Source organism: Cryptomeria japonica, chromosome 10 (assembly GCF_030272615.1).
Source record: "Cryptomeria japonica chromosome 10, Sugi_1.0, whole genome shotgun sequence".
In the NCBI taxonomy this organism is placed as follows: Eukaryota; Viridiplantae; Streptophyta; class Pinopsida; order Cupressales; family Cupressaceae; genus Cryptomeria; species Cryptomeria japonica.
Window position 1 is genome coordinate 524,873,598 of NC_081414.1, and position 72,089 is coordinate 524,945,686.

Consider the following 72,089-nt stretch of genomic DNA (forward strand, 5'->3'; position numbering starts at 1 on the left):
AATAAATTTCGATTTTTTACAAAGGCAAAAAATAATTAATAAATACATACCATGCGCTATTTAAATGCTTTTAATTAAATATCGATTTTTTTCTAGCATTTAAATAAATTTAAAAAATGTTTGTTTAGCGCCCAAAAATGAAAAAGTGGGAAGATACGTACCTCATCGCCCTGGTCCCTGACTGAGGGACAGGAGCGATTTTGCTCTTGTGGGCCTCATTTCACTTCATCACCTTCGAAAATTATATTCAACGGATTCGCAATACCTCCTTTCATTCATTCATGCCTTGAGATCGGTTGAAATTTGGCAAGAAAATCATCTACAACAAAAATCGCTCTGGTCCCTTCCTGAGGGACAGGAGCGAACTTAAGCATTTTGGTCCTTTGTTGACGTTTGATAATCTTCAATTTGTCTTCAACGGGTTCGATTGACCTCCTTTCTTGCCTTCGAACATAAAATTTGCTTGATCTTTGCCCAGATCGTACCTTATGAAGAATTTCGCTCTGGTCCTTCAGTGAGGGACAGGAGCGAATTTGACCCTCTAGGCAAAACTTCATCATCTCATTGTTTTTGATCAAGTCTGGATGCTCTATCATGCTCATTTCGTCCTTCACCATGCCTTTGATGTCTCGATTCGTCCAAACAAGGTCAGGAATGGCTCAACTAAGCATTTTCGCTCTGGACCCTTGGTGAGGGACACGAGCGATTTGCCTTGGTCCCTTGGAGAGGGACACGAGCGCATTTCGCTCTGGACCCTTGGAGAAGGACACGAGCGAAATTTGACTTTTCGCACTCTCAATCAGGACAATTTTAATGGAATATAACATTTAAGTATAAGTGACATTTCCTTCTATGTTTCTTCTTTCTTATACTTTAAGTTATATTCCATATATACTTTCAGGATGTTTGAGAGTGGTTTCAGACCTCCAGGAGTTATATTGCAAAATCTAGTTTTTGGAGGTTTTTCAGTTTCCAGACTTAGTCAAATTCAGGATCAGGGCATTCCAGACTTAGCCAAATTTCAGGATCAGGGCCTCACTCAAGCCGGACTTGCTACCCTGTTGATCTCCCCGACAGCACTTCAAGTTATATTCATTTGATAAAATGTACCTCTTTGGACCTTCTCACATCGTCAAGACGTTAAAATCTTGCAAGGACAAAGCAAAATTGGATTTGTAGCTCCGGTCCTTCACTGAGGGACAGGAGCGATTTAGGCAATTAGCACTGTTATGGACGTCCCAAAAATCTTCAATTTATATTCAACGCATTTATCTCATGTTTTTCCTTGTTTTTGAACGTAAACTTGCCTTGACCTTTGTTTGGATTTTGCAAAATGAAGGAAATCGCTCTGGTCCCTAGGAGAGGGACGAGAGCTACAAGGTACCTCGCCCTGGTCCCTTGGAGAGGGACAGGAGCGATATGGTCAATATAGGTCATTCTCCTTCGTTTTTGCATATCAAATTATATTCATTTGGCAAAGTATCTTCCTTCGGACGTCCTCAAATCATTAAATCATCAAAATCTTGCAAGGACAAGGCGAAATTGAATTTGTAGCTCCGGTCCTTCACTGAGTGACAGGAGCGATCTTTCCCCTGGAGGCATTTCTGTGCTCATGAAAATCTTCAATTTATATTCAATGGAAAGATCTCACCTTTCTCCATCACTTCCAATTCGTAATTCATCTTGACCCTGCAGGAATAGTAAAATATTTGAAAACGAGCTCCCGTCCTTCACTGAGGGACAGGAGCGATTTTGCTCCTACAAGCCAAAATATCATGATTTTACACATTTTATCACTTCACAAGGCGAAAACAAATCATTTGAAATGCCTAGGATCAAAATTCAAAAAAGTCAAAATTTGGTCAAAAATATTCAATTGGACAAAAATTCACATTTCATCTTCAACACTTAGACAAATTTAAGCTCTGCATCAACATTCCAATTGAAAATTAGACCATTCTGGCGAATTCATTTCATTCAAAATTTGCATTCTAGAAAAGGAAACTCAAAAGCCCTCAAAAACGACTGGATTTTGGTCCGAAAAGACGGTAATTAGAACCCTAAGGCTTGACCCTAAATCCAGACAACTAACAAACTAACAAAACCCTAGAAAAAGCAAAGCGAAAACGAACAAAACAAGCAAAAAAAACATGGGTCCCCATTTGCAATGGGGCGATGTGTGAAAACGTCACAACACGTCTCAAGGGCTGATTGAGATGGCTAAAGTAACCTCTCCAAGCACCGACCTCTCTCTCAAGCCTCCTATTCTTTTCCATTTCTTCTTTAAGTTTGCCCTTAAGTGCTTCAAATGAATCGGTTGCCTCATCCATTGCCTGTTCAGTAGTGAGTGGACCAAGCTCAGATGTTTCTACATCATACTCTTCTGCAAGAATTTCACCTTCATACTTGTCCACTACTGGTGTAGCTATCTGCAATTTCCTGGATCCTGTCTCATCTCTGATCACCTTGGACATCTTGGTGGCCCTCTTCTTCTCCGTTACTTCTTGAGAATTTCCTATAAGGCTCTCTAAGTCAATTACATCTTCTTCATCTTCAATCACAATCACCCTCGTCAGTCTCTCCTTTAACCAATCCGGAATGGCAGATCTCGTCTCTCTTGTATTTCTTTAGGCAATGGTTCATCTTCTCGGAGAGGAGATGTCACTTCATCATCATTCTTCTCTTCATGTAGCTCATCAACTTGGGGAGATTGACTTGATGAATGTTGAGATGTCTGCCCCTTTTTAGGCTTATCATTCTGTACCATGGACTCCATAGATTCATCAACCTCAAGCACTGTCTTTTCTTGTCCTTCAGCTTGACTTGCCTTCTTTCCATGTCGAGAAGATGTGCCTAATGAGCGATCTCGATTGGCCTCTTGCTTCTTCTTGGAGGGTTCTCTTTTCTCAGGTCTTTCTTTCCTCTTTGCGCCTCTAGGATGAGAATTGTCTTCACTTACGCTCGCTCTCCTTCTTATAGTCTTTCCTCCAAAATAAAAGTCATTGGTATGTTCTGCTCTCTTAGCTTCTGATGTTGTACATCCACCCATCTGCGAGTACATGACAAAACTGGAGCCATCAAAGCTCTCAAGTCCAAAACCTCAGGTTCATTCCAATCTATCTTCACTGCTTTGTCTTCTCTGTCATAAGATGATTGGAGATGTCTACCGCTATCCTGTGCTTGATTAGCTACCCTATAAACTTTGCATTTCCTGATAAGATCTAAGGGTAGCCTGGAATGCATCTTTCTTTTAACCTCTAAATCACTTGAGAGATTCATCCAAAAGTCCTCTACCTGAAATTCGTGTTTGTACCTCTTACCAACTGTCTCCTCCATATAACCATGAGGATCAAAATTCTCCCTCGAGGCAAAGAATGTGAATGAATATAAAGCCAATTCCTTCTCTGCATCCTCCAAGGCTTGAGTATTAGGACATACCTCAACTGAATTCCCCAATATGATGGGCACGGGAACTCCATGTCCATGCTTGTGTCTGGATGCCTTTGCATAAGCTGCCAACTGTCTAGTCACCTCAAGTAGCACTATCCTGTCTGTCGGATACCTCGGCAACATGTAGGGAGGTGAAGGACACCCATGAATTCTAATAAATGTAAACTTTTGAAACTGGATGAACCATGCACCATACTTCTTCACAAGTTCTTGTGCATCCAGAGATAGTCGATTATGAATCCCACCTTGCAATATCCTAGTGATGTTCATCGTGAAGGTGTCATTGACTAACTTGTAGTCACCTCTAGGAGGAGGATGCAAATGAACATAGGAGTCACAAACTCTCACCTCTCCGGGTCCTCTTCCGATCACTCCTCTGTGAGGTAGCCCAGCATATTCGAAACTCTGGATCAGGGCATATATGACATATGAGCTCATGTGGAATGATTTAGTAGGTCTTAGCCTTCTCAACTGCACATCCAGACAATGGCTAATAATTCTAGCCCAATGAATCGTTCCTTTCCCTTGGACAATCACTTGGATGAAGTAGAACATCCACTTTTCGAAGTAGAAGGCTGAGGAGCCCCTATAACTCGATTGAGCAAAGTTATCAAATCTTTGTACTCCTCCTGGAAGTCGATCCTATGTGGTGTGTTGGGAATCTTGCTCAGGCGAGGACGACTTTTGAGCAACCAATTCCTATTGATGAGATTCAGGCAAGTGTCGGGATCATCCTCATACATTGATTTGGCTCCTTCTAAACTTTTGTAAATCATATCTTTATGCTCTGGAAGATGGAGAGCCTCACTTATAGCCTCCTCTGAAAGGTAAGCCAGTGTTTCCTTCTTTGGATACGATCGATCTCGATTGTGAGTCATAATGGCGGGCACACTCGATCATCAGCTCATGACACTAGACTGCTGGAGGGAAACCGGCCGCCTTGATGATGCCACTTTCAATTATCTTCTTTGCGACAGGTGATGGTTTGCCAATGTAGGGGACCTCTCGAAACTTCTTCACACTGAAGTTTCCCAAGTTGGTATCTCCGATATTGCTCCATTTGGACACGATCCTGGTCTCCAATTCTTCGTTCTTCTGATCTTCCTTCATGAGAGCTGGACGACTAGTAGATGCTCCTGGCTTTGGAGTCGCCATCTTGACACCTACACAACTTTTCATAATTAGTAATATATCTTGAAGCATAGAAATATAGGGTAGAAAGGAAGATTTAAGATTTTTAATTAGGAAACCTCATGATAAATCTTGAGTTATCATTTCCTAATTAATTATGCCAAACTTAGAATTTTCAAAACAAAGTTCAAAATTCAAATCTTCAACAATGGTGTCGAGATGATTTCGCCATACCTCCTCTTGAGTACTAATTCTAAGAAATGATACAAAAATAGGTGAATTTCGCTAGGCAAAATGTAGATCAAAGCTCTCCCTTGAATAAAATGCGCCTCCTTTAGCCTTCACAAGAATCAACTCCACCTCCTTCTAGCCTCCAACACTTGAAAGAAAATCGCTCCAAGCAAACCAGATTTCGCACCTTTAATCAGCCTTCCAAATTCGCACTTGAAGCAATGATTGAATGATTTGAATTGTGAACAAACACCTCCAATATATAGAGCGCTCACCCCTTTGCTCCCTCTAGGCCGACTTGGCAAAAAGAGGTTAAAAATAAATAAAATTCCAAAAAGGAGGGGCCGACTTGGCAAAATAAATAAAAATAAGACCTTAAGCGCTCCATATTTAATTTTGATTTAATAAAAATTTAATTTTAAATGCCTCCAAGATAGAAGTTCGATTTTTAAGGCTTAAAATTAATTTATTAAATGCCAAAATGTCTTTTATTAAATGCCAATTTAATTTTAATTTTCTCAAATGCCTCAAAATTAGCAATTTTGGCAATCTAATGCAATTTGGAGGATATTAATTTTTTAAAACAAGGCTTAATGAAATTTCATGATGATTTCGTCCTGGACCCTCTCTGAGGGTCAAGAGCGATTTTGCAATTTTAGCCTTGAAAACTTCGCATCTTGACTCCAAAATCCCCTGGAATGTAAATCGATATCCAATTAAGGTGTTGCACTTCAAATTTTGATATTTTGCATGAGGAAAATAGGTGGAAATGTAGATTTCGCCGTGGACCCTCTCCAAGGGTTAGGAGCGATTTTCCATTTTAGGCTTATAATCCACCTAAATTTGATTGTTGAACCCTCATCGTTATTTCCAAGATCAATTTCCTTGCACAATTGAGTGAATTCATCGAAAATCTTGAAGGGAAAATGTCTTTTGGAGGAATTTCGCCCTGGACCCTCAGCAAGGGCCAAGAGCGATTTTCCCAATTTTGCTCAAAATCCTTCATCTTTTAATTGTCAATTCTCCTTGTGGGGTAAGCGATGATCTCCTTCATCCATTCCATACATGTTTAATTTGTTTTCTAAGGCAAAATAGGTGCTCCAAAGATTTTCGCTCTGGGCCTCCAGTGAGGGTTAGGAGCGACTTTTGCAATTTAGGCTAGGATCATCAAGTTTTGGAGGTAAATCCTTGTTCATCACGTTTTGGAGGACCCTTCCACCTTAGCACAACCTTGCCTTAGCGCAATCTTGAAGGGAAGTTGTAGGTTTTGTAAATTTCACCCTGGGCCTTCAGTGAGGGTCAGGAGCGACTTTGAGTCTTTTTGCACAAATTCTTGATCACTTCAACTTCAAATTACCTTCAAGGCGTAGAATATCACGTTCTCCTCCTGTCCAAGCAAGATTTTGTCTTAATTCCACAAACAAAGGAGAGAATCATGAAAAATCACTCTGGGCCCTCTCTGAGGTTCAGGAGCGATTTTTGTAATTGCCTTCAAAATCCTTACTCTTAACGATCCCTTTTCACTTCAAGGCAAATAAAACATTATTCCAAACTCGTGCCTTGGCTTAGATTTGTCCAAACTTGGAGAGAAAGGCTCAATATTAGATTTTTCACCCTGGGCCCTTACTGAGGGTCAAGAGCGATTTTGCAAATTCAAGCTTATCCATCTTTTGTTAGCCCTCCAAATTATCTTCAACGGGCAAAACACACCCTTCCTCATTCATTTCAATCATAAAATCGCTTTGTCCTTGCAAGAAAATTACACATTTGAAAATTTCGCTCTGGACCCTCTCTGAGGGTCAAGAGCGATTTTTGCTATCTGGACCAAAATACTTCACTTTTCATCTCAAAATTTCTTTGCTAAGGAAGATGTCATCTTGTTTCATGCTGTGAATAAAAATTCATGTCCAAGAAAGGTCGAAAAATGTGCACACAAAGAAAATCGCTTTGGACCCTCTCTGAGGGTTAGGAGCGATTTTACCTTTCCTGGGCAAAACTCCTTCATCTCATCATCTTTAATCGAGTCTGGATACTTTATCACGCTCATTTCATCCTCCATCATGCCTTTGACATCTCAAATCGACCAGATAAGGCCAAGAATGACTCTAATAAGTTTTTTCGCCCTGGGCCCTCAGCAAGGGTCAGGAGCAATTTTGATGATTCCAACAAGATCCTTCATCATCTCAAGTTAAAACTCCTTCAGGCGGGTGGAGAAAGTCATTCATTTTCCATTCATGTCCAACACTTGGTTCCTTTTTCACTACAAGATGAGGGAAATCAAAATTTCGCCCTGGGCCCTCAGCAAGGGTCAGGAGCGATTTTTCCCTTAGCCTTTAAAATTCATCATTTTTCATGCCTTCAAATCTTCAAAAGCATCAAACCACGTCCAATCATCCCTCCTGGAGACCCTGCACAAAACAAATTAGAAAAGTCAATGACAAATATGCCTTAAATAACATTTTCGCCCTGGACCCTCAGCAAGGGTCAAGAGCGATTTTACCCTTCTTGGGCAAAACTATATAAAATTTAAGTCTCCAATCACTTCATAAGGCAGAGTCAGGTCATTTTCGAGGTCAGGAACCAGTTAGCAAGCCCATCAAGAACGAGAAATTGCACTCAGGATAAATTTCGCCCTGGGCCCTCAACAAGGGTCAGGAGCGATTTTGCAAATTCAAGCTTATCCATCTTTCTTCCAAAATTTGATCAAAACTTACCTAGGCAAGAACACACAATTTCACCTTCAAAATGCCAACACTTAGTCAAAATTTGGATTTCACCCTAAAAAACCCTGATTAAACCTAACCTAAGACCTACTCGACTCCCCTGAAAGACTTACCTTACTTCAATCATCTCGATTCTTCAGGAGGACACTTAATAACTTTCAAAATTTGACTAGACTCAGCTCGAATAACACCCAAAAGAAACCCCCTAAGGTTTAGCCCTAGCCCAGACAAACAACTCACTCACTCAAAACCCTAAAAGCAGAGAGAAGAACAAGCAAAACAAAAGCGAAAAAGAGGGGGTCCCCATTCTAATGGGGCGATGTGTGAAATGGTCACAACATCTGGCGACACCACTGAGAATGTTTGCAAACATTTGGGAATCAATCTTTCTTGAAGAAAAACTCAAAAAACCTCCCTCAATAAAACAAGGAGTTAAACAACACTTACAAGAAGAGACCTTCATATTGAGACAAAGTATTAAGTCCACAGTTACCCATGTGTGTGCAAATGAGTTAATTCCCCTCGACAAGACAGTCATGATCTCCAGGTTCCCCTGTGATAAGCTACGTGGTTCATCTGAACTCCAAAAGCATCCTGGATAGAGCCTCGCTACCAGTCAGACGTCCATAGTCCCAACGAGGTTATCGCCGCAAGCTCACGATTCCTTCGTGATTCCTGCGATATAGGACGGATCCTTGAAGCATATAATGTTGACATTTTATCCTTAATGCTCTTTTCTGCGTGGGTGTCATGCGAGCAGGGCACTTGTTGTTGAGCAGGTATGTCACAATTTCTTTGTACCATTCATCAGGGGTGACATCCTCTAATTCATAAACTTGCTGGATTAATCCAGGCCCGTCAATTGCCAGTGTCTGTGCTAGAGCTTGTCCTCGAACAAGTTTCATAGGCTGGATTTCAATATCAAATTCTTGGATAATGGCGACCCACTTGCCTCTTCTCTCTCCTAGTTCATTTTGCATGAGGAGGGTTTTGACTGCTGCATCTGGTACTATTGCATAAATTTTGGCCCTTAAGAGATAATGTCTGAATTTTTTAATGGCTTTGACCAATGCATATGCTTGTTTTTCAATGTTGGGATATCTAAGTTCTGCATCTTTCAACGGGGTACTCATGAATGCAATTGGATTCTCGTCCTTCTCTTCACTCCTCTGGGTGAGAATAGCCGCACAAGTGTATTTAGAAGCGAAGGAATACAGGTAGAAGGGCTTCAAGTAATCAGGACTGATCAGTACTGGCGCTTCTGCGATTGCGGTCTTTATCTCCTCGAATGCCCTCTTGGCCTGTGGCGACCATTCGATCTTTGCGTCCTTCTTCAGCATCTCGTTCAAAGGGCTGACTATCTCAGCAAATCCAGTGATAAATTTTCTGACAAAGTTGATCTTGCCGAAGAAGGATTTGAGTTCTTTCTTACTGGCAGGCAAATTGATAGTTGATATAGCTTTTACTCTTTCAAGATCAATGGAGATTCCGCTTTCTGAAATGACATGTCCTAATAGTTTTCCCTCTGTTACCCCAAATATGCATTTCTTCGGATTGAGAGAAACACCATACCTTTTGCACCTTTGGAAGACTCTTCTTAAGTCATCCACATGATCTTCCCTTTTTCTAGAGAAAACTGTGATATCGTCCATGTATATGATAATGCATTTCCCAATTAGGTCCCTGAAAGCGATATCCATGGCTCTCTGGAATGTGGCCCCAACATTGATAAGTCCAAAAGGCATTCTTTTGTATGCAAATGTTCCCCACTTGGTAGTGAAAGCGGTCTTTAGTCGATCTTCAGGCTCAACCAACACTTGATTATAGCCTGAATATCCATCCAAAAAAGACATCATCTGTGACCCGTTGACAATCTGTAGTACTTCATCCAGGTTCGGCAGTGGATAATTGTCCTTTTCTGAAGCTCGGTTGAGGTTTCTGAAATCGACACATAATCTGATCTCTCCGTTCTTTTTTCTGACAGGAACCAGGTTGGCGACCCACGTCGAATGTCTTACTGGGAAGATGATTTTAGCTGAGAGCAGCTTCTTAACTTCCTGATATATTAGGGGTTCTAGCAAAGGATTAACCGGCCTCTGCCTCTGCCTAAACGGTTTTCTTCCTGGCTTCAAAGGGATTGTGTGAGTGATAATTGCAGTGTCATAAGTCTTGAGATCTTCATAACTCACAGCAATGACATCTGGGAAATCTTTTACATTTTTCAAGATTCCATTTCTTTCTGGTGCGGTGCAAGCCTTTCCAATGAACACATTCTTAACTTGTCTATCATCACCAATGTTGATTGTGTCGCACATGTTTCCTTCCATGCTGTGGCTTTTTATCTCTTTCAATTTGTCGGGATCAAAGATTCTTTCTAACTCCACCATTCCTTTTGGAATAGTGTTTGTCTTCAGATTCAAAACTCCTTCAGCATCCAATTCTGCTCCCTCCACTTCTTCTTCATCAATGATTTGAGCTAAGAAGACATCTGTGCTGGTCAAGAAATCCAGTATATGCTTGTCGTCTTCAAAAACTTGAAAATTGGTGATGTTATCCGGGACTGAAGGTACTGATGTTAATTCTACTGTGAACTTCTTCAATCCTTCCATCGCTAATGGTATTAAAGAGCTGGTGGCTTGTGCAAGGGAATTAGCCACTTGATTCTGATGCCTGTATATAGACTTGATATTGAATGCTTCAAAGCTTTCAATGAGGTCCCAAACTCGATTCCGGTATCTAGTTAGCCTCTTGTCATGGCACACATACTACCTTCTAATTTGTCTTATAGCTATTTTTGAGTCTCCATATACTTGCAGTATTTTAGCTTTCTTTCTGATAGCCAGCAATAACCCATGAATCAAGGATTCATATTCAGCTACATTGTTGGTGCAAGGAAATTGTAACCTATGAGCGGCGAGGTAAGTTTCTCCTGTCGGACTAATTAATTCGAAGCCTGCTCCAGATCCTTGTTTGGATTTAGATCCATCGAACCTTAATGTCCATATTGAATTTCCTGGATTTCCTGCTTCTTGGTCCTCCTGGTTTTCGGTTGATGTGTCGGATAGAGTTTCACCTTCCGAGGAGCTTTCAACCTCTGAGTGCTCCATTTCTTCTACAATCAATGTCTGCGGGACCGTCTTGTATACTTGTTCTAATGCAGTCTGGCACAAAGCACAGGATAGTTCTAAATGGACGGCATTATGTATCCTACACCAATTGGGGAGGAGTAAGTCTCGTACGGACACCATGTTGCCAAGTTGCATACTTTGTCGCACGTTCTTGTGAACAAATTTTCTAAAATTTTCAAACATCCTATCATCTTCTTGGTCTGATCCTTGGTCACTTTCCACGACAATTTCTGTAGATTCCATCACCTCTTGTTGACCATTTTTGTCTTGTAGGTTTTGTATCATCAAGACCTCTTCCACTTTAGGTTTGTATGTCCCTAAATCCGACTCTAAGAACAGAACTTCATTATCTTCCCCATACTCGGTTATCGTAAGTCTCAATCTTGGAGTATTGTCGATTTTGATTTGGTTTGGGACTCCTCTCCAGGGTAGCCACATATGTGCGAAGTCTGTTGACACATACCCATTCAACTTTCGTGACCAATCTCTACTCAGAAGCATCCCATATGAATCAGGGTTATCTACGACTGATATGTCTATGAAATTTTGAACCCTTGGGTCCACAGCCAATTGCATGTGGATATTGTTCAATTCTCCCATGACTGGGACTTCTGTCTTGTCTAGCTGAGTAACCTTTCTTCTGTTGGGAGCAGGAGTTATACCCAGTCTCTGACAGACAGCCAGGGGCATCACATTACTAGAAGCTCCTGAATCATAGAGGCAATTGTGCAGTAATTTCCCAAAAATTCTAACTGACAGCAGGAACGAGGCCGGCTCATCTTTTCCTTGGGAAAGGATCGAGGAATCCCCACTGTGTTCTTGATGTTTTACTTCATTGATCCTCGGATTATTATCCTTCTCTAAGTTCTCTTCTTTTGAGTGGTCCGTCTTGTTTGGAGATTTTCCTTTCTTGACCACATCTTTCTTAACGGTAACTCCCTTCTCTGGAAGAATCTGACTAGTGGTGAGGCTTTCTTTGATGGCGAGTTGAGCTTTCTTAGTCTCGCCTCTTTTGAGTAATACCTTGCCTTCTAACATATCTTCCTTTTTGGCTAGGAAGGCTATGGTCTAGACCATGCATTCGTCTTGTTCAGATTGCTCTTTGTTATCGGCCTCCTCTTGGGTCACATTGATGGTGGCTTGGACATTGTTGACCACCTCTTTGGACTGATTCTAAACATTCGATCTTACTATGTTTGAACCATTCAAACTATCAATCACAGCATCTTTAACCTCTGAAACTTTCAAGAGCTCATAAAGTGGTAGGCTAATCTTAACCTTCTTGAGTTCTTCTAATACCAACATGGCCAGCCTTTTCATTCCATCCCCTGCGGGAGAAGAAACATTCTTTTGCCTGTATTCTCGCGTGTCACGTGGATACTCTGGATTATTACTAGCCTGTGGATCTGGAGGAGTAGAGAAATTGTTTGGAGGGATTGATGTTGTCAGAGGTTCCTGATTTCTCTGATTTCTTTGATAGACTCTCTGATTCACATGTCCTGAGGACTGGTGGAATACCTCTTTTATTCCTTCAACTAGGACACTATTATTCAAAGGCGGGAAATAGTACTCTGAGTCTTCAACAGGTTCATTTGCCGATGCAGGTGGAAATTGGGATCCAGGAGGTACCATTGGTCCATTAGCTGACTCTGGTGGGAATCTCCCATTTTGAGCTCGGTCATTTTCTCCTTCTGATTAATGCTTGTAGCTTTCCACAATCATGGCTTGATCAAATCGTGTAGTTGGGACCATTTCATATCCCGTTGTAGGAGGATTTTCAGGGGGACCGTTGCTGCGCATCTCTTGCTGGAATATGTCGGTTGCAATCTTAAATTCAGGGCATTGCAACTCAGAATGCTGGTTTGTATTGTGGAGTCTACACCAACTGGACAAGGCCGCCTCAGCTAGAAAGACTTTACTGGTAGGATGATTTTCTTGATTCTGAGAATTTGATGGGTTGTCCAGCGGCATCACCACGTTTCCATTATTAGGAGCAGTATTCCATGGTCTCCTTTGAAAGCCTTGGTTGTTATTTCCCTGATAATTGTTCCTGAAACCTTGATTATTATTTCCTTGGAAATTTTGATTGTTTGTATGTTGGCCATGGTTGACCCTTTGCATGCTTTGAAGTTGATTATTCTGATTCCTTAGATGAGTTACTTCGGTTGACAGCTTCTTGACTTGTTCAATCAACTCTTTCATTTCATCCTTTTCTTCCTGTGTTCTTGAGGAGTTTGTTGCATTTTGCAGGTACACAGGTTGTGCTGGTGGGGCTTGTGAAAGTGCAACTCCGGGATGAAGCACCAACTGGTTTGGCGGCTGTACATTAGGATATGTTGCTTGTGGAATAGGATTCATAACTGGTGTCTGGTTGGTCAACGCCATACTAACTGCTTGTATTTGATTTGGTGCTGTAGCAGGTCCTATATGAAGTAGCGGCCCAGTAATATTCTGTCCCATGTGCTTACTGACTTCAATAGCCTTTGCATATGCTATGTTTAGATCATTCGGGATAGGATGTGTCCTCACAAACATGGCAGTAAGATGATCTAGGGCTCCATAATAGATTTCCCTTGGGTCAGCAATGAGGTAGGGATGTCGTAACATTGTGTATGCGCGGTGGAACCTGTTGTTGAAAGAAGTGATTGGCTCATGTTCTCTTCTTCGAACCTCAACAAACTGTCTATACAGCTCAGCTGGTGTGGTTGGTATACCAAACTTTGCAATAAATGCATCCTTCATTGCGTCCCAGGTCCTGATTGACCCTGTAGGTAAGTGAATGAACCAGAAGTACGCTTCTTCTCCCAATGAGTAGGGAAAAAGCCTACATGCTACATCTCCATATTCGACTCGTCTGTTACGAAGAAGGTCTTCGAACATCTTGATATCATCCTCTGCTGTACGATTGAAATCACTGACATTGAATTTGGGACAGAAATTCTTTGGGTTCTTTGGCATGTCGTGATAAATTGCAAATTCCAATGGTGATGGGTTATTGATCATCCAAGTAGCGCCGTTAAGCACATGAGCAGGGGGAGGAGGAGGAGGAGCATTGTGAGCCATCGTGCTTCCCGAAGTTTGAAAGCTTGACAGGAGACTTGATGAGCTGGCCTGGCTTGTTGGTTGAGAAATTGCCTGGATACTTGCTTGAATTGCCGCTTGTACTTGTTCTTGAAGAGATGGAGCTCGTGATGGCTCAGTAGCGTCTTCTAATCTTGGTTCAAATTCCTTTGGAGTATCTTCTCTTTTGACTCGCTTCGACCTTGAAGTGAACTAAAGCTCATTCAGATTTTTGGTACCTGGAGTCAACCTCAATATTCTTTGATGTTTCTCAGGCGAGAAAGAACCAATACGATCCAGCGTGAAGATCTGTCTTGCGGAGATTACTGCAGGTTCCTTTGATTGCGAAGTTCTCTAGCGGCGGCTCTTTGGTGTTCTTCAGCTCTGTCTTCTTCTTGTTCCAAGATGATCCTCACTCTGTTATACTCAACTTCGCTTCTCTTTACGTCCCACGCTAGGTGATTCAATCCGGAAACAATATCTTCTTGAATGATGCCTATCTCCAAATTAGGTTGCACTACCTCATTCAATCCTTCATGTGGCAACACCATCGTGATACATGATCATGCTCGAAATGTATTTTTTTTTGGTAAATTTTCTGGATAATACTGTTCCTTTAATTCCTCGGATTCGTGCCCTCCTTCTAGCGCCAATTCTGTTGACGTGTGTTTTGTACACTATCAAACACAGAATAAAATACCTAAGGGTACCTTATCCACACGTAGAGATCCTACAATGAAGAACCTTGAAGTCACCCTGATTGATCCTTTTCGCGATATCTTCAGCATTCAGAGGCTCTACTCAAGAGAGGATAAGGTACCCTTAGGTATTTTATTCTGTGTTTGATAGTGTACAAAACACACGTCAACACGTAGTCAACTGGAATCATTCAACTTAAGCTTAACTTCAATTATCGCTTCTTCATTGAAATGCATCAACCTAACTGTGTCTATGCTTATAGCGGTGATTTGAACATCATAAAGCTTTCCTTAGAAGATCGCACTAACCTTGTGGAGATGATCCTAGAATGTCAAAGCAAGACTTAGTTAAAGTTTCATCAAAGGTCATCCATTGCTCCTACATTCTTAGTGTTAGAATTAGATCCTTTTCCAACCCTTATCCTTTTCCCTTTTTTAAAAATCAAGGATCAGTAAAGACCCACGTTCTAGTGATATCCAAAGTAAATCAGACGCTCAGGTCATCAAATGTAAGTCCCCTTGTGATTCCAGCAAATCACATCATACCGCAAGAGCTTATCCACAAGTAGAGAACCTACATACAAGAACCTTGGAGTTGCCTCGATTGATCCTTCGGCGAAATCTTCAGCATTCGGGGAAACTTTGTTCAAGAGAGGATAAGATACCTTGGTATTTTATTCTATGTTCGCATGTGCATGAAAAACACATCAACACAACCATATAAGCAATCTTCTCTCAAAAGAAGCGAAGCTAAGAAGCTCAAACCATAGTTGGGGAGGTTGCTTCTGAGATTGAATTGTCAAAGCCTAGTAAGATCTATAATGTGTTTCATGTTTCATGCCTCAGAAGGGCACTTGGACAACATATCACACCTGCAGAGTTACTATTAGTTGATGAGTTGATTTTGGACCCTAAAGCTATCATTGATATGAGAGAGAAAATTTGAAAAATAGAAACATACAAGAGTAATTGATGCATTGGAATCTTTCACTAGACGATGCCACTTGGGAGGGTGCAAAGGTTCTTAATCATCCTAATCTACAATTGCTTGAGAACAAGTGATTTTGGGAAAGGCATATCGTCATGTCCCTTTTTTCAAACTAAAGCCATGGAGAAGACCTTTGCCCTTATAACCATTTCCCATAGGCTAAAGGGCAAAGCAAAGGAAATTATTTGTAATCTTATTTAAAGTTGGGCTGGAAAATTTTATATTTAAGGGGCAACATATTATAATATTATTTTATTTCATTAAAATGTATTTTTGAACACTTAGTTATAAATAATTATTTGTAAATACTTTGGAGGGAAATTACTAATCATAGGCCCGAATTGAAAAGGTTTAAAAGGAGGGCTCGTAGCTTTATTTGATATCTAGCATTCACTTTGGCATTTTACTCACTTTCCGAATTGAGCATTGCATCCATTCTACTCATCCAAGGACAAAACTGTTGGTTGGCCATTATTTTTAAATCTTTGAGGACGAAAACCTTCTTGGATTTCCATTTTTAAAGGTTTAAGCTGTTAGAATAAATATCTACATATATTAATGGTCAATATTGTATTTTAATTAGTTTAGATTCTGTTAGCTTACTTTAGGTATAATGTTTCTATTTTCTGTTTTCTATTGTTCGGTAGTTTCTTTTAGAAACTCTTGCAATGTAATTGCCTTTAAATTGTTTCTCATTTTTCAATAATAGACATGCAATTACCATTGTCTAATTCTGATTTACATGGTATCAGAGCCCAAGTTGCTCATTTGGGTTTGACTCCCTCACGCGGGGCCCCGAATTTTGGGAGGGCACCTTTGAAGTCTATAATTCGTGAGTTTTTTTCACGTGAGATTTCTTCCTAATTTGTGTGTGCTTGTTTAATGAGAGTTTGCATTTTCAAAGGGCGTTTTTTATTGAAATCACGTTTTTAAAAATCCTCTAAAAAATCGAGGGTTTCAGTGTTCGCAACCTACATTTCTGCTCAAATCTCACTGCAAGATCCTTCTGCAGTTTACTTTCTTAATTTTTCTTTTACTATTGAGAAATGAGAAACACTTTAAAGGCAATTACATTGCAAGAGTTTCTAAAAGAAACTACCGAACAACAAAAAACTAAAAATAGAAACATTCTACCTAAACTAAGCTAACAGAATCTAAACTAATTGAAATACAATGTTGACCATTAATCTATGTAGATATTTATTCTAACACCCACCCTTAATGGTCAATCTATCAGCTACACCAAGTTGCCCCCTAAATTTAACAAATTTATCTGAGCTCAAAGACTTGGTGAGAATATCTGCAGCCTGACTCTCTGTCGGAACATACTGCAGCTGAACTGATCCATCTTCTACCAGCTTGCAGATGTAGTGACAATGAAGCTCAACATGCTTGGTACATTCATGGAAGATTATATTTTTGTCTAGTTTAAGCACCCCTTGATTATCAGTGTACAAGGGAGAAGGACCTGCTTGAGTCATTCGCATATTTGAAAGCATCCTTTGTAGCCAACTTGCCTCACACGCTGCCTTAACTATTCCCCGATATTTTGCTTCAGTCGAAAAAAGAGCCACTACCTGTTGCTTCTTGCTGGTCCATGTTACAGGACCTGTACCCAAACTGAATACATACCCAGAAGTGGATTTTTGTCATCCACTGAACCTGCCCAATCTGAGTCAGTATAACCAATCAGCTTTGAATCCTTGCACCTGCTATACAAAATGCCAAAATCTGAAATGCCCTTCACATTTCGCAGCACATGCTTCATTGCAACCCAATGATCAACTTTTGGGGTTGTCATGAAGCGAGAAATGTAGCTCACGGCAAAACTGAGATCGGATCTAGTGGTCGTGAGGTAGATGAGGCTGCCCACTAGTTGCCTAAATGTTGTTTCATCCACCATCGGTGAATCAGACTTGGCTGACAACTTCAGCCCTTTCTCCATAGGTGTGGACACAGGTTTATAATCCTACATCCAAAATTTGTCAAGCAGACTTCTAGCACATTTAGACTATGAGATAAAAATACTGTCACTAGTTTGCCAAATCTCAAAACCTAAGTAGTAATGGAGAAACCCCAAATCTGTCATGTCAAAAGCCTAGCACAAATCCTATTTGATTGCTGCAATCAAATGTGCTAAACTGTCAGTAATAATTAAGTCATCAACATAGACAACAAGAAAAAGAATATCATCACCAGAGTGTTTGACATACAAATTACTATTAGAGGGACTGTGCTGAAAGCCATGATCAACCAAATACTGATCAATCTTGATGTACCAAGCATGTTGAGCTTCATTGTCACTACATCCGCAAGCTGGTAGAAGATGGATCAGTTTAGCTGCAGTATGTTCCGACAGAGGGTCAGACTGCAGATATTCTCACCAAGTCTCTGAGCCCGGATAAATTTGTTAAATTTAGGGGGCAACTTGGTGTAGTTGACAGATTGACCATTAAGGGTGGGTGTTAGAATAAATATCTACATAGATTAATGGTCAATATTGTATTTTAATTAGTTTAGATTCTGTTAGCTTAGTTTAGGTAGAATGTTTCTATTTTTGTTTTCTGTTGTGTTGACATGTCTAAAGTCGCATTGCTACGACTCTATCCAGTCAACGAAGAATAGAATGATCTCGCCGAGTATCATATCCTCTCTTGAAATAAGGAAGCCCTAATGCTATTTTTAATTGATCAATGGGGATGACCTCAAGGTTTAAACTGTCAGGTCATGACTACGAGATAACTCAACGGTCGATGTGTTTTGTTGGGAGCACAAGGGGCCTTACGTTTTGCAACAAGCTGGTTTGTATCTGATTCTCGAACTGGGAAATAAAAGCAAAAGAGAAGGGTTTAGAGAGCCTAAAATTAATAAGACTGGTATGCGGGTAGACAGATTCAACATAACCAGTCCCTGCTTGGTCAGAGTGGCTCACAACCTTGCAAGAACGGTGCAATCTTCAAGGGGACTTGGAAGATTTTCAGACTACAAATGCATGGCTAAGCACCCAATTCTGGCGTAGCTCAAACAGACACTTGCAAATGAACTAAACACGATTTAAAGGCTCGGGCTAACCATACACAAGGATACACAATCAGCATATCCTCAATGGTATGAGCCTGAATCCATCAGATACCTGCATACCAAGAAAATCTATCTAAACTGCTGAAGAAAACCATGCAAATAGAAGAAAACCAAGATAACAAACACCATTCTTCAATGTTTATATATTGGTTTTGACTGCCCTTACAACAATTTTTTGCAGCATTTCTATGCTACTCCTAAAATCTAACCTTCTAACAATAATCTAACCCTTTACAAAAGAAAGGCCTCTGCCTTTTACAGATTTTGCAATTTTGAATTAATGGCCAGGATCGACTGCATCCAAGGGCCCTGGTCTGCCTTCTAGAAGTTGGCAGCTTTAACCAATGCCCACTCAATTCTCAGTTATCCCTTCAACCACATTTCCAACTACCTACAACTGTATGGCTTCAATTTAGTCAATTTGGCAGTTAGAGATAACTGAATTGTGTCCCCTCACTTTAAATTCATTAGACGGGGCCCACAGGCAATTCTTTACAATAAGCAATTTCAGTTTTCAAAACTGAATTTCTGGAATTAAATCCAACTGTGTATTTTTTTGAGAATGCACATTTAGTAGCATTCTGTGTTCTTGGTCTTCAGTCTCGTTTTCCAGTAGTCTGGTGATGGTGCGCTTCCCAATGCTTCATCGTTGATCCTGCGCTCTGCATCCTCACTTCTCGGCTTCGCTCGCGATTAGGTCTTCACCTTGTGTCGTTTATCTGAGAATAATCAATTTCGACTTGGATTAATCACTTTGAAAAAAATTAATTTAACAAAAATTAAATTTCTTTTAAATGTCCCTTGATAGTGAATGTAACTCGTGATTTTGGCTCTTTATGACATTTGGCGATTTTCTCTTTAAAACGCCTGACTTTGCTCTTGATTTAAAAAGTTTGACCTTTTGCTCAAAAAGGTGTGATCTTGTCCTTAGACGCCCTTCACTTGGGTCAACTTCGCAATTTGGCCCGAAAAGGGTGAAATTTGTATTTTTTTATGCCTTAATCATCGATCTTTTGAAACGCACTTTCATTTTAACATGAAACTTCGGCTATTTTGATCGAAGAGTGCGAATTTCATTTTGAAAAGTTTGAACGCCTAACTTAAAAAGTTTGGCCAATGTAACCGAAACGTGCGATTTGATTCCACGTGGTTCTCCGTTGGTAAGACTCGGCACTTAGAAGAAAAGTGAAGGCTTCGAACTTAGTATTTTACTTGCCCAAGATGTGTGACTTATGCATTTGCTTTGACATGGTTAGCAAATATAAATATTTTCGTACCTTTGCATTTTGGTCCCTTGAGCCAAATTTGGGGAGATTTATCGGCATTATCAGAGGGTCTGAGAGGCGCGACTTGAAGGTTTTCGGCCATATTGGAAGTTTCCCCGCGATTTTTGGTTTTAACTTTAGATGCCCTCCTGGCTTATGTGAAACTTCGATCACTGTGGTCAACATGTGCGATTTTTGGCAACTTTATTTTAAAACGTCTTCCTTTTGTTTTTGAATTTCGGCTAATTTGGAAGATTTACGCGATTCTTACTTCCCTAAGTTTTCGGCCTTTGAAGTTTTAATGTGCGATTTGGAACTCACTGAAGCTTTTCGGCTTAGAGGTCGAAATGTGCGACTTGGAGCCCTTGGAAGTTTTTCGGCCTAAAAGGCTCTTTTGTGCGAATTTTAGAACTTCCTCCCCTTTTCGGTCTAAACACCAATTTTGCGCGATTATGACACTTCATATCTAGCAAACGTGAGAAAAGGGCCGAGTTCAGATCACGCCCTTCTTGACTTAGGTGAAACTCAGGCTCTTAAGCCAAAATGCACGACCTTTCCTCCTCCAATCTGGTGATTTTTCAGACTCATTGGGGTATTTGGCACAATTTTGATTTCTCACGATTTTCGACCTGAGAAGGGTATTTCGAGCTTTGCTTGACTCTTGCAAATTCAGGTTTTCAACTTGGGATGAGCGATTTGGTCTTTTATTATAATCCTCCTCAAAAGGCCGACCTTCTCTCTATTCCATCTCGCATTATAATCACTACACAGGAATTTTCGGGTATTCTGCAAGTATTGAGATTTTAGGTTTTGACTCGGGCTTCTTGTTGAAAACACGTGACTCCCTGGCTCTCCTTTCCTTGCAAAATGGGCACACATGTCGAGTTCTTACCTCTTTCTCCCCTTCCTCCCATCGGGGAGACTAGATCAAAAACAATGGGGTCCCCTGATAGACAGGGCGTGTGTAAGCACAACGTGTTGTTCGGTAGTTTCTTTTAGAAACTCTTGCAATGTAATTGCCTTTAAATTGTTTCTCGTTTCTCAATAATAAATATGCAATTACCATTGTCTAATTCTGATTTACATAAGCAAAAGAATATTTGCAAGCAAATCACAGATCATTGTTGTTAAGGCTGATTTTGTTCATTCACTTTGGGTACCATGCATGAAGAGGTCATTACAATTGTTTATTTGCTGATTTACAAGGTTTAATACTATTGAGGGGTATTTTTTGCATGATTGGAGCCTATTGCTTCATTCTTGGAGGGGCAAATCAAATTTGGACAAGGGCAACCAGCATTTGGTGTCATTTTTTGGCAAATTTGGAAGAACAAATCACTTGAGAGGAGGAGCAATTGGCTGATGGACTCTCCTTTTGACAGCCTAGCGCAGAAATCAATCTTTTTACATCACTTCCAGCATCATACTAAGGCGGATCTGCATCAGAAAATCTATAAACAGCTGGAACAACACTTTAGACACTCATTTCGAGCTGCCAACATCATTTCTCAGCCTTGCCACAGTCATTTCCAGCCTCATAGTAAGTTATACAGAAACCGCACAAGTTATATTGGCTGCAATCATAGATGGACTACTCACCAAAAACTCGGCAAGTTTTCAAAAACTCGCAAGTTTTTTTGCTTGGCAAGTATGTATGACTTTGACTCGCGGAAGAAACTCACCGAGTTTTTGGTGAGTTTTTCACAAAAACTAAGCGAGTTTCCAGGAAAAACTCGGCTGCATTAAAAAAAAAGGCCCAAACATGTCAAAAATTATCTAATTTTTTTTTTTAAGTCAGTCTCATTCTCTTCATTAGAAAATATACATGAAATATAACATTTAAGTATAAATATGTCTTTTTCCTTTCTTATATTTTATGTATATATTGACATGATGTTTGAGAGTGGTTTCAGATCTCTAGGAGTTATAATGCAAATTCTAGGTTTTAGAAGATCTTTTAAATTTTCAGACTTACTCAAATTTCAGTAATCAGTAGGCTCCTATTAGCATTCTCTCGCTCTCTCTATCTCACTCACTTTATCTGTCCCTAATTTTAGACCTATCTATCTCCCTATCACTCTTCCTCTATCCCCCTCTCTACCACTCTCCATCTCACTCTCTCCTCTCTCCCCCAAGATCTAGACCTATCTCTCTACCCCTCTCTTTTGCACCCTCTAACACCCGCAAGGGGTGCTACCCTCAACCTAATTTTATTTTGCAGATGCTTGGTGGCAAAGTTGGGGTGGAAATACCCCAAATCTCAAAAAATTTGTTCTCAAAATCTTATGTCCGCCTTGTAGTTCATCCAGTTGTGAGCGCAATTGGAGCTTGTTTAAGGCCATCCACACGAAGAAGAGGAGCAAGTTAGCCCAAAAATGCCTCAATGACCTTGTCTTTGTGCAATATAATCTTCGGTTGCGCATAAGGAAGGTAGAGAAAGCACCAACTGGTCCAATTGATTTGGATGATATAGATCCTTACAGTGATTGGACAGCGTAGGAGCAGCCTCATTGTTTACAAAGGATGACATCAATGATTTGGAGAGGCAAGCTACGGAGGAGGAAGGGGGTGGATTTGGTTTCACACTAGATGACATTGAGGAGGATGAGGAGGATGAGTCATTGCCAATGCCAGGTGCAGCTAGAGGCAGAGCTACATCTAGGATGGAGGACGAGCCACAGCCTGAGCCATTCATACCGAGCGAGGAGGCACAACCATGCGGCATGCCCACAACAGATTTCTAGGACTAGACCCTCTAGTTCTACCTCTCCCCTACTAGAGCTGGGAAGAGGAAGATGTAATTGTATTGATGTATTTACTTTTAGTTCTACAAAAACTATTTACTATTTTGCTTCTAGCCATCAGCATTCTTCATTAGGATGCGATTTTGTACCCACTTTGCATTTAAATATATCTAGACTCAGCTTGTTTCTTTTGTGTTCTCATTTATTGACTCATTGGATGCAACTTCTCATTGAATTTTGCAAAAAAATGCATTTCTAATTAAATTTAAGCAATTTTTTAAGTTCCTGGGTTTTTTGCCGAGTTTTTGCCAGGTTTTTTTTTTGGGCCTTGGCGAGTTTTTGGTTTTGGCGAGTAGTTCAACTATGGCTGCAATAATTCGGATCTAATCATTATTTGTTCAATTTTGCATGTTGTATAAAAATTTGACAGTTTGGTAAACTCAGAACTATTGTTTCAACATTATTTTATCGGCATTGTACTTGTGTCATTGATTAACTATCAGATCTAGGGTTTTAGAGATGATATGCATAGCTGTAATGCATTTTCCAACCCTTATTTATTAGGTACAATATTCAAATTTGACTACATTCCAGTTACAAGGGTTACATAATTTTTTAGTTTTTTGCAAGTGAGGGTTTAAAATAAGTAATTTTAGTTATTAGCATTATTACCAGCACTATATTTCTTTTCCAGTTACTGTTTTTAGTTGTCCATTTGCTCAGAAAATACAAAAAAAAACAGAAAAACATAATTTTGGGACATTATTCCAACTTGAAGTTTTATTTTGGTTTTCTCACTATTTTTTGCAAAAAAATCTTGTAAGTAAAAAATACGAGCACTATATTTCTTTTCCAATTGCTGTTTTTAGTTGTCCATTTGCTCAGAAAATACAAAAAAAACAGAAAAACAAAAAAAACATAATTTTGGGACATTATTTAATGCTAAGTTTGCATATAAAGCCTATTAGTAAGGCCACTTTAGAAAATAGTTACAAAGTTGATTCCTTAAAGGATCATTTCCCTTGTAGAATTATCTCAAGATTCTCAGACCTTGTAGGCATTTCCTTGATTTTCTAAAGCTATCCTCTCTTTTTTTTACTTACGAGAGTTTTTTGCAAAAAATAGTGACAAAACCGAAATAAAACTTTAAGTTGGAAAAATAACAATGAATGAACATGAAAATTTTGCATGGATTTTAGTAAAAAAAGAGTGCCAATTCATCTTTAGGATTCACAAGTCCAACAATTCATTTTGTGCTTCTTCTCTTGAACATTGCAGCTTTTGGAAATGTGCAGTTTTGAATTGTTTGACAGGCAATTTGCACCTCAAGGTGAATTACTGTGTATGTGACACTTAGTGAGCATGTTGGATTATCTGTTAGGAGTATTTTCTCTTTAGAACTTGCACCTTTTGTAGAGACCTATAAGAATATTTTCTCTTCAGGCTTCACACTTCCTATAAGTGGACTTCACAGTCTTTTGCAGCTCAAATTTGGAATTGTTAATGCTATTTTGAACTTTGCATTTGTATTCTTAGATTTTATATTCGTCATTATTTTAGATATATTTCAGTAAATATAAGAATTAGTCCCACTCTGTGCCTCCTAGAATTAATCTTATACCTCTCAGAGCTACTGTTTGAGAGAATTTCTAGAGATCTAATCTGGGAAGTTCTTAGCCATTTCCAGGGTTTTCAGTATATAACCTAGGCTTCCCAGGATTTCTGCACCCAATATATCACTTGGCTAGGTGAATAATTGATCTGTAGGTTTATTAGATCTTCACGATTGAAAGCTAAGGTTTCTAGAAGCTCTAGGCAAGTAGAAATAGATTTTTAACGTTTGGACAATGTTTGTGATTACTAATCCACAATTACAAATAGTAATTATATGTGTATTAGCATAGAAGTCTTATATCTAAGTGACAATGCTATATATGTATGATCAATACTAAAAAAAAATTAAATTAGTTTTATTAAACCTTGTTTATATATATTTATCATTAGTGACAATGTTTGTGATTAGTAATCTACAATTATAATAGTAATTATATATGTGTATTAGCATATAAGTCTTATATCTAAGTGGCAATGCTATATATGTATGATAAATGCTAAAAGAATTTTAAATTGGTTTTATTAAACCTTATTTATATATATTTATTAGATCTTCAAGATTGAGAGCTAAGGTTTCTAGAAGCTCTAGCATTTTAACGTTTGGCCAATGTTTGTGATTAGCAATCCACAATTATTAATAGTAATTATATGTGTATTACCATCTAAGTCTTATATCAGAGTGACAATGCTATATATGCATGATAAATACTAAAAGAATTTTAAATTGGTTTTATTAAACCTTGTTTATATCTATTTATCATTAGTGATGCCAAGACAGTGAAGTAGCTTTTCATATATATATATATAAAGCATGGTACACATATGTATGTTGAATAGAGTGCTCTACACATGGTTGTTACTGAACAATATAGTATACATACATGTAGAGTGGTGTTCTACACTTTCATATCAGATCATAGCATGTATAGATGGAGCACTAGATTGGACCTAAAGCAAGTAGGGCATTGGATTTTGTCAAATCAGTGTATGTCCTTTTGTGCTTGTTAGGTGGCATTCAGGTAGCAGTCTATGCTGTAGGTGCCCAATACAACCCTCAACTCAGTAATCAGCTGCTGCACTTCCTATTGTCAAGATATTTTCTGCATTTTTGGCTAAACGTGCAGACTGTTCAAAAGCATTACACTTAAAAAATGAAGTATTTACTTTGGTCATGTGGGAAGAAACCAATTATTTATAGAAACTAGCAGTGCTCTGATTGTTTTCAGTTATCTTTCCTTCCCAATTTTGATGTATAATTCAACAAAAATCATGTGAAATTCAACTTATTCAGTCTTGTTGAGAAGAAACCAATTATTTATAGAAACTAGCAGTGCTCTGATTGTTTTCAGTTATCTTTCCTTCCCAATTTTGATGTATAATTCAACAAAAATCATGTGAAATTCAACTTACTCAGTCTTGTTGAAATTAGCATAACACAAAATATTTGGAAGGATCTGTATTAATTCTACTCAAAAACAACTTTTATTTCTCTCAAATATTGTCATCCAATTGTTAATTCCTTTACACTTTAAACTCTCTTTACTAATCGTCACTCTCAATGGCATGCTCAAACAGAATAGCCTGAATAAGGTCAAGCAACTGAAGCTGCTGGAGGGAGAAAATCCATTGTATTTAGCTCTACTTGATTAAAAGCTTGACTCTGATTCATTTAATCTTCAAGAAAACGTGAGGCAATCCTTTCGTTGTACATTTATTACCATTTTACTCCAGTATCTTGCGTTCTAGGACAAAATATAACTGAATAACCTGTAAGCCTTGTGCTAGCCCTTTTGAATACAAAATTGCAGTTCATATCTTGTAAACCCTATGGTGACCCTTTTAAATGTAAAATTGGGCTTAAAAGATTCCAAGTTGACATGATCAATTGCCAACCATGAACGCTGGTATATATTTTCAACTGGAAACAGCAATCCTCACATTTGAAATTTGTATGAATATATAAGCTGATTGTAATTTATCTAGAAAATTTCAATATTGTTTATTATTCGATTGTCACTTCTCTTTTAGAGGATAACTTTCCGTGATTAGTGAGCAGTCATTGGTAGTGTACACCACTTTCGATTTTTCAACTCTTCTCCATGTGAAAGAAACAAGATGCCCAAAGAATAATGACCTGTTTTTATATTCACTTAATCTTAGAATTCATGTACTTGGCTACTTTTGTAAAGGTTTACATGAAAAACTCTAGCACAGCGCATCACTATGCCCTCAATGGCAAATAAATCTGAAAGAATAACACCTGATAATAAAGTAATCTTGCAGAACTATTGCAGTAAAGAAAGAGTAAAACCTTTATTACAGAATGTATTAGCTCAAGATTGTAAAGGGGTAATGCAGTTTTGTAAAAGCAGTGCTCAACATATTAAAATATATTATAACAAAGATCACTGGAGAGACATGCAAGGATTCAAGAAAATCATTCCTGACATGGCTAAGATATAGAGAGATAAAAAAAAAGTAGTAAAAATACAAATATTTTTAAAAAATGACATATTGAATGCACATGATAGATCTTCAGGGGATGGTAGTGTTACTTTATAGTCATATGATTCAATCACTATGGAACAAGGTTGTATCTGCTACTTTCTATCTGAAGGAAAGAAAAGAGAGGCACAAAATCCTTTGCATACCTGTTACCCACATCCTCATTCTTAAATGTTAGGAAAGCTAAACCTTTGCAAATGGGTTCTCTTGTCTTCTTGTTTCCAAACTCAACAGGGTTTATATGCAGAAGGCCTGGGTACCCTTTGAAAGATGCTTGTAGATCCCTAGCAATATTCTTCTTCCTAGGCAGATTCCCAATTCGCACATTCACTCCAGCTGGTATTGACTCCAACGCTATATGATTTCAAATCAAACAGACTAGCTAGTTTAGAATGACTCGGCAACATAATGAAAAGGGTAAAACACAATAGGACACTAAAAGTCATCACTAGTATATGCACCCTGGTGGTGGAAGAACTTGACACATGCAATTAAGACTTAAAATAAAGGAGAAAAATAAATACGCTACTAGATGATGAAAAAGATAAAAATGGAGCCACCAAGAAATCTTACATGATATCTCACTGAACAACCTGATGTCTCTCCAAGCTAAGTACAGAAATATAACAATATAATGCCTAAAAAATAGATTGGTAATTTATGCAATTAGCCAAAAAAACATCAGCATGCCGGATAGAATTCCTGATCACCAGATATTTCGATAGAACATGTTTGAGGATGTTATCTTATAAGCTCCACTATTGGAGTGGTGAATGAAAATACATAGAATCTTCCCATCAATCATCATATAATTCCTTGAAGCAATACAGCAATCAGGAGATGATGTAAGCTACAAATGTTCTTTAAGTGTGTTGTTCAATAACGTTATCAAGTACTTCAATACACATTCCACAGAGAGTAGGAAATACAGTTACTCCTGTTTCACTCCAATAGTCATTCTGACACAGTTGAAGGGTTTGTATGCAGTCTGAAATTGTCAAACAACTATCTCATAAAGACTCGTAGTAGCATTAATGAAAAGCTCTATGCTTCCAATATCAAGTAGCTCAAGGAGTAAAATCTGATTAATAGTCTCAAACAAACATGTAGAAGCTTTTAACTTTGCAAGATGTGGTATTCTTGCTCAAGAGGGTGATCACAAGCTAGATTACCTAATATATTTTGTGAATGTTTATCGAAGGCAGATATCAATTCTATAATGATGGAGTGAGGCCTTTGGGACGGTCTATGCAAGCCCTTATCCTATTTAATTAATCCCTATAGGCTACCGGAGTTGTTATTAAAGGGATATTTAATTAATTGTATCTAAGTTGTCTTAAATTCTTGTTTTATGAGCAACTTTGGTTTAATTAATTATTTATATTAAAAGTGACCATTTAAATATAAAGTGACTTTTCCAAGGCCCAAAAGTGAACTAAAAATAAAAAGGGGTCACTTTATGCAAAATGAAGTAAGAAGTTTTTCAAAAGTTCGGAAGGGATATAAAAATGAATTGCAAAGGGAAATTAAACATCTTTTGGTCGTTTCATTTCTCATTCTGAAAATTGGACTTTTTGAAAAACCCTTCGGAGAGGAGATTCTTCCTTGTCAATTTAGTGGTGGATTCAGACAAGATTCACAATTGTATCGAATGTTGTAAGAGATTTCTTTGAAGTGATATATCTTCTTAGGTTCAGAAATTACAAATTTATTTAAAGTTTACAGGTTAAAAAAAAATAATGAAGTGAGTTGTTTAAGCTATTTTAGGGAGCTAGGTGTCCCATTTTCTGATTATTGCGAAGTTGTACCCATTCTGTGATAGCAAGTTTGATAAGGGGTTGTAATCATGCTTGTAGAGGATTGGTGTGAAGTTACAACAGGTTACTGATGTTTTGGTATAGCCATCCTAAATGAAGGAGTTACTAGTCGAAGTCTTTGGGAGTTTTTACACATGTCGACCCAGTCATGCAGCCTTGGTAATGAAGGATATCCAAACATAGGTGTTAGAAATTGATGCTATAGCAAGATTTGTTGCCAAATGACCCTTAGACAAGGGAGCTTCAAGCAAAGACAAGGGCATGTGTAACAGTTTCAAACAGCACTATTTGCATGATGAATGCACGCTAGCTAAGTTACCAGTTCAGGTATGGGTACAGTATCAGGTAAAAATTCGTGGGTATGGCAAAAAAATTTCCCTTGGGTATGGGTATGGGTACATCCATGTGTGTGTGTGTGTGTGTTCAAACATCAAAATTATAAAATATAAACTATATCAGTGTATAAATATAAGAAGAGTGATACTCATGAATCCATAATTGCCAATAAATATCAAAAAATAGAATATTTTGATACCTAATTCATAATTTGCAAAAATGAAAATACTCAAGTCTCAAGATGTCATTACACAATGAAAATTCAAATTATAATCGATTTTAATATTCATGTTTTTCTTCATCAGAAGCATCAAGGTCAATATCAAAATTTGGTTCAATTTCATTTGAACCACAATCAATTGGATTGCCACTACCACTAGCTGTGTTAAGAGCGGAAGCTGATTCAATTTCATTTTTCAAACATTTGACAAAATGCCAAACCATTAACAACACAAGAAAAGTGATTCCACAAAACATAAGCAAACAGCTGCTACATATGCATAATGTAAATCAACTGAAATCAATCTCAGTAATGTTGACATAAAGTGTACTAACCCCGTGTTCTTAGGAATAGAACACAAATGCAACTGAAATGATATTTAATTGCTTGCTTATTGGCATATTCTGATTAAAAATGCTGTCAAAAAGTTATGAGAATGAAACTGAGGTTTTAATTTATGTAACCATGCTTGGGTACGGCCCTTGGTACTTCCTGGATGCCTAGGTTCTGGACCCACAGAGAACCCAGGCACCCAAGAAGAACCCAAACCGTACCCAAGGCCGTACCTGTACCAAGACCCAGGCTAAAACAGAAGAACCCGGTAACATATTGTCTCTATGACGCTAATGTATTATTGGACTTGGGCCCACTATTTTTAGACCAGTTAATGTAATTCAGAGGAAATGAAATTTATATATACTGCAATTCTTGTCAGCTGGAAACTTATGAATAGAAAAAATATATGAAATTTTAAAAATTGGCCATTTCGTCAATCATTCGTTAAAATTACAAGAAACAGAAAAGTCGGATCATTACAATGGTATCAGGGTTTGAACTTTGAATGGCTTTATGCAATCAGAAATTTCATATGCAACCAAGTGAAGGAGTGTGCAAGCATTATTTGAGAAGAAGACCACCGAATCCTCCAGGGAATACAAAAGCAGTTGATTGATTTTCTAGTTGAGAGACAGGTTGAAGAAGTCAGGCTGAGAGCAAGTATACTCATAAATGCACAGATTTTGAATGATTTGGCTAGAGGGCAGCAGTAGATGACTCAATTGTTAATACAAATGATGCCAACGTAAACACAAACAGAACTGAGCAAAACAATAATTGTAAGCACGAAGAAGACAGTGAAACTGAAAATAATTGAAACAACCCAGCACCAAAGCAGCTAGAGGTGCATCTTCAAGACCTTTAATGTCCAAATTCTTGAATGAACAACAGGCTGATAATGAGGGACAACCTAATGAAAACGAAGGATTTGTGGATTATTTGCATGAATACCAGTGTTTGGAAGATGACTTTCAAGCTGCCATGTCATTAGTTGAACTTTGCTAAGTCAAAATAAGAAATAGACCTAGAAGAGAAAGGAGACAAAACCAGAAGTTACAATGTAAAGTGAGAAAATCTTCCATCCCCTCTTTTAATGGTTCAAGTAAATGTACTACTTGAGTATGGGTGCAAAAATTAGATACATACTTTCAACTCAATCCTATGACCAAAATGAAGCAATTAAGTATGCTACTCTTCATTTGGACAGTGAAGTTCATGAGTGGTGATATCCATGCACCCCATGGGTTCACATGGATCAAATGCATGCAACCCACGTGAACTAAAATTGAATTGATTGTGCATCTAGCAAGTAGGCAGCTCATATTCAATTATATGTTTGGTAGTACATTTCTTGAAAAAATAAAGAGTGATGTTATTATAATGGGAAGTAGAAAGCTTCTATAGTGGATTTGATTTTCCTTAGTTTAGATTTAGTACTTCCACTATAAGAAACTGCTATTAGGTTGAACCCGTTAACGGTTGAAGATCTAAAGTGGAGAGGTAATTCATCCCCCTAATGGCCCTGTCTTACATGTGTTTTCTCCACACTTACAGGATCGAGGAACATAAAACACACTTGGAAGCTTGATTTATGCAAATGGTGCATACAAGCCCTCACATCACTCATGTCATTAGAGTAATGAGTGAACAATCTAAAGTTTGAAATACTGGTTATGCAAATTTTTAGATATTGAAGAGAATTTATAAATATCCAAGAGCTTGTAGGATGCACTAAGACTTGGTGGTTATAGATATTCAAATATGACAAGTGATGTTGATATAAAATTAAATTTAAAATCACAATTGCTTCAATGCTTTTGGTGATTTCATCTAATGGGAAAAATGGTGTTTTTAAAAGGTGACCCTTTGTATGAGATCACTTTTTCAAACAAGAATAAGGAAGCATGGTGCAGATATAACATTTTAAAAGGTGTGTAATTCGGCCCAAGTGAAGCATTTCTTCTCCATAAAGCATCATAATTGCATAAAAGATGTGAAAATTATTGTGGAAGAATTTCATGGCATGAAATGGCATTTGCACAAAGCAAAAATCCGGATGGGGTTGAAGGCTTGGGACTTAACTACTCTTGGACTCCCATTATCCAATCTCTTAGGGAATAGCATCACTAACGTGTTAAGCATTTAATAATGTTTTGGGTCACTTCTCATTTAAAGTTCCATGGATTTTGTAGCTATTATTTTGGGGACCTGACCTCTTAAGTATCTGTTATTAAAAGTAAATTTGTATTAGGAACTCCATGTTAAGCAATACATCAAAAAAATTTGACCTGACAAAGGACCATATAGTGTGGACCAAAATGTCCATTTCAAAAAATGATTTATAACCAGAAAAATCTTCTCTAAAAATTATGGACAGTGAGGACTTGCAATTGACAACGACCTTGTATATATTTAATTCTAAATTCAACTACCAATGAATCATTGTAGTTGTAACATTTTGAGAAATTAACTCAATTGAATTGTTATGTGTTGTACACATGCTAGTTATCTGTCATAGGAGTTTGAGTATGAGCCAAATAAGAGCTATAGACCTGTTCCAGTTTGTTGTCTACAGTCCAATCTGTTGTCAAGAGTCTTGTTGTGATGTGTCTTGTTGTGACCTTTTCACACATCGTCCCATTGCTAATGGGGACCCCCTCTTTTCCTGCTTTTTGCGTTGTTAAATTAGGGTTCTGGCTGCTTAGTGGGCAATTTTGCATTTCCCGTGCCTGAGTCTCGGAATTTTGATCATGCCTAGTGCCATCTAGGGTTTTTGAAGTTATAGGATCAAGTTGCAAATGTTGATATTTTAATGATCCTAAGTTTTGTCTAAGTGTTGACCTTTTTGAGCGTTAACATGTTTTTAAACACACGCATCAGTGATTTTAAAGTGCCAAGGTATTCCAAGACCTTTTGGAGTTGTTTTCTCGCTCCTAAGGTATTATTTAGCTTGATTTCGCGCTTTATTCCAATATTTTCCTAGCGTTTTGCTCATTTTTTTGGAAAATTTACCTAAGTCCAGTCTAAATTTAAAGTTTCTAAGTGATTTTGAGTGGTTTAAATGATAAAATCCTAAGGGAAATCCTTATTCCAAGGGTCAGAGGGTCAAATTTCATGCTAGAGGTTCTTTTCCCCTCACATTCCAGACTACCCAACCCATTCCCCCACTCAAAATCCATACTACACATGGGTTTCCCCTGAAATCCATACTGGCTATTATTTTCCACCACTGTTTATTCATACCTGAATCGATTTTCCCCTGGGAGTGCTAAAATTTGGCTAAGTGTCAAGATTTTTCCAAACTACCATCGATTTTCCACCAGGAGTGTGGACTGGAGTGCGGACTATAGTGCGGACAAAGTTAAGGATGTTTTGTGACAAGTGACTACGGATTTTTGTCCGGATTTTCATCCAGACAGAAGTCGATTTTCAACTAAGAGCATTTTAATGAGTTTTGAGTCCAGATTTTCATCTAGACAAAGGTCGATTTTCCACCAGGGAGTGATTTTTGCAGTGAAGTGAGCTTGTAGTGTGGATTTTGTGTCCAAACTACCATCGATTTTCCCCTGGGGAGTTTTGTATGCATTTTTAATGAAGTTATGCATGGATTTTTATCCAAGCTAAGGTCGATTTTCCCTTGTGGGGAAATTTTTGACACTTAAATGATTTTTAAAGGAATTTTTCAATCCCAACCCACGTCGATTTTCCCCTGGAGGCTTAATTTGGACTTAAATTGCAATATTTTAATAAATAAGCCCCATTTTAAATTGCTTTTAAATAATGATTAATGATTATTTAAAATTTTAAAAGCAAAATTAAATAACTTGCAATAATCATTTAATATTTTGAACCTTCTAGAAGCAAGTTAGTTTTTACCAAGCAAGTATATATACAAGTGTTTTATCCCACATTGCTTGTGTGGTGGAAGTAAGAGGTAAAAGCAAGTATAAGAGAGGAGCCTTAGCATTATTTTATTATTAAATCTACCAGGTGTCTCCATGAAAGGCGATTTTTCTTCAAGTTGGGCGAATTTTAGCAAGGCATTGAAGTGAAGTGTTGAATTGAGGATTCTTTCCTCTTCTATTTTTTCCAGCTTGCTGATCTATTCCCCTTTCTGCCATTAAAGACCATTTCCAGATTTTGGATTTTCCAAGTTTGGCGATTTTTTGCAAATTTGGTGATTTTTGGTGAAAAGTGGCGATTTTGTGTTTGGAGACTTGGGCGATATTTTCCTCCATTTTTTGCTTGCTATTCCAGACCTCCATTATTGCAGATCCAGGCTGCCATTGATGACATTTTCAGAAATTTAGTATGGCGCCATAGTTGGGAAAATTTCAATTTTGTTTGGAGAAATGGTTCGATGCCACATTTTGATAAATTTCGTGCATGCTTGGTGGCTGCCATCATTTCCAGCTCGCTGATTCGCTTCAGATCTGAGGTTTGCTTCAGATTTGACCTCCATTAATGACTGCCCATTAATCTTCAGACTTAAGTTTTTTGTTGCCTAACCAATTCCAACTTAGGCAATTTGCATTTGGAGGTGTTTTGTGGAGTTTTCTGTGCATTTTCAGAACCATCTTATCGCTGTTGCAGGTCTGAAAACTCCATTGTTAGGCGGTTGTCCTCAGAAATTTTCATTTCCAGCCACCTAACCACTTTGGCGATTTTGCTTCGAGCTGATTCCTTAGCCATTTTTCATCATTTTCAGGGATTTTTAACTACTTTGCAAGGTGCTGGTAAGTCTGAAGTAATCAATTTTCAGACTTGTCCTCAGAAATTATTTTTTTACCAGCCACACTTACATTCCTGAATATGATTGTTTTCATCATTAAAACTGATTTTTATCGAGTTTATGCACATTTTTTAAGATTGCAACATATTTTAAAAGTCTGATTTTCAGGTTGTCTTCAGAATTGTTGACCTCCATTGTTGACTGCGGAAGGTGTATTCAGACATACCTTTGTGTGAAAACACAACCTTTCACACCTTTCCTTAGTCATCGTTGATCCAGTATACTCCTTTGCATTTTAGCTTGCATATTTTCTAAGCATAAGGAGGTATTAATGAATTTTATAGAGGGTTTCCATGCCTTAGTGTTGTCACACTTTGAACTTAATTGTTAAAATTTACCAAGTGTATGGATTATTTTCCTAACTCCATGCTCTAATTAGCTAAAATCTTTAGAAAGTCAAGAATTTTACTAAGAGCACTATTTATTTTCCTAAGTCTAACTTCGAGCTTCGTACAGGTGCAATGTCGAAGTCTGGATATAAGGAAAGGAAAGAACTATTGAAGATGTTGTAGACTGGATTCTATCTAGAGCTCAAGATTTCATCGAGATGGAAGGAGATCACAGATACAAACATGCATTTCCTGGACTTCGACCAGATGCAGTGTCGGATGTTTGGAGTCAGAGATCAAGTTCCTTCCCCAGCATATGCGAACATTATGAAAAGTGGTATTTTCCATGCCGCTAGATTTCCACAGTCCATACAGTGCAATGAGCTTATCCTGGAATGTGCACGATGTTACGATCCGGTCACGAGAATGATCAAGACTCCTAAGGGCGTTATCATCGCCTACCTTGCTAAGGATGCTATTGCAGAGGTGTTCGAAATTCCACGAGGAACAGACATGAAGAATATGACCAAGGATGAATATACAGAAAGATACACGAAGAAGATGGGTGTATGCAAGAATTTGATTAATAAAGAGTGGATGATTAAGCCTAGGTCTCATCATTCCAAGGCTTCCAGGACACTCATGTGCATAGATTTCAAGGAGGAGTATAGTGATTTGATATTCCTACTCAACAAAGTGATGGGGATGCTGCAAGGAGCAATATTCGATGGATGGATGTTCTACTTCATCCAGGATTGTCTTAGAGGAACACTAGTAAATTGGTCCAAGATTATAAGTGACAATCAAGATTTTCAGCTGAGGAATGCAGAGCGGTCCAAGTCATTCGCCATGATTTCTTACCTGGTATACCTGCTTGCACGGTTTGTTTCATACAGAGGATTAATATGCAAAGGTGAAATTGGGAATGGGCAAGGACAATTCCAGAGTCATGAGTGCTACCCCTAGCTGAGCATGTATAGAATTGAAGACTATAAGAGAGTGAATGATGCATTCACTATGTACATCACACAGATGCTGCAAGGCGGAATCCACAGAAGATTGTCCAAGGAGGCAACAGAGTTAATAGAGAAATATGGATCATGGTATATTCAGTTTCCCACTTTCACATACCTTAGGATTCATAGGTTTCAATCTAAACCCTACAGACTTCCTAGGTATCCGACTGACAGAATGATCTTGTTGGAAGTGGTGAGACAGCTTCTAGAGTTCGATGTTATTCAGAGAGAAGCACAAGACAGGCATGACATTCCCTATTTCAATTGGGAAGACATCAGAGGTTTGTCAGTCCGCCATAGGCACCAGCACTGCGAGTGAAGAGCTTGCATTCTATCGATTTGCTACATACAAGAAAAGAATAAGATTTGATCCAAACAAGGAGGTCGGAAGGATCAGGGGAGAGAAGTTCATCCACAAAGTTGATGTAGAAGATTATTGGGCCAACCTGATGGACGAGCAAGCAGTGAAGAGAAGAATGTGGTACAGAATGTCAATGGATTTTATGAGGAAGTGTGGACTTTTCCTCATTCCTGATCAAGCGTTAGATAACAAAGATCATACACATCCACAGTATGAGAGTGAAATGAAGAAAGCAATCCTATTGCCAAATTGGTCAGAGTCAGAAGAGATTGACCTGAATATATTGATGAGAGAGGTCTTGAATTTCTTCCGTGCATGGGTGGGTATACAGATGAACAAGTTAGTTGATATGGGTGTTCCCTTCACTTATGAAAGGATGAAGCCGGAAGAGTCTCAGAGGACTATCAGTGATGTCAGGATTCATGCAGACGAAGAGAGTCAAGCTCCCAAGAGAAGGAAGAACACGCCAGGAGAAGTCAAGGCCAGAGGGAAGAAGATTGAGGAGGTGAAGAAGAAACAAAAGACTATCACTCCGCCTATCATTCCTTCACCCCCTCCCAGTGTCTCATCAATCAAAGTGATTGAAGTAACAGAACAGAACAAGGAGACTCAGCAGTGTTCCAAAACAGTGATACTACCAGAGAATATTCAGGAGTACCATACCACAGCAACATCTGCACCTCCTAATGAGAATGATGATCAGTCGGGATCCCCTACTGTCCTTTTGGAAGTTAGTTTGGGAAATGAAATATATGATTTAACCAGAAATAATCTTGATGATAATGATGATGTTATCTCGGCGTTGAGAGGACTTGATCGAGAAATGTGTCTCGATGATGGTATGGAGATGGCCGCTATTCATGAATGGCTGATGAGAAGTATGGAGAAAAGTAAACAAATGATAGAGGTACAGCCTATTGATGATATTGATGACTACCTAGCTAGGAGTGCTAAAGAGAAGTAGCCCATTAGAGCGGAGATTTTGTCGCATATAGCTAGAGATGAGACAGGAATGCGGATTGCGCAGATTGTTGTTCCTATTGTAGGCGTGACAGCGGACATTGCTACTCCTATGGATTTCCAGATCACTTCAGTTGCCCTTGGTCGTACATCCAGAAAGCAAGAATTTCAGGAGGTTGGTGAAAACCTCAAGGCAATCGATGCAAGGTTAGACAAAGAGATTACGGAGAAAGAAAGGTACAGAGAAGAGAATATCAAACTTAGAGAGTATATTGCAGGGATAAGGGGTGAAGATCCCACCCTTATTTCCCCTATTGCAGTTGACCATGGAATGCATTCACACTGTGAGGCAGAGAGAGGTACACTCTCAGAGGTAGAAAAGTGGATTGAGAATACAAGAAAGTAGGCAGATGATTTCCTTACTCAGTTTGTCCATGCATATGATAGGACAACAGGGCTCGCATTCAGAATCCAGTATTTGGAGGGAGTTTGGAAAGAATTCCGGCCTATTCAAGAGAAGACTATTCCACGCCTCCAGGCTTTGAAGAAGGTTCCTAATTCCACCTTGGTCAGTGAGAACATTGTGCACAGTGGAGACAGATATGATTTCCATGGCTGGTATTGTTCATTAGCCGTGAAGAAATCAACTTATGAGAACGCCCAGTCGAATTGTATGGAGATGGAAGGATTAATTCAGGACATTCAGATGAAGATCCTTGCCTCAATTGAGGAATTATTGGGTGTTGATGTTAGTGATGCTAGTGGTTCACACTTAGCCGAATTAAGAGACGAGATGAAGTTTATGTATTTTTGCCAGTTGGACTCTTTGAAGAAGAGTCAGATAGACGACTTGGTCTCTTTGTTGATTCATGTTCATAGTTCGCAGAAGCTCATGCCAGATTGGCAAAACACTTTGGATGCTTGCTTGGATTCACTGGACATGATTGATTTACAACAGGATACCTTGCCTAGCATTTCCATGGAGGAGTTAGATTCAGTATTGGCTAGATTCTTGGAGTATGTGAGGAGAGAGAGAGATGCAGGGAGGAATCTTCTAGAAGATTCCCTATTTGATGACTAGGTATCTTTTCATTGGGCCATATGTTGGTGGCACCATTTTTTATGTAAACCCTAATTAGGGCAATTCTAGGGTTTTGTTGGCATGATCTCGGCCGTTGATCTTAGATCGATCTTGGCCATCCATTTTGTAAGAGACTCTATATATGCCTCCTTGTCTCTCATTTGTAAGAGAGAGTTTTTGTAGAATTGTTGGTATATGCTGCAGCTATTTGAATCATAATCATTGTTCAATTGTTGGTAATTTTGCTCTTCAAATGTTGTCTTTGAATTCATGGTTCTTAATTCCTCCAAGTTAGATTAGAATTTATTTTCATGTATGTTATTGAGTGGAAGATTTGTTGAATTTATTTGTGTGGAATCCTTAATCCATACCACTAGCCTCTTACCGCTTGTAAGTGTGCCTTGTGTGGTCAACTGGAATTTAAGTAAGCTTAACTTCAACTATTACGCGTCCCTGGACAAGCATCAACTTGGATGGTGTCAACGTTTGATGGTGATAGCCTGAAAATCTTTAAGTATACCTTAGACGATTGCACTAAGCTTGTGTCAATACCTGATTGTGAGACCTTGCCTGGTTTGATTCCACTAAATCCATTCATCATTTCCTACATTCGTAGGCTTAGAATAGATTTCCTGAACCCTATTCCTTTTGCCCTTTTTTAGTAAGAAGTAAATCTAGAGTCATATTGATAAATCTTAAGTTGTCAGCATACCTATTCGGCATCATTCATGATAATCCAAACATTTGCGTAAGTCCCCAAGTGAAACACAGCAATTCACATCGACCATTGAGTTACCCACTCGTCAAGACCTGACATGTAGAAACCTTGGAATCATTTTAGTTGATCTCATTCTTAGCATCTGAGGTGATTTTGTTCAAGAGAGAGTAAATTATCTTGGTAATTTATTCTGTAATGTTATGTGCCTAAAACACACATCAACAAGTCTCCAGTTAACTGTCAAAGTGTTCAGCAAAATTATAGGAAGTTGTTGAGTTATATTGCAACTATAAATATGCATTTTTTTTCTTTATGAATAAGATCAACAAATTCTTCTACAGTTCCATTTTCTGTGGTTTATATTTCTAATTTGGTATCAGAGATGTCATTCAAATCCTGCCATTTTGTATTAGTCTTTGCTTCAACCTATTGTTGATGCAACTTTATGCTATTTGTCAAATGTAGAAACATCCAATAGGAATGCTAAGAGCATTGTTTTAATGCTGTGATAGTTTCCCAATGTTTGTCATCTGCATAAAAATTGTTGAATGTTCACATCCATCCAAAAGCCATCAAGAGGAGCTGTAATTGGTGAAGACACAAACTACACTCAATGTGGCATAGTAGAAGAGTGGAAGTGATAATTTCCCATCGTTTATCATCTGCATAAAAATTGTTGAATGTTCACATCCATCCAAAAGCCATCAAGAGGAGCTGTAATTGGTTAAGAGACAAACTACACTCAATGTGGCATAGTAGAAGAGTGGAAGTGATAATTTCCCAATGTTTGTCATCTGCATAAAAATTGTTGAATGTTCACATCCATCCAAAAGCCATCAAGAGGAGCTGTAATTGGTTAAGAGACAAACTACACTCAATGTGGCATGGTAGAAGAGTGGAAGGAACCTAACCAGCCATAAAGGAGGCAATACCAAATGCAAAATTTGTATTTGCCACAGTATCCTAAGGTGAAAAAGGAGCTGCCAAAGATTATTGTGAAGAAGCCTGTTGCTTCGTAGCCTACCACAAAGAAGAGCTGATCAGCTTTTGTTGAAGAACAACAGATATTAATGGTGATGATGAAATCATTAAAGATGAAGAACTTGCCCTATTTTTAAAAGGCAACCACTTTGAAGATGGAATGGGATGCAATAGAGGATGAATAGATATTCAATAGTCTGAAGTGCTTTTGGATCGAAGAAACTATACCTCATTGGGGGTTATGAGACATAAATGTGAGGATTGGCATCCAATCGTTCAGGGGAGATCCAAAATCTGGAAGTTCAGCATTATACCTTTACAAGGGTGATGAGACACTTCATGTGCAAATGGTGTCCAATGATAATGGGAACTTGGGTGATAGCTAGGTGACTATACTTGCAGCTGGGGAGCAACTTGATTCTTACTGGTTTGAGAATTGTTTTCAAAGGATAGCTTCTACATAATGCCTTGTCTTGTTTTATGTTGTTAAACAGTTTGTACCATGTAGAGACATGTTAAGAGTCCATCAAAATTCAGGTATTTGTAAGGTGGGGTAAGAAATTTACTCATAACTGTTATGTGTTGTATATGTGCTACTTATCTGTCATGGGAGTTTGAGTATGAGCCAAATAAGAACAATAGACCTGTATCAGCTTGTTGTCAAGAGTTTCCAGTTAGCTGTCAAAGTGTTTAACAAAATTATAGGAAGTTGTTGAGATATATTGCAACTATAAGTATGTATTGTTTTTGATTGAATAAAATCAACGAGTTCTTCTACAATTTCATTTTCTGTGATAATGTTGCTGCCATATTTGTAATTAACATGGCGTCCAATAACACAAGGAAAGTAAACTGGTAGAACGAAACCCCATATAACAACTCTCCTGGAAAGCCAAAACTGAAAACAAACTACCAGAAGAGAGACAATAAATGAAAGCACTGATAAGTAGAAATGCAAATAAAGGTTGCATACCTTTGTGTCTTATGGGTTCCTTGGGCTGTTTTTCGTCATTTACTTTTCTAGCATGTTTGTCTGATTTGCTATTCGCCTTGCGACTCTGTTCAACTTCTGTAAGTAGTTTATCCTCAAGTGAAGTATCATATGTTTTTCCATGGCCAAAGCCAGTAGGCTGATTAGCCTTCCATTGCCCTGTTTCTCTATCATCCTCATATTCGTCCTCATACTCATATTCATCCTCATCTTCATACTCATACTCATCCGCATCCTCATCTTCATCATCGTCCTCCGCAGGAGCAAGTGCTTCTTTGTTTTGCGCTCTACTCAAAGTGAAGGTGCTTTTACCAAGCACACGCCTGCTCCTAGTGCCTGCTGCTGCTTTCTGTAAACAAACATACGCCACATTCAATACTCTTTTCTTTCCAACATAATACATATGAAATTTGTTATGGACAGTCCAAATTTAAGAAAAAAAGTTGCGTTCCTAGAAACTAAAATTCCGGCCGAGGAGTAAGAAGTTACAAGTGAAAGGTGTCCATTTTTGGTGGAGACAAGATAAGAGGAAGGGAAAACGGAAGGGCAAGTAGGGAGGCACAAAACTCTTCTCCCTCCAACCCCGGCACTTGAAACTCTCATTGCCAGTGTCAAATGCATCCTCCCAATGCACAAATAATGAAAATCACCTCAACTAGCACACACAATGCATACAATTCTACCGGAACGTAAGTATGATTACAACTGAGAGGACAATCTAATGACTCAAATAAAATAAATTGGTATCTTGTCTAGAATGCCGCCTTAATTACTCCCCAGAGGCATTCTCAGCCGGGAATTGTCGTTGGATAAAATATTTATCCCAAGAGCCTGTCAAAAGAAATTTTCGTTTTATGGATTCTACCTACAGTAGTAGATGGGATGAAGTTTATAAGGGTATCACTTCGAGAAATAGATAAACAACTAATGTATATGAAAGAGCCAATTGAAAAAATTGTTTATAACATGTAGTAAGTGATGAATTGCAAATGTTTTAGTTGGGTCAGATATCTAATCTATTAGTTAGTTTAAAGTAATGTTGTTAGAATAATTATTATTAATATAATTAAATTTTATAAAATTATTTGATAAAATATAAATAAAATTGTGGGATTGTTTTCAAGTCTTGGTTCTAAATGATGTTTAAAAGTTAAAATCAAATAACCGAATTTAACATAAGTTAAAAATATGTTGCACGTGTTAATTAATGTTTTCAATATAATATAATTGAATCATTACATTTGAAAATGAATATATTTAATTATATATTAAAGTTTTAAATATAATATAATTTAATCTTTGCATTTGAGCATAAATGTCTTTAACTTTAAATTGATGAAATATGTTGAAATTTTCAAAAATATAGCCTTTTTTGAGTGGTATATGAAGCAAATAGATATAAAATATAATTATTCATTGTCACCTATTTGGACTCATCTGGATTCTTGCAAGGTGACAAAGGTGGAGTGGTCCAAACCGAAGGCAGGGTGGTATAAAATTAATTTTGATGGAGCCTCTAAGAACAACCCTGGATGTTCTGGTGTTGGGTATGTGGTGCAAGATTGGGAGGGCAATATTTTGGTGATTGGTGCTTCTAAAATCTCGGAAGGGACAAATAATGAAGGGCACGGGCACCTATTCAAGCATTAAAAATGGCAAAAAACATGGGCTTGTCGAAAATCCAACTCAAAGGGGACTCTCTAATAATCATTAATGCAATTAAAAGAGAGGAGATCCATGCATGGAAGTTGAGTAAGTTTATATTCATTGCCAAACTGCTTTTAGAAACTTTCGATGAATTTGAAGTGAGTCATTATTTGTGATCAAGCAATGAGTTAGCAAACAGGTTGTCAAATTGGGCACTATCCCTAAATGATGAGGTAAGAAGTACGGTGGAGGATTTTTAAAATCTCAAACTCAATGAATGAGCTAGTTGTTGGGTATATGAAGCCCAACGATCACATGACTGTTTGCCTTCCCTAGACTCTTTGTTTAATATCTGATTTAATGTATAAATAGATGGGTATAGTCATGTATTGTGTATTGGATATCGGTTAATGTGATAGATCCCTGCTTTGAGAGTGGACGTAGGCAATTTGTCGAACCACTATAAATTCGTCTCGCGTTCTTGTTGTCTGATTTTCTTTTCTGCTATTTTGTGTTTATCTTATGTTCTTCTCTGCTCATTTTAATCTAACAATTGGTATCAGAGCTTAGGTGAAGTGATCGAGAAGAGATGGAAAGATAGATAGATAAAGGATTGAAAATTCTCAAGAAGATACAGAAGTTCAAAGTTAGAGAAATTAGTTGTTGGTATTGTGGCAAGTGAGGCCACGTAAAAAGAAATTGTTGGTTTCTAGAGAAAGCTAAAAGGTAGCCAAAAGATGAAGACACTGATTCTGTCATCGGAGATTTTCTTGCAAATTTAGACTCAGTGGAGAGCAAAATTCTACAAGCAAAAGTTAAAATAAAACATCATGTTCATTGGTGGGTGTTGACGTGTATTTTGTACACAGCCTAACACAGAATAAAATACCTAAGGGTATCTTATCCTCTCTTGAGAAAATAGTCTCTAACTGCTGAAGATTCGCGTAAAGGATCAGTTAGGTAGACTCCAAGGTTCTTTGATGTAGGGTCTCTACGTGTGGACAAGCTCGCCGTGGTATGATGTGATTTGCTGGAATCACAAGGGGACTTACATTGAACGTTTGATCTGCTTTGATTATTGCTGGAACACGGATTCTTACTAACTTAGATTAAAAAATGGAAAAAGGATGGGGGTGAAGAGAGGATCTAATCTTAATACTAAGAATGTAGGAGCAATGATTGATTTTGATGAAACTCTAACTAGGTCTTGTTTTGACATCAATGGAACATCTACACAAGGCTAGTGCGATCTTCTATGGGAAGCTTTATGATGTTCAAATCATCACCGCAGCCATAGATACCATCCAAGTTGATGCATATCAATGGAGAGGCGACAAATTGAAATTGAGCTTGAGCTGAACGATTCCAATTGACTACACAAGGCAAGTCTGCAATCAACAAACTGCTAGTAGTATGGGTATACGAATTTCACCATTAATCAAGCACATTTCCTCCAGTCGTCTAATTATCTACCATCTAAGATTGAAGACTTCAACAAGAAACCATGCAAATTGCAAGAAAACGACATATTTCACCATTACTTCAATGAAAATGGAGTTTGTTTACAATCAATGGCAACAATTTCTTGCCTTGTCCTCCTATTCTACTATCTATCTACTAACTACTTTCAACTATTTCTATCCTATCTCTCTCAATATCCTCTTTTACAAATGAAATGTCTGGGCTTATATAGTGCCCACAATACAATTTGATGGCTTAGATCAATTCAAGATCAATGGCCAAGATTCAACAATGAAAACCCTAATTAGGGTTTGTTACAACCATTACATAACATTTAATGCTTGACCAATGATAAAATTGTATTGCTTGGACACATGTCCCTTCTAGAAAAATCGACCAATGGATAGCCGGGGTAGGTACATCGGAGTTTGTGCCACCTTCCATGAGTTAAGTACATTGAATCTGGACATGCTGAGGTGGACCTCATTGATTGGAGAAATGATGACTAGGATGCCACCTCATCTGACACTTGTAACTTGGTAGATATTCAACTTGATGTTGTTGAGAAGCTTGCCTTAATTAATTCATCTGGAACTATTTACTTCTTCAACGAGCCCTCGTTCTAACTCCTTACGTCCTTGATGTGCAGGATGATGATGTACCTCGCCTTGGAACGCTAGACTGAAAGAGGTCGCCCATGTCCTAGCTTGATCGTCCTGGCGAAGACCGTCCTTGATCCGGCTTGATTTTCCTTGATGAGATCTCCATTTGATGCCTACACAACATTTCAAAATTAGTACCATGATTTTGCAATACATAACATAAATTAGAGAGCAATTTTTTAGGAAACTTAATGATAAGTCCTTTATTAATCAATTTCCTAAAAAAGAATTGAGCTATCAAAATTCAAAATTTAAGCTATGATGATCAATGAATAAAGCAATAAAAATAAATCGCCATACCTCAATAGAGAGCTAACTCTAGAATGCAAAAAGGAAAAGATCGCCTAGGCAAAATTGGAGGTATAAATGATCTTCAATGTTATCTCCTCAAAAGATCGACTTCGCCACCTTTGGATTGAACGTGATCTTCAATTGCACCTTTGACGTGGTCTTAAAAGGATCTTCAAATTCGCCCTTGACAAATCGCTCAAATGGATCTTCAAGTTCGCACCACTCTAGATGATATTAGCGCCACTTTTGGAGGATATTCGCACTTCTTCGAATACACTTCGCACCACCTTTATTAATAAACTCCAAATCGCACTTCCCCTTGTCTTCCTTAATTCGCATGTAGAAAAATGATGATGTGAAAATGATAATTTCACTCCCCTTATATAGCGCTCACATCTCCATTCACCCCCCTTGGCCGACTTGGTAAAATATAACAATTTCAAACGATTTTTAAATGATTTTTTAATTAAAATAACAAGGCCGACTTGGATTTATAGCGCTTGCAATCGATTTTTATATTAATTAATTAATTAATTATTAATGCCTTACGTTTTTAATTTGCAAATTTCGATTTTTATAAAGGCAAAAATAATTAATAAAAGATCAACGCCACATTAAATGCCAAATTAAATAGGATTTTCAATTTTTTATTGAACTTAGCATTTAAGGAAATTTGAATTTGTTTATTTGGCACCAAAATTGTGAAAACAAAGGGACGTACCTCATCGCTCTGGTCCCTTGGAGAGGGACAGGAGCGAACTAGGATTTTGTCTTGATTTTTGCATTTTTCACGTTCAACTCCTTCATCTCCACGTTCAACATTGATCATTATGATGAATCCTTCGAACTTGATCGTCTTACATGCGTTCATAAGTGCCCTTGGGTGTCCATCGCCCTGGTCCTTGTCCCAAGGACAGGAGCGATGTGAGTTTTTAGCATGACTAGCAACGTTTGGACGTTCAAAACTCCTGCAAGTTATCTTCAAATGATGCTTTGAACCTTGTTTATCCTTATGAAGTCTTGTCTTAGCACGAACTTGGGGCAAAATTTGAGAATCCAAAGCAAATCGCCCTGGTCCCTTGGAGAGGGACAGGAGCGATATGGTCTCCATGTTCAAAACGATGAACATATTACGTTCAAAATCTCTGTGTATCATCTTCAAAAGGTACCGTGGACCCTCTAAGACGTTGCGAAACTTTAACCTTACGTAGAACTTGCAAGAAATGACCAATATATTCAACATCGCTCTGGTCCCTTCCTGAGGGACAGGAGCGATCTAGGTCTTAGTGTGTAAATCTCTTCATTATAACGACCTTTGAGTGTTTGTGCATGATGAAGACGCCTTGAAATGTCCTTTGCCACCTTGTCCTGACTTGGATCGGTCTTGAACTTAGGGAGGAACGACCTTGCACCCGCATGAGAAGCAACATCACCACTGTATCGCCCTGGTCCCTTGGAGAGGGACAGGAGCGATCTTCCTTTTGTGGCCTTCATTTCACTTTGCCAGGTTCCAAGTTTATATTCAACGGACTCGTCACGCTCTACTCTATTCGTCCATGCCTTGACATCGTCTGTAACTTGGCCAGAAAAGCAATTATAACAAAAATCGCTCTGGTCCCTTCCTGAGGGACAGGAGCGAACTAGGCCATCTGGAACCTTGTGGACGTCTAAAAAATCTTCAATTTGTATTCAATGCGTCCATCTCATGTTTTTCCTTGTCTTTGTACGTAAACTTGCCTTGATTTTTGCCTGGATCTTGACTAATGAAGGAAATCGCTCTGGTCCCTGGGAGAGGGACGAGAGCTACAAGGTACCTCGCCCTGGTCCCTTGGAGAGGGACAGGAGCGATTTGGTCATTCTAGGTCATTCTCCTTCATTTTTGCATCTCAAATTATATTCATTTGGTAAAGCATCTTCCTTTGGACCCTTTCAAATTATCAAGTCATCGAAATCTCGCAAGGACAAGGCAAAATTGAATTTGTAGCTCCGGTCCTTCACTGAGGGACATGAGCGATTTTCCTCCTGGAGGCGTTTCTGTGCTCATGAAAATCTTCAATTTATATTCAATGGAAAGATCTCGCCATTCTCCATCACTTCCAACTTGAAATTCGTCTTGACTCTGCAGGGATAATGAGATATTTGAAAACAAGCTCCCGTCCTTCACTGAGGGACAGGAGCGATTTTGCTCCTACAGGCCAAAATAACATGATTTTTCACATTTTAACACTTCACGAGGCGAAAACAAATCAATTCCAATGCCCAGGATCAAAATCAAAAAAGGTCAAAATTTGGTCAAAAGATTCAATCGGACAAAAATTCACATTTCACTTTCAACACTTAGACAAATTTAAGCTCTGCATCAACATTCCAATTGAAAATTAGACCATTTTGGCGAATTCATTGCATTCAAAATTTGCATTCTAGAAAAGGAAATTCAAAAAAGCTCCCAAAACCGACCGGATTCAAACCAAAACCCTAAAAAGCAAAGCGAAAACGAGCAAAAAACATGGGTCCCCATTTGCAATGGGGCGATGTGTGAAAACGTCACAACAGTGGGATGGCTGTAAAAAGGAGGAGACTTTGACTGAAGAAGAAGAAGAGGGTTTGAAGTATTCGTTGTTTGAATATTTTCTTGATTCAATTGAAGAAGAGGATGTTGAAGAGAGTGAGGATGAAGTTGAGGAAATTGAGACCAAGACTCAAGAGGATTATGAAAAAGAAAAATTTATGAGGTTGAAGGAAGAGAATCTCCTACACACCAACAAACTGATTTGTATGGACCAGAAGTTGATGGTTTTGTGTCGCATCATGAATATTGAAAAAGATAACCTTGAAAAAGAATGGAATTTTTCTGAAGAGACTGTATTTCAGCAAGAGGAAAGTGATGGGAATCTCTTGATAGAGGACTCTTTCCTCACAAAAATGCATGCCTTGTTGATAGGAAAGTCTTTCTTTGGTGGAAAGAATCCACAAGAGGATTCGGGGTACCTGGAGATTGAATATCCCAGAAGTGCAGGGATTATAGAGCTCATGGAGACGGGAGAGAGCCTCTGGCTCAAGGCTGCGCAAGATCCAAAAGACTTCGAAAACGCTGAGGATAAGGTCTTTAAGGAAAATTAATTTCAAAAAGAACAAAAGAGTGATGATTTATTGCTCCAGATTGTAAAAGTGGAGACATAATGGAATGCATTGATTGCACGCTTCTCTTCCAGATCTACGAACCTTGTAATTGAAGTTTCAAAAGGTGCTAAGGATAGTGTGGAGTTGACAAAGGCAGATGGAATTCCAAACAATGATGTTGTAGAGGTTGCTTACAGCATGGGCACTGTGTTGGGCCATGTGAAGCATCTCCAGATTATTGACGGAGATGAACTCTCTGGTCGGGAGTTGAACCAGACATGTAGTGTTGTGGCCAAAGATAATGTCAGGGCTCATGCCAAGTTTGCAGAAGATATGGCAGCTAAGAAGGATGCCAATGGTGTTGTCATTACGCGGATGATTGTCCCCAATAACCAGGAGGAGCAGTCCATGCTAGCGGTAGAATCGCAGCATACAGAGAATGTCTTGCCTGAATGCCCCAAGATTATGAGATGGACGGCAAGCAGACGGCCATTCCCTCATACCCGAGCCGAGGAGCAAGGCAACTTCATGTTCGACCAGGGTTCGTGTGCAGCTATGCAGGCTAGTATTGATAAACCGACTGATGCTGTTGATATTTTGGAAGGAAAGCAATACCGATTTCCATTTCCTTGGGTTGGTGTGGTGAATCGCTCTCAAGCTAATAGTAATAAAAGCATTGAAATGGTTTCTGCACGGAGAAGAGAATGGGAGTATTTTGCAAAAAATCCAGAGTACAAGCATTTATCACATAGAATGGGATCTAAACATCTTGGAAAAGTGCATTCAAAGCATCTTGAAACTGTAATAAAATCACGCATCCCGAGTCTCCAGTCACTAATCAACAAAACTATCGTGGAAATTGAATCAGAGTTAACTTGCCTTGGGAAGCCGATTGTTGCAGATGATGGAGGGAAATTATATGCGATTATGGAGATTTTATCGAGCCACAGTAGAGCACTCGGTTGAGATAATTAACTCTCAGGAAGATGTCTTACAACGCCTCATTAGGCATTGTGCATACCTCACATATGTCGAAGCCAGGCTTGGTGACCGTGTTTTGTATGCCAATGAGATACTGAAGGATGGATTAAGGGTGATGGAGACTGTAGAATCAAGAGTCGCGGTTCAGGTGGATAAGCATTTTAACCACTCGGTTAAGGTGGATAAGTTGGTGTTCGAGGCAGAGGAATTTGTGATCCAGGTGGCAGACATTCTGCCTCTGATCGCTTGCAGGAGAATGTGTAACGGTGAAATTTTGGCCATTTTCAATAATCATTATGCCAACTTCGAAGGATTCTGTGGTTTTGTAGTGCACATAGGAGGAAACATATGTTATAATCTTCATCATCAGTTTTTGGCTAGGGAAGCCAGTTTGGACCAAAGTAGATTTTTACAGGAAAGGTGGGCGAAACTGATGATGATTATGTCGTCATTACATTCATATTATAGAATGGTAGCAGATGATGATGATTTCCTAAATGTAACCGATTTGCATGTAATACATTTAGGCTGTTTTCTTTCCCCCACCGTTTCAGAGGATTTTGATAGGAAAAACGCTGATAGCAGCAGGCCTGGTGCGCTTAGGACGAATGATTTGTTGCAAGCATTACTTACTGGTGTTCACAATAATTTCCTGAGGTGGAAGAAAGATTCTGAGTTTCCACATAAGGGGTTATTTGTTATAATTATGGAAGAAGAGGAAATGTTTGAGTTTTGGGACAAGCAGTTTTATGGTGGTCCTTTAGATGCTCTGTTCAAGGTTGCAGAGAAGACTATCAGTGCAAGTGACCGTGCTGAAGTGTATACTGAACCTGTTGAACGTGGTGTTTCTGTTTTTGGCATAATGGGTGAGTGTGCCTGATAGAGTTTTTAACTCTGCTTTGATTTGGAAAAGGCTGATTCGACGTGTATGTGAACAAGAGTTCGCGAAGTTACAATCTTGCATATTGAATGAAATGTGAGAATGGAAGTGGAAGCAGGGATGTCGTTGTGTATGGCTATACCGGTTGGTCTTCATGGGGGAGATTGTTGGGTATATGAAACCCAACGGTCACATGATTGTTTGTCTTCCCTAGACTCTTCGTTTAATATTTGATTTAATGTATAAATAGATGGGTAGAGCCATGTACTATGTATTGGATAGGGGTTAATGTGATAGATCCCTACTTTGAGAGTGGACATAGACAGTTTGTTGAACCACTATAAATTTGTCTCGCGTTCTTGTTGTCTGATTTTCTTTTCTGCTATTTTGTGTTTATCTTATGTTCTTCTCTGCTCATTTTAAATTAACACTAGTGAAGTACGTCTCCATTTTTTAGGAACTATTAATGATTTGGTGTGGCGGCAGATGGATGTGATGGGAGTTGTCAAGGGGACTAATAAATCTTGCGAAGATAGCAAGTGGAGACCACAAATTACAATGGGTGGCAAGCATATCAAACACATGGAGGCCACATTCTCTCTTAATACTTCGAAGTAGCAGTTGACATTTTTGGGATGAATTTCAAAGAAGAGATTGAAAGGGCTTTTCAAATTTGATGAGGAGATTTTCATCCAAATAATGGAAGTTCTTCTTAGTAAATATTTTTTAGCGATTGAACATAGATATCTAACAAACATTGATAGAGTATCAATGGTGGCAAAGTGGGGGTTAGAGGTTGGCAAGAAGGAAGAAGTGGAGTGGGTGTTGAAGGGATGTGTGGATGGTGACTATCTTTTGGGTTTGTAGTCGGTGTTGGGTCATGCAGTCTTGGGAGTAGGGTTTCTTCGTGTGGAGGCAATGAAAGGTTCAGAGGAAGAGGTGCCACAACAATTGATGTTATTTTTACATTGGCCAAAGGGGATGAACAAGGATGAGCGTAGGCCTAAGACGTATATCAAATGGGGCTCTTTGAATCTCTTTCTACATGATAAGGAACGTGAATAGTCAAAGGGAAAGAAGAAGGCAATGATAATGGAGGACCCAAAGATAGGGTTTGAGCTCAAAGACCAATGAGTGAACAAACCACTCAAAGTCATGAGGAAGAAATAGATGTGTTTTTTCTTATAATTAAGTGAACAAGCCACTCAAAGTCATGAGGAAGAAATATATTTGTTTCTCTTATAATTGATGTCAATATTTCTATAGTTTTGTATAGTATGGTATATTTTTTTAATGGTATAGACTGTCAGGGTTGAATCAAGTGGTTTTTTAGGTAGATGGTGGAAGGTTTTAGTGGTCTGCCTTGATGGCTTTAGACTGTTAATGTGTTTCATTTATGACATTTTGATGGCAAATCGGTGAAGATATGAATTATGCAATACTTTGATATATTGAGAACTTAATACTACAATGATTGCAATTATTCCTAAAAAAGAGGATACTAAGACTTTTGCTGACTTCCGCCCCATTGCTTTATGTAACACTTTGTACAAGATATTTACGAAGGCAATTTCCCTTAGGTTGGCAAAAATTCTATCTAGGATCATTTCATTGGAGCAAGGTGGTTTTGTTCCTGGAAAGGAGACAACAAAGGGTGCAATTGTAGCACATGAGATGCTTCATTCTATTTCCACCCAAAAAACATTGGCCATGATACTTAAACTAGACATGATGAAGGCTTATGATAGAGTAGAGTGGGGGGCTTTATGTGTTGTTCTTGAGAAGTCAGGTTTTTCCAAAGCCTGGGTCAAATGGATTCATGCATGTATTTCTTTTGCAAGATTCACAGTTTTAATTAATGGTTCTCCTTGTGGTTTTTTCTCTTCCACCAGGGGTTTGAGATAGGGAGATCCCCTTTCTCCCTTTTTGTTTATTCTCCTAGCTAAAACCTTTAGTTGGGCTATTAGGGCTGCTAAAGTGGGGGGCTTTGGAAAGATATAAGGATTCATAATATTCCCCAAAGTATTTCTCATTGTCTCTTTGCAGATGATACTCTGTTATTTGGACATGCTTCGTTAGTTGAGGCAAAAGTGATTAAAGGAATAATACAAAATTATGCATCGTTTTCTGGTCAGAAAGTGAATGGTGATAAATCAAATATTTTCTTCCTTAATACATCACAACCGGTTTAGCATAGGTTGCAATCCTTTTGGGGATTTGAGACTGGAAATCTTCCATGTACTTACCTTGGGATTCCTTTCTTTGTTAAACATGATAAGATTGGTTTTTGGGATAAGATTATTTCGGTCATTTCTAAAAGAATTCTCTTATGGAACCATAGATGGTTAACTTTGGCGGGTAAAATTGTTCTCATCAAGTTTGTTTTGAATGTTGTTCCCATATATCTCATGTCTATTTTGAAGTCTCCAAAAGCAGTTATTGTTAGTTTACAGGATACCCTTAGAGATTTTCTTTGGAACAATAATAAAGATGGCAAGAAAAAATTCCCTTTAGTTGCGTGGGATAAGGTATGTTCACCTAAGGAACTTGGGGGAACAGGAATTCGGAGTCTAGAGAATCAGAATTTAGCCTTAGGTGCTAAGTTGGTTTGGAATTTATATGACAAGCCTAGCTCCTTATGGGCGCAGATTATGTTTGCCAAATATTTAAATAATGGACCGAGAGAGTACATTTTTAAAGTCTCAAATTTGCCTTCAAGTTCTGCCATTTGGAATTTTCTTTGTAAATGTAGATCAGTTATTTTGCCTCATCTCTCATGGATTGTTCACAATGGTAGAAAGGTCAGATTTTGGGATGAAGTATGGAATGGATACACACCTTTGGTGAATATTAGGGATTGGTCTCCTCTGATCACTATTCTTTCCTCCCTTTGGGGTATTTTTGTAGCAGATTATTTTGAAATTGTGACTAGTGGACCCCTTAAGCTAGCTAGATGGAAGTCGATTGATTTCTTAGATGTTGATCAAAGTATGAAATTAGATTTTGAGAAGATTTTGGGGGATAGAATTGTATTTCTTTCTGATTTTGAGGATGAACTTATTTGGACAATGAATATTTCTGGTAAGTACACTGTTAAAGATGGTTACAACTCTCTTATGGTTGCTAAAGATTTGTCATCTTGGCCTTATAAGTTGTTTTGGCATTCGGCTTGTCTTCCTAAAGCTGGAGCCTTTTCTTAGTTGGCAGTTTAGGATAGAGTCCTTACAGGTATGCGACTTGATAGGCTTGGTATTACTGTTGTTTTCCCTTGTGTCCTTTGTAACAAAAATTTGGAATCTTCTTCACACTTGTTCCTACATTGTGATTATGTTTATGAATGTTGGCAGTGGTTGTTTGAGAAGTTAAATATATCCTTTGTTATTGGTAAGGATCTCATTTCCCATTTTAGATCTTGGCCCTTTATGTTTGCCTCATCTTTTTATGCATGCCTTTGGATCATATCTCTATCTATTGTGATTTGGAATATTTGGCTAGAGCGAAACAATAGGATATTTAAAAAAACAAGTTCTCCCGTGTCTGAGGTTCTATTAAAAATTGAGTCTTCAATCTCTAAGGTTGCTTTGTCATTTATTTATAAGAATTTGGACAATCTTACTTCTTTTTCGCACTGGGATAGTAGAGTTACTAGAACTTGGAAGATGTTGTCAGTTTTACCCTCTCATGGTTCAATTTTGAAAAAGAATGATGCAATAGGTAAGAGATGCTCTGCTAGATGGAAACCTCCTCTGAAGGGGCACTTTAAACTGAATTTTGATGGGGCCTCTCATGGTAACCCTAGGCCAGTTGGGGTAGGCATGGTAATTTATGATCACAATGCAAATTTTATTCGAGCTAAGTGTCATGCTATTGGTTTTAAAACTAACAATTATGCGGAATTTCATGCTTTGTCTTTTGGATTGGATATGACAATCTCTTTGGGAATTAAGAACTTAATAATTGAAGGTGATTCTATGGTGATTATTCAATGTGTTATGAAAAAGAAATCAAATTGTTGGAATTTGCGGTATATACATGATCTAATTTTACAAAAATTAGAATTGTTTGAATCTTTTTTGTTATCCCATTGTTACAGAGAAGTTAATAAGATTGCAGATTATTTGGAAAATTTAGCCATTGATAGCAATGCTAATCAGCGAGAGGTGGGTTTTGAGGAAATTCCTTCTAGGGTATGGGAGGGTTTGCAGTAATAGTTATGTGATTTTCTTTAGTAATGTTGATGTAAAATTTTATGATGATAATTATTCCCGCTTTCCCCTTTCATTTCAAGTATTCATGTTCGTTGTCTGGAGGAGTGTTCGAGCTCATGGTATTTGATACAATAGTGTTTTTCCAAAGGTTTTTTGATACTTTCTTTTTTGGCGGGAAGGTTTTTGGCTCATGGGATTTGGCATAGGGCTTTGGAAAATTCTGTCTTCTTCCATTGAAAGAAACTGTGGAGTCTACATTTGAAAATTATATGGGCTCTATGTAAAACTGATATTATATGTGTTGTGACTGCATTTTGTATGTGGTTTTGCACGAGGTGTATAAACTGATCTGCTAGATACTATAGGTTTATTTTATGAGCTGTGACCAGAGGTTTTCTTCCCAGGGTTCTTTCCTCTAGTATGCTCTTTGAATCCTGTGTAAAAAATAAAATAAAAAAATATTAATAAAAAAGTTTAGTGGAATAATCCACTTTTATTGAAAAAAAAAAGTCTCAATATTATTAACCAAAAAAAAAAGTTATTCATTGTCCTTTATTACATTTTTTTTTTTGTTTTTTTATAATATTTCATAATTTTTCATGATTCCTCTGATTCCTCGTTCTTATGTTTTTAAAACTAATAGTTGTAAGTTTTATTTATTGTATTATTAGATATTTTAGTCATAATCTAAAATGTTTTCTCTATTTGGTCTTTTCAATAAGCATGAATACTCGTACAAATTATGATTGGCTCCAATATCATTAAAAAAATTGCATTTCATAATGTTGTCTCACAACCTTCTAAATACAAAATAATTTCATTCTAAAATGGGACAATGAATAGAGTCAAAATGATACAAAAATAATTGGCTGTACTATTAAGTGTTTTATAGTTAAAATGAATAGAGTTCAAAAATATTCCATCAATAGTACAATTAATTATGAGCACAATAGTTTACATTATGCTAATAAGATTTTTCATAACTATTATCCAATAGGATGATAAATAAAGTGTATTAGTGTAAAAATTAGGGTTTCACAAATTATACTTTGTAAACTAGAAAATGACCTAACTTTCACATGCAAAACATTAAAAAGAGAATAAATGCAATAGATCCAACCTCAATTCTATTAGGAAAAGGGTTGAATTCTAATCAAAGCCTTATTCCCCTTTTGTTTGAGTTGAAAATGTAATTGAAATTGTAAAGTTGAATTTAGGGCAAGTATTTGAGAATTTGAAGTAAATTGACGAAAGCAAAATTTTGCAAATATCCAATAGAGCCACAAATAGGGATATTAGCAGAAGAAAATATTTAGAATCTGTACCTGAAAGTTCTTCTTGGTTTTTCAAGACCAAATAGTAGAGATTCACCCTAGTCCTCTGAATTTCGCTATGTCGAACGTTGAATTTGTTCATCATCATCAACTCTATTAGAATCTGAGTACATCTCTTGAGTCAATTCCCTACACACAGAAAGAGAGAAATTTTTTTTGTGGATAGGGGTTTGCCTTTGGTCAAACCTCGATTTAGGAATTAACCTTGAAATTGAAAAAATAATTGTAATGGAAAATTGTAGTAAGATATTTTCCTTTTGAGGGAAAGGTTGGATCTTAAATGAAATGCTTGTAATTGAAATACATACCTTGATGAAGCTTGTTTGGATCTTAATGCAAGGTTTTTAGGATGTCTTGTAGAATGTCTTCATAGAAAGTTGATCATGGATGTCATCTTGAATACTTGAACTTGACTTCACTTCTTCTCCAATGCTTGATTGCTTGCTCACTTTTTCTAGAGTGTAATTAGGCTCTTGATTTTACTTAGGATATTGCTTAGATTTCAAATGAGAGGGGTAGACCTCCTTTTATACTTAACTGCCCAAAAATTAGTTGAATTTTTGGAGTAGGTTGACACAAGATCAAATTTCTTGCTCACTTGATGTGACCGTTATGAGGACCAAATTTGGCTCCTGATTGAGAGGATTGGGTGTCTTGATAATGAGAACCAAGACTCATATTTGGGGAGAAGGCAAGGAAGATGGTGAAATTACAAGTTTGTTTGTGATGTGAGCAGAATCATTTAGGCATTGAGTATCGAAAGATGAACCACCAAGGTGAGGTCTAGGTGAGGACAAAATTATATGCGGATACAATTTACGACACTGCATTTAGCCCCCACTTTAATGGAAGTATGAAACTAAACATACTCATAATAAAGTACAAACTCGCATTAAAAAACTTTCACCACGATATCAAAGAGACAAGACACACCAAGAGCCCCCAGGGATTTTAGGATCTTACTACTCTAATATCAAGATAAAAGGGACACCACATGAAAGGGAAAGAAAGAGCATGATTGCACTGGCCTAGTAAGATTTTCTTACTATGATTCGTGAAAAAGAAACATACCAAATTACAAAGCAACAGGATCAATTTACAAAATAACTTGAAAACACATCATGGTGTGTTCACAAAGTGTAACATTGAGTAGAGCATATGCCCCCATGTTAAAGTGATTGTATAAACCTTATCGAGAGCAATTGCTTTAAGGTAGAATGGATCCAAAAGACAAGAACATTACCATAATGATATGCCCCCAAGAAATGACTAATAAAAGGATAATGGTCACAAAACATATAGGAAAAAGTGCATAAGGGATCCACTAACTCTAGGGTCAATATGCTTGTCTAATAAATAATGTATATCAAAAATATTTGTATTGAATTGACATCATCCCCCAAAGGTAGTTAAACTACGAATGCAATGGAAGAAAAGAACAAGAGATAACAAGAAGTATCTGTAGACGTATAAAAATGACCATATTCCTAAATGAATATTTTATGTTCATTTCTCTATTTGATTAAATCCAATTTAATTAAATTATCCACATTCCTCAATTTAAATTAAGTAAATTACTCAATTTATTTAAATTAAATTCACTATACCCATTTAATGAATAAATCATTTTATTCAATTAAACCCCCCCTATCCACTTTTAATTAAATTCAAATTTAATTAAATATTTATCCTAAATTGAATAAATCTAATTTATTTAATTTCCCCAAATTGCAACCAAATTGAATTAAATTATTTCAATTAAATCCTATTATCCCTCCATCCACTTGCAAAATCCCAAACCCTTTCTAATCCCTTCTAGAATCTTCTAATCACTTCTAATTAACCTAACCCCTCCTCTAAATTTTGTCACATCCCTAAGCAAAGGGAAGTCACTTCTCAAAACCCTCAAAGTCTTTGATAACCATTAAAGGCTTTCAACCTTCAACCACTAAATGGCTCAAAGTCTTTGATAACCATTGAAGGCTTCCAACCTTCAACCACTTAATCCCCAAAGTCTCCAATAACCATTAATGGTTAACTCAAACCCTCCTACATGGTTAAAACATTTGTTTTGACTCAACCTTCATCCAACCCAAGGGTCTCATCAAGCCATTAATGCTTTGACCATGATTATCTCTTAATCATTTGCACAAAGAGTTATCCTTGGATTAACTCTTAATCGAGTGGGTAATCCTAACTTAGACTTGACCCTTAGCCTCTAGATAACCATGAGGTCTTCTCAGGCATTCAATGTCTCCAACCCCTTCTCTCAACCCAACCCTATGTTGACACTTGTCACCATTTCATTGGTGCCAATTACAAACATGGATCCCCAACTTTCAAACTCAACCCTTGATTAAACCATTCAATCCTGACCATCCATTGCCCTATTCTTGTTATAAATAGACCTCTCATTCCTCCATAACAATCATCCTTCAAATTTGTAGCATCACACTTATGCTCAAATACATTCAAGCTTTTTCATTTCATATATGCTCATCATTTAGCCTCTTTTAGATCAGGAATTAGACTAAATATGCATGTTTAGAATAATTTCTTTATCATTTTAGCTCAATCATAGACTAAATATAGTATGCTAGGATAGTATTCATACTAATCTTGTCATCTTATCATTTAGTTTATTGCATTTCTAGCATTTCTAAGATCATACATAGCTTAACATACCTTTTACACTAAAAACTGTCAGTGCATCCCTCGTTCTTGCATTTGCCATCCCTAAACCATTTTGCTCAGTGATCTGAGAGCAAAAATGTTGGTTTGAGGGACATTGTGAGATAGAGAACCATGGGACCCACCTTGGGAAGCTGAGTAATACGTTGTTACTCCATAGCTTGCACCAAGAAGTCCTGTGTGTGTGTGTGGACTAGTTATTTTACCATATTTTCACATATTAAGTTTTATTAGCCCACTTTTCCCGCATACATTTCTGGCGCCCACCGTGGGACTCGACCCCAAATAACAAATCGGTTTTTCAAACTAATCATTTTTGCAGGTCCGCGAGAAACAGGAATCAGCGCGTGGGAAACGTTCCCTAGCGCATCTGATTAACAGTCTAGCGCATCCCGCTCACTGTTTAGCGCGTGGGGTCTATAATCTGGCGCTTAGAGTCCTTTCTTTAGCGCGTGACTCCCCCTAATATTTTCCTGTAGGTCTCGACGCGGGCGAAACACAGAGTAGTGCATGCAGTTAACAGAATAGCGCATCCATCCCACAGTTCAGTGCTTGTAGGTCATCATCCAGCGCGTGCGATTCAAATGTTAGTGCATCAAATTTTCAATTTTCCTACAGGTCCCAGCGAGAGAGAAAAAAAAAAAAAGACAGAACAACGCTTCCAACATACAGAGTCGCGCATTCAGACAACAGAGTAGCGCGTTAGTACTTAGTTTTAGCGCATCAAGGGTATCTCGTAGCGCATGCAGTCTGTTATGTAGCGTGTAGAAACAACAATTGTAACCGAAAAGTAAAATCTTAGACTTGTTGAAGTCCACAAAATTCTTTGTTTTTCTAACTATTGTGGTGGTATTTTGCAGGATTTCTGACATTTTATTGCAGGGGGTGGAGCTTAGTGATTTTTTTTAGAATTATAAATTGTTTAAATTTTACTAGCTTGTTCAAGTTAGTTAAAATTTAAAGTCCTTTTAATTCTAGTTAAAGAAAATTGAACTCACCTTACTTTGGGCTGTAAAACGAGCCACAACAAAACAATTTTCATTTTTGCAACAAAGGGATTTAAAACGAACTTCACCATCCTTTGGTGCATAAAAGGATTCACTTCAAATTTCTGTCAAGAAAAAGAATCACACAAGTCCAGAGTCAGTTACAACTAAAGAGGGAAGATCTTCCCCTTGTAGCGATTTCTTTTACTGACCAAAACATCGAATTTGCTTTGTTGACCATTTCTTTTTCATAGCTCAGACAATCATTGCTTTGAAAGGATAAAATGAACACCATGTTTTTGTGGAGAACATCTCCGCATAGATTTTTAGCAAATCACTGATTTGAAAGGATAAAATAAACCAACTTGATTGCTTTGTCTCGAAAGTGGAAGGAATATGCTCTCCCCTTAACTGGGTGATCAAAAATCTAGACCACTCTTACAGCTTTCATTATTTCAAGCATTTACATCCTTTAGCAGGCCTGCCTTCCCGAGGAGTTGGAATCAACTCTTAAAGCAATTTATGGCCGGTGTGAAGGGAACGACCTAAGCGGGGAATGACTTTGACATCAAGAATTCCAACCCACTATAATCAAATGTGGAAAGTGACGAAAGTCCTTTTCAACGGTTGCGCGCAGTGATTAGCCTTCCCCCAGTATCCTCGAGATACGTAAAGCCTTTGTTCTAAAGGTTGGGAAGCCTCCTGAGGGAGTTTATCACTGACGGTCGAACGGGAAGCCTGATTACGAACCATAGAAATAGAAACTTTGAGCTGAGTCAGTAACCAGACATTTATAACATCATAGTGCAAGGGTGGGGAAGAATCCGCCCCCAAGATTACTCACCATATATCTCCCAAGATAACTACTCAACTGTGAAGCAATTCACTTTGAGTTAATTTCTGGTAGAAGGCAAAAAAACGGGCGCCCTCTAGGGGGTGACATGGCTGTTTGAGCTGATGGAGTATCGAGACTAGTGGGCTATGATGTTATTTATGACCCTTGACTAAAGAGTCTTTCTGAAGTGTATTACTTGTATCCAAACCTGTTAAAACATTGGGGATTTGAACACATTCTCGCAAGAACATATACTTTTTGTTAGATTAGGCAAAATGGTTGTACTTTTTGTGTCGTGCTTGCATTTATTACTTCAGAAAATCATCCATCACATTTGAAAATTTCACCACAAAATTCAAAATCCACAAGAAATCAACCAAAAGGAAAAATCAGCGTAGTTTAGCACATCAGAGCAATCTTTTAGCGCGTGGAATACTTCTGTTAGCGTTTTCATCCAAAGGCAAAACAGTGTCAAATCCTTTAGCGCATCCGAAAAACAGACTAGCGCGTGGAAACAATAGCTTAGCGCGTGGAAATCAAACCTTAGCGCATAAGGCCAAACAGTTAGCGCGTCACAGGTCCAGGGTAGCGTGTAGATTTTTCAACAGTTAGACAACAATTTTTAACCATTCCGAACTTTAGCGCGTGGAAGCAACAACTTAGCGCGTAGAAACCAAAAATTAGCGCATAAAGTCAAACAGTTAGCGCGTCGTAGGCCCAGTATAGCGCCCAGCTTTTCCAACAGTTAAACAACAAATTTCAAAAATCCAAACTTTAGCGCGTGTCTGGGGCAGCCTAGCGCGTGTGGTTAGTCTTTTAGCGCATCGAGTTATTTCAGTAGCGCATATAGACTCTATTCTAGCGCGTGATCCAAGGCCGAAAAATAGAGAGCAAAACCAAGAAAAATTTTGAAATTTCAAAAACATTTTTAGAAGACTTTTTCATCAAGAACCATTTTTCATCAAACCAGAGTGACAAAAACAAACCACTAAAACTATTTCTTAAGCAAAATTTGTGTCAAAACAAAAGTTGTCAGAATCCTAAACGAATCGCGTAATAGAGGATGTCTCTCCTATCATAATCCAGAAATCTCATCATCAGTATCAATAGAATCCTTTACCATCCTACGGATTTTATCTCTAAACACTTGTTTAAAACTTTCAAATTGTCAAATCAAGTTTCCAGATCGGGAAGCTTTTATCCATATCATTTGACACACTTTGTCGTGAAGGGACATCTAAACCTTCACTCTGATAAAGTAAGATTTGAAAATTTTCAAACAAGAATCAACTAAATCCAAACCAATCAAAGGAAACCATTGATCACTCATGCATGACTAATCCCCTTATTCTGAGAAGAAAGAACCTCTATCGTAACATCAAGGTGAAGAAACAACAACCTAGTTTTTCCAAATTCATCAAGAGAAATAAGTTTTTATACATCAATCATCAACTCTTCAAATCTCATCGGGTATTCCTTCATCACGTCAAACAGTATATCCAAAACAAATCTAGCGAATTTGACAAAGAACCTTTGAAAACAAGAGCATACTGTCAAAAGTCCGCTTTTAATCAAACCATCAACCGCGGCGGAAGGATCAATCCAGCATTCTTGCTCGACGAGTGCATCACATATAACACATCTCGACCAGAACCACCAACCCCCGAGCAACACATCAACGAGGCTTTTGTCCCTTTCATCATTGAAAGTTTCTACTAAAATGCTTGTTACTCGCTCTCAACGAGACAAACAAAGTGAGACACACGCAGAATCAAGTATGAATCGCAGATTATCAAATCCTTTTGAAATTCCACCCATAGAAGAACCTGAAATTACTGAAGCACTTCTTTGGGAATGTCAAGAAAACCCTTCCTTCCAAAAGCTTGTAGAAAAGCTTATGGAAAATGACAAAGAAAAGTATCTGCTCATGCTCACAAGTAAAGGCGTTAAACTTCCTGAAGATTTTGATGCAAACATTTTTCAAACTGGATCTCGACAATATGCATATCAAGAACAACAACGAGAAGAAGAAACTCACATACCTGAGCAACATATTCCAGAACAACACATTCCAAAACAACACATACCAGAAATGCGTATACCTGAGCTCGAAACTCCAGAACAAAACATACCGTTTACCACACCTTTTCAGTTAAGAAAAGATAATGCACCTTTGGTTGCTCTTACTCAACAAATGCAAATGTTGCAAAGGCAAATACAAGATATGCAACAAGGGACAACAGTACGATACTCTTTAAATGAAATCTATCCTTATCCATTCGACAGAAGGTTGAACATGGTGCCTTTTCCTCCAAACTCAGACGTTCCCAAATTTGATAAATATGATGGAAAAAGTGATCCCTGAGATCATGTTCGAGAATTTTGCACACTGAGCCTTGAATTTGCTCATAATGACACCTATTTGATGAGGTTATTCCCCAGAAGCTTGGGAGGGCAAACCATGGAATGGTTATCCAAAATTTTGCCACCTGTCAGATCATTTGATGAATTGGTTAACAAATTCATAACCCACTATTCCTACAACATCCAACATGCCATAACCATGCTAGATGTTTGCAACACCAAACAAAAGAACAACGAAACATTCATGGTGTTCCTTCAACGCTGGCGACGCATGGTATCACAATATCCTCGAGATATTCCCGAAAAGGAGAAAATGGAAATCTTCATTGATAACTTAAATGGCGAAATGAGTTACAGACTAAAACTTCAATGCATACCATCTTTCGCTAAATTGATTGAAAATGGCATTCAAGTAGAGGAAGCATGTGTCAAAAAGGGAACACTCAAATTCTACAAGGAAGGAACAAACTCATCAAACTACAATAATCAGAACAACACCAACCTTGACAAATCTCGATTTTGGACCCGAAACAAAAACGAAGGCAACAATGAATCATATGATCCCAAATCTAAGCAACCAGTGCTTGCATTATCCGGAAATCCTCAAAATACGAAAAATTCTAAAAATGCTACTCCCAGTGCTAACACATATGCACCCAACAATGATCAAGGACAACTCAACACAAACAACACCAACGATACTCAAAGCAAAAACATAAATCCAGGGCCTAACAACAATTCACGCAACAACACGAACAATTTCCAAAAACGCATCTTCACACCACTAGGACAATCATTAGAATCCGCATTCAGGGAGCTTTTGGCAAACAAGATTCTTTCTTTGCCTCCAATCAACAACTATGAACCCCCAATCAAACCACCTTGGTGGAATGATTCACACTATTGTGATTTCCATCGCAACAAGGGTCATAGAACAAACGAGCGCATGAGATTAAAACACATAGTACAGGACATGATTGATCGAGGTGACTTAATGGTGGATGGTCTTAAAACAAATGGTGATCATGGAGCCTTCAAAAATCCTCTCCCAAATTACAACAAAGATGGAGCATCAACTTCAGATGATACACGCGGAGCTCGTATTAATCACATCTACAACAACACCATCAACCACATATCAGCTGAAGATCATCAAGTCAATGTCATCACCATTCGAGATAAGCATGATCATGAATCTGTCAATGTAACAACCCGAACTTAGAAATATGTCTTGAAGGGACATACTGCACCTATAACTGCCACACCAAAAATCCAATATGACTTGGTTAGCCAACTACGCAAGACTCTAGCTCAGATATCTATCCTGGAATTATTGAAACTATCACCAAAGCACAAAGACATATTGGAGCAAGCGCTATTGGAAACAAATGTACCCCAAAATCTGGATACAGACAGATTTCAAGCCATGGTCGCCCATATGACAGGACCTCATAACCTCACCTTCTCAGAGCATGATAATACTTCCTTGAGTCATCCGCATAATACTCCTCTCCATATTGAAGTCATTGTTTGCAAACACCGAGTAAAAAGAGTCTTAATAGATGGAGGAGCTGGACTTAATATATGTACTTTAAAGCTTATCCGTGCATTAGGCTTCTCAGAAGAATCTATTGATCCCTACAAAAAGATCACTATCAAAGCATATGATGATGAGGAAAGATCCTCTAAAGGCACAGTGATATTACCTATTCAAGTAGGACCAGTACAAAAGGATACTATATGTCAGGTCTTAGATATTGATCTAACCTACAATATCTTGTTAGGATGACCCTGGATACATGAAATGCAAGCAGTACCTTCTATGTATCACCAGTGTGTCAAGTTTCCTTATGATGGACAAGAAATCTCCATATCAGCTGATCACAATCCATTTCAACATTGCAACGCAATGGGGGCAGCCCAAGACAGTTTGGTTCCTCATAATAGAGAAAAGCAGCGATTTTCAACATCAGATCCACCAACAGTAAAATCAAACTCCTTATGGGGAGAATTCAAACAGAAAATGCAAATCCAAGACCAAGGCATAGGAGAATACTCTTTGGAGCCTTTATGTTTGGAAAAATTGCCAACATCACCTAGATCGCATGGTTTGCCTACTACATCAACACATTTGGCAACTCAGCCCATCACTAAACTTGATGGTACCTTCATCCAATTAGGTACTCTAGCACATGAATCAGAAGACAAGGACGTTCTTAGCTGGTTATACAAAGATGAGGAAGAAGATCATAGAGCAGCCACTCTGGACATTGTTCTACCAACACACCTAAATGGAAAAGTCTACTTAATCATGAAGCAAATGGGATATGGTGGTAAAGGGCCTATTGGGAAACGCAAAGAAGGAGTCACTTAACCTATCGATCTTCCTTCACAACCTAGTAGAAACAAAGCAGGATTGGGTTCTAAACTCACATTCCTATTGAAACAACCACCACACACAACTACAAAGCCTCAATGGAAGGTAAAGAAGAAGTACAAAGAATAATCCTGGCAGGAAGCACTCTTTGAATTAGCAGAAACAATCCGCAAGGCACGGGAACATCAAGATCAGAAGTTACATCAGGGGAAGCTTCTAAGTCATAAAAGGGCCCTATCTACAGCAGTAGCTCATATTCAAACACCAATATCTCAAGAACAAATCATGTCATCTCCAGATACCGTTATTCCTCCTCGAGGAAGCACAGTCCATGAACAAATCCAGCAAGTAGAAGACGGATCTAATACAGAATCTACAAAAACCATCAAAATGGTATCCATCATCAAAGATTTGTTTTCACCATACAACATACCTGTTTACAGCACAGATAGAATCTAGGACGATGCCTATGAGACAGACTCCAATGAATATGAATGGGGTACCTGCTCCAATGCTACTACAGATATCCCCGACGATACTGATTCTATATCCCTTTCTCAGGAAGAACCTAACGCAGAAGATAGACCTCTTGAATTTAGACCACAACATATCTATGACGCCGAGGAAAGAGAACAAGAACATTATGAGCAAGTCTATGTAGAGGATAATACCATCGAAGACCTTGACAAAATCCTGAACTTCTTTCAAACCAAGAACAATCACGATGAAAACTCTGTTCTAACACTCACAGTAGCCGACCTTGATCCCCCTAATGATTCCTTACCACTTGTCTTTCCTGACCTCATCGACTGGAATGAACCTGAAATCCATGATATACCAATTTTCCCAGATGATGAATCCATTATCCATTACCTATGTACCGTAAATCCAGAAACAGGCTCTACCAATGAACAAAGTAACGATGTCTGTCCACTAGGGAGTGCCAAGTCTCTCAGTCACAAAAATGAACTAAATAAAGGATCTGATGCTGAAAACCAGTCAATAGCAGCTCTAGATCACAAAAAAGTAAAAATAAAGGACGCATCTGAGGGTGAAAACCTTTTTAAGGCACCTAACGATGGGAGACTTGACACTCTTCCTAAGCACTTTCATGAGCGATCACCCATTTTGATTGAGCCCACTCAATCAATCAACATTGGTACCACAGAAGCAGCCAGAAACATACACCTTGCAGAATCTCTAACAGAGGAAGAAAGATCGACATTCATCATCTTCTTTAAAGAACAACAAATTAACTTTGCTTGGTCATATGTTGATACGCCCGGAGTAGATCCACACTTAATCATGCATCACTTGTCCATTGCTACAGGAGCTAAACAAGTCAAGCAAAAGCTACGAAAGATGAATCCACAGGTGGCACTCATGGTCAAAACTGAACTAAAGAAATTATTGGATGTCAGATTCATCTGACCCATTGACTATGCAAAATAGATCTCCAACATCGTGCCAGTATCAAAACCAGATGGTAGTATCAGAATATGCACTGACTTCAGAGACGTCAACAAAGCTTGTCCAAAGGACGACTTTCCTCTGCCCAGTATCGACATAATTGTAGATCTTACAGCAAGCCACGCAATGCTCTCACTAATGGATGGTTTCTCAGGCTATAATCAAATCAAAATAGCTCCTGAAGATCAAGATAAAACCGCGTTCACCTGTCCTTGGGGAACGTACTGTTGGAATGTTATGCCTTTCGGCTTAAAGAATGCGAGGGCCACTTATCAAAGAGCAATGACCACAATATTCCATGACATGATGCACACATTTATGGAAGACTATGTGGATGATTTACTAGCTAAATCCTTCACCAGAGCCGAACATCTTGGCATCCTAACAAAGATTTTTGATCGATTGGAGAAATTCCAAGTCAGGCTTAACCTTAAGAAATGTGTCTTCAGGGTTACATCAGGCAAGTTACTCGGCTACATTGTCTCAGCTAAAGGTATTGAAGTAGATCCAGCAAAGGTACAAGCCATTATGGACATGCCACCACCAAAGAATATCAGTCAACTCAGATCTCTACAAGGCCGACTTCAATCAATCCGATGATTCATCGCTCAGCTAGCAAATAAAAGTCTACCCTTTAACCATTTACTACACAAAAATGTACCCTTCAAATGGGAGGCTAAGTGTGCAGAATATTTTTACCAAATCAAGCAGTACCTGATGAATCCACTAGTTCTGGTACCACCAGTCGCAGGAAAGCCTCTTATTTTATATATCTCAACAACAGATATATTGCTGGGGGCACTATTGGCACAAGAAGATCAACAAGGAAAGGAACGGGCTATATATTACATCAGTAGGACATTGAATGGTTATGAACTCAACTATACATTCATTGAAAAGGCTTGCCTAACAGTGGTCTTCACATCTCAGAAGTTCCGACATTATATGCTAGCACACACAATCAAGCTAGTCGCAAAAATTGATCCTCTCAAATATCTACTCAGCAAGACAGCTCTTACAGGTCGATTGGCTAAATGGGTCATGATTCTCAGTGAATTTGACATCCAATACACAGAAAGATGAGCCATCAAGGGACAAGCAATTGTAGATCAGTTGGCTGAAGCACCACTCCCAAGCAAACACACCATGGAGATTGAATTTCTGGACAGGGATGTTCTTGCTCTTTCTACTAAATAATGGACCCTATACTTTGACGGATCCTATACACAACATGGTTCAGGGGTTGGCATTCTGTTCATCACTCCTGAAGGACACACTATACCAAGATCATATAGGCTCATGTTTCCATGCACAAATAATGTGGCTGAATATGAGGCACTGGTCATAGGCATCAAAATGGCCGTAGAATGGAAAATCACAGAGTTAAAGGTCTATGGAGACTTGCAACTGGTTGTCCATCAAATCAACAACGACTATCGGACAAAGGATGACAAGCTACTACCCTACAAGCGAATGGTGGATGACTTCAAATAGTATTTTGTGCACATCACCTTCGAGCAAATACCAAGGTTGAACAACAAAGCCGCCGATGCAATGGCTACAATCGCTTCACTACTACAAATTCTAGAGCAGCAGAGTCGTTACGAGTTCCTGGTAGAGCAACTATTCTCCCCCGCCTATGACCACTCTGAATCCTAGGTTATTTATGCCTTGACTGGTTCAGATTCTCCGTTATACAGACCCATATACGACTACTTCAAACACAATATCTTACCCATTGACCAATCCCGTAACCAAAAATGTAACTTTATCCGACAAGCTGCCCGCTACACCCTTACCGCAGATACTTTGTATCGTCGAGGTCTCGATGGTACTCTTCTTCGTTGCCTTGATCGTAATGATTCCGATTCTGCTTTACATGAGCTTCACGAAGGTATTTGTGGCACACATTCAAGTGGTACTACTCTTGCTAAAAAGCTTCTAAGGATGGGATACTACTGGCCTACAATGGAAAAAGACTCATATCACTTCGCCAAGAAATGTCCTAAATGCTAGATCCATGGCAATTTGATACATGCACCAGCACAGGAACTGCAGCCATTTACAACATCCTGGCCCTTTTGTCAGTGGGGACTAGACTTAGTAGGCAAAATTCATCCTTCATCTTCAAATGGACACAAGTTCATTATAACAGCAACAGAGTACTTTACCAAATGGATAGAAGCAGTTCCCATGACCACAGTAACCAGGAAACAAATTGCCTCTTTTATCCTCAATTATCTAATCTGTAGATATGGTATTCCAAGTTCAATCATCATGGATAATGGACGACCCTTCAAGAATCAAGATGTCCAAGAACTATGTGAAAAATTCAAAATCCAACATAGGTTCTCTACACCATATTACCCACAGGGAAATGGTCAAGCAGAAGCATCAAACAAGATAATACTGAAAATCCTAAAGAAAATAGTGAATGATGCAGGCAAAGATTGGCACGTACAACTCAATCCAGCACTTTGGGCATACAGGACCAACATCCGCACACCTACAGGAGCCACACCATACTCATTGGTATATGGATCAGAAGCAATTTTACCCCTGGAGGTAGAAATCCCATCTCTCAGAGTCTCTTTGAAAGGCTTAATCCCAGATGAAGAGTATCGAGTTAACCGACTGCAAGAACTTGAGCTATTAGATGAAAGACGCCAACATGCTTACACTCATCTTAAATCATATCAGCAACGCATGTGTAGGAGCTACAATCACAAGGTCATTCCCCGCAACTTCAAGGTTGGTGACCTAGTCCTCAAAGAAAATCCAAGAAATCGGCAAGATCGAGAAAAGAAAGGGAAATTTGAACCTAACTGGTTGGGTCCCTATGTTATCATATCAGTCTATGGATCAGGTGCCTATCAGCTAACAAATTCTGAAGGAGATGTGCTCGACGAACCAACCAACAACATTCATCTAAAGAGGTACTACACTTAAGTGGCCTAGTGCACGGAAAAGCCAAAATAAACAAAAAAATCAAAAAAGTCTAGAAAAAGAAAAAACAGAGAGTACAAATAAAAACAAATGGTGAAAACCTGGTAAACAGGCGCTCTTGTGAAAGCACGGCTCCTCTATCTATCTCCATACCATTTTATCCATACAAACACAATCGGCCATCGCCTGACACTTAGCCCAAAATCCATTCAGGACATACTTAGTGTAGTCACTATCCTGATTTTGTCTATATATATCCTCTTACCACATCCCACCATGGCTTGGAAATCACTGTACATGATCATATCAAGAGGCACACTTAACTAGGGGCATTAACTTGTTCAAAAACTTGCAAACATTCAAGACATCACAACTATTGCAAAAACTCAGAAGCATGACATTCAGCACACAAAATTACGCTTCATTGCAAAAACCAAAACAAAACAATTCACAAAAATACCAAGGATGGATGATTTTCTGAAGTACTAAATGTTGCATTATCGCATAAAAATCTTGACTAGTTTTGCATTTTGAACTTTTTGAATTATTGGATTCTCTTCCTTGTCTCACTAAATGCTTCACAGCTAGAGTCAAGAGGAACTTCCAATATTTTCTTAGTCTTCTGTCTGGGAGGAGATCACTTGTACTGTGTGAACACATGCCTTGAGACGTGATACGTCGAATATCATTGAAGGCCTGATTCCACTTCACGCATACAAATGATCAAATCTTGTCTGTTTATGCAATACGCACTCAGGTCGTCCTGGTTCAATTATACGTTGACGCTTGTGCTATCTTGCAAAATAAAAAATCATGTAAATTTTTCTCAGGTCATTATGGTTCAATTATACCATTATGCTTGTATAAATTTTCAACATATCCTAAACAAATCAATGCTCAATGATGAAACCTACAAAGAAAGCAAATAACATATGGTTATATCGGATGGCAAATACAGAATGAGGGATGCTCCAAAAACATTAGTTGCATATCATTTTACAATTAGTTGCATATCATTTTACATGTTTGCATATCATTTAAACATCATGGCATATCATTTAGGCATAGTTGCATATCATTTTAACATCTCATTTTCAAGATACATCTCACGGCATATAAAAGCATACATCCTGCATCATACATTACATCATATATTTAAGCATTACATCATCACATAAAATAACCCACATAACATGCATCCACATAAACACATCACATGATAAAAAATGGTGCCATATATATATATATATATATCTCAAAACTGATCCAAATGTACAAAATGTGTCAAAAACTGTGTCCAGTACAAAAGAATACAATGCTCAAAAATACAACAGAGACCATGTCTCTCAGGTATGACTATCCCCTGACGGAGATGGTCTCGCTCCAGATGCACCCGCCCCTGGATCTCCAGGAGGGTCCTGTCTCGATGGCCCCATAACCCCTCGACTCTCAGACCGTGACCCAGTAGCTCGAGATCGGCTGGATCTCGACTGTGCAAAACTCTGTACTCGCTGGTCCCTGGGTACTACTGCCTCATAATGTCGCCTGTAATACTCTACCTCCTGGGCTCTCAGTGCCAGCTCTCTCAGGGTGTCTCTCATGGGACCACCCGCCGCTGCTCTCTGCATGCTGGCCACCACCTCCTCCGCTCATCCCCTCCACTCTATCTCGGTGTCTCGCTCAGTAGTCAACTGAGAAATCTGCCGCTGATAGGTCAAAATCTGTGCCTGCAGCTGCTGCACAGTAATCTGCAAGGTCCGTATCTAAGCATCCTCCATATGACCTGGCACTCGAACTCGTAACGGTACCTGTGCTGGAGGAACCCCTCCCACTCGGCCTATCCTCGGTACTGGAGGTGGGAGTACATCCATCCTCCTCCTCTGTGCTGGTCGACTAGGCTCATCCTCACCCCCCACTGTGGCTAGCACCTCCCCCACTCTCCCCTCTCTACCGGCTCTGATAGCCAATCCACCTCTCCCCCTCTCTATCCTCCCCTGTCGCACTGCTCTCTCCACACCTCTACCACCTCGCCTCCCTCTAGCTCCTCTCCCTCGTCCATCCTCCATCATCCCCATCATCTCCATCATCTCCCCCATCTCCCTCCTCCCCATCTGAATCAAAGGCTGGCCTCATCTCCTCAGGATCAGAAATCCTAGCCATCGCTCCCGCAACAAAAAAATGAGCAAACTCATCTGTCATACCCGCATCCTGAATCTCCGGGGCATAGTTCCAAATCTGCCCGGCCAATCCCACAAACTCCTCCATTGCCATGACACTATCAATGGTCGGCCCCCAATCGGCCACATCCTGCTGCCGCCATGCATATAGGCACGCTCCCTGAGGAATCTCTTGCTGGCGCCCGAACTGCCTCAAAACTCGGGTCACCACAAACCGCTCAATCACGAACGGGGTCCTCCCAATCAGATACCTAGTCATAAATACAAAGGGCATCTCCAGCCCATCCTCAGCCCACACCTCGCATCCTGTATACGGTCTCCAGGTGACCATATCAATATCATCAAAAACCCTCCTCCAATGCTCTAGTTTGCTCAACTTACGCTGGACAACTAGACCCCTGTATCCATAAGCATATGCTGCACCTACGGGCCTGTCCCTGTCGGCTAGTGGCCTCGCTACTGGAATATGCTCCCAGCACCATACCTGTAATAATGTCACGCCAGCTGACAAACTGCCATAACCGAGGTATACTACCTCATGCAAACTCCTGTATAAATGAGCCAGCATAGCTGACCCCCATGCAAACCTCTGGCCCTGAGTGACCATCTCCTCCAAAACTAACCCCCATCCCACCGAGAATCCCTTTGACCTGCGATCAGGACAAAGGAATCCACCAATAAACCCTGCTAGAACGGATGGTAGTGGTGCATAGTCCAGGTCCAAAAACTCCTGCCATGGGATCTCATAACCACAGACAGTATCATCCTGGAATATTCGGCACAGTGCCTTTGTGCCACCCTCCTCTGACTGCTCGTATGGTAGTAGTGCACCTACCATAGGAATGCGCAGAATCCAGTAACAGTCCTCAAGTGTGACTGTCATCTCTCCAGTGACAAAATGGAAGGTGTTGATGTCGCTATGCCACCTCTCTGCCAAAGCTATCAAAAGCTCCCGGTTCATAGTGAACCGAGGCATATCCAGGAGAGAGGTCAATCCACATCTCTCAATAATATCCAGATCCGCCTGTGACAACCGCGGTATCAATGTCCACGGTCTGGGAAATCTCTCCCGTGACTGCACCACGCCCAATCGCTCCTGTCAA

The 72,089-nt window shown here is 38.6% G+C and overlaps 1 protein-coding gene across 1 annotated transcript; it reads right to left on the reverse strand.

Annotated features, from left to right (window-relative positions):
• Positions 1–26,659: 26,659 nt before the first annotated feature.
• Positions 26,660–41,453, reverse strand: LOC131060810 (uncharacterized). Its single transcript, XM_057994226.2, has 3 exons — positions 41,046–41,453; positions 40,539–40,905; positions 26,660–26,972 (listed from the first exon to the last, which is right to left on the reverse strand). Exons 1-3 carry the CDS (start codon positions 41,175–41,177, stop codon positions 26,692–26,694), a joined length of 780 nt encoding a protein of 259 aa, XP_057850209.2. The 5' UTR covers positions 41,178–41,453; the 3' UTR covers positions 26,660–26,691.
• Between the last annotated feature and the right edge of the window lie 30,636 nt (positions 41,454–72,089).

Coding starts and splice junctions, on each gene's coding strand:
- LOC131060810 (XM_057994226.2), bottom strand. CDS start 41,177: ATGCATTTGACACTGGCAATGAGAGTTTCAAGTGCCGGGGTTGGAGGG. Junction 40,906..41,045: donor AAAATGGACACCTTTCACTT/GTAACTTCTTAC, acceptor GTTTGTTTACAG/AAAGCAGCAGCAGGCACTAG. Junction 26,973..40,538: donor GGAACCCATAAGACACAAAG/GTATGCAACCTT, acceptor GAAATCATATAG/CGTTGGAGTCAATACCAGCT.